The sequence below is a fragment of the Lycium barbarum genome, chromosome 3, assembly GCF_019175385.1.
Source record: "Lycium barbarum isolate Lr01 chromosome 3, ASM1917538v2, whole genome shotgun sequence".
Lineage (NCBI taxonomy): Eukaryota > Viridiplantae > Streptophyta > Magnoliopsida > Solanales > Solanaceae > Lycium > Lycium barbarum.
In genome coordinates, this window is record NC_083339.1 from 142,630,088 (window position 1) to 142,699,287 (window position 69,200).

The window sequence follows — 69,200 nt, forward strand, 5'->3', positions numbered from 1 at the left end:
CCTAACTTGCTATAAAATTCGTGAACTTTTTAGTTGATAGTCATACGCAACTTTTTGTTCTAATTTCCTTTCGTTCTTTTACCCTGTATGAGATGTGCAACTCGTACACATGCGAGAATTAAACTTACACCTAAGTTGTAAGATAAATGTGTAAATATGTGTTCCACTTGACAATACATTGAAAAGTTTAAATAGTTACAATTATATAATGGAGGACCAATTTATATGAGGGGAAAGGGTCAAAAATGCCCTTGATGCATTAGAAATGGTTAAAAAAGGTCCTTCCACCTATTGGATCAAATTTTCCTTTTCTTCCGCCTGTTTGGATAAAAAATGTTCTCAACATATTAGAAATAACTCAAAAATGTTCTTTTTCACTTATTGGATCAAATTTATCATTAATGTTATTTTTAGGCTTAAATTATCCCCTTTATTAACAACACAATTATATGACATTTAATTAAACTTTAATTAAACATCTGGCCTCTTTAATCATACTTGTAGCACATTAGTTTGATTCGAAAATATATAGCCTCACTTCCATCACATAGATTTTTGTTAATTTTCTTCTATCTTGATTGTTTAAATTTTGTTCAAGTAGCTTGATGAGGATATCCCGATTAGTTTAAAGTGTGGAGAATAATTTTTTGTTGTTCCGGTATATAAAAATTGTTTAAGTTTCCAGTTTGATTAATTCAAATACGGACCGTAAATTCATTCGAATAATTTCCATGATTTCAATTGATTTAACTGTTTATTTGGGATTTACTTCAAACTACATTGATCCCTGGTTAAATCATAAATAAGGCAAGAACGTGAATTGGTTACGTTATGATTTTGTTATAAGGCATTAAGTAAAGAAAATAAAATAAAAGAATTGATTAATTATGATTTAGCGCTACATTTGTATGTGAACACATCTGTAATGCATTTATTGAATTGTATAAATTTTTGCCGACCTAAAATAAAACTCTCCAAACTTACTCGCACCCATTGTGACATCAATCTATTGACTGCTGTTTTGGTCCAAACGTTTAACTGTAAAAAAATTATTTCATACTCAAACTTTTTCACATAAATTGCGGCAGAAACTACTTCTCGATTTAAAATAGGTACCAAACATTTGAGAAAATTTTAATATGGTAGAGGCACGTGTGAGGGCACCCTCTACTTTTGACAAGTGTTTTGTGGGTCCCTTTTGTCAGCCCACTTGTTTTCTCCCCTTCACTTGATTAAATTCTCATCCATTCCATATTTACAGTTCACTATAAGGGCTCGTTTGGCTAGAAAATAAGTTATTGTGGGATAACTAATTCCGGAATTAGTTATTCCACTTTAAATGTGAGATTAAAAAATACTATAATCCCGGAAGAACTAATTTCGAGATTAGTTATTCTGAATTTTTATTTCAACCAAACGTGGATAAGGCGGCATTAAATTTTTATATCAGGACTATTTTTGCTTATCCATCGTACCAAACGAGGGCCTAGGTTCTCTTCTTTCTTTTTACCAACACTACTACTCTATTTTGAGCCCGTTTGAATTGGCTTATAAGTTGCTTATAAGCTGTTTTTAGCTGGCCAGCTTATAAGCCATCTTGTGCTATAATAAGTCCAAAAAAATAATTTGACCCATTTGGCTTATCTTATCTAAAACAGCTTATAAGCTGAAAATAACTTATAAGCCAAAAAAAATAAGTTGGACTACACCATTTTTTTTTTTTTTTTACTTATAAGTTATTTTTAACTTATAAGCAGCTTTTTTTAAGCCATCCAAACATGCTCTTTTATCTGTCTTTTTTCTCTTTCACTTATGTTTTTCACAGCTCTTTTTTAAACTCGTATCAAAATCATTATTTATTTGTCAACACGACATCACCATTATTTACTTCTCTAACCTTCTCTATTCATACCCCTTTTGCTTTTACCAATTTACTTGGTTGGCCGACGAGAAACAAATTTTATTAGTATAATAAAGTGAACCGCTCGCACGTCACAGAAAAAAACAGATCGCATGGGACGACTACAGGTAATAACCGGTAAACTTGGAGGGAAAAATAAGAGAAATGGGCGTAATCTCAAGGAATCAACGGCTGTGATGTTATCTGATAAAAAAAACAAAAACAAAGAAATGACTTCATTTAAAACCTTTCTATTATCCTAGTATTTCCCACATTTCTCCTTTCCACAATAAACAAACAAACTCCCAGCAAACAAAAAAAAAGAAAAAAAGAAAAGCAGAGCTCTATATATCTCTTGCAATTCTCAAATACTTATCTTTCAACTACTGTTAATTAAAGATCCAAAATCCCTGAAGTTGGAGTTTTAAGTGAAGAAATATGGAGAGAGATTTCATGGGTTTGAAAGTGAAGCAAGAAGTGAATGAAGAACCTACAGATCCAGGTACCCTTATTGTTTTCTCCTTGATATTTCATGTTGTCAACTTCATCTTCGTTCAAACATGAATTATTTAGTACATGCTATTCATGTCTCTATGAAATAGTTCTTCTGTTCCATTTAATTATATCGTAAACCAGCTTGAAAAAAAGGGGCGAAGCTACAAGCCCGTGGACGAGTTAGGTAGAACGTAGAACCAAGTAGATTTGGCTCAAATCCTATATTTGAGTTTTAAAGTTCACTTATGTATGAATAATTTATCCAGAATCCATTAAGCTGGCTTTTATAAAATTCAGAATCCATCTGCTTGAAAAACAAGAGCTTAATAGTATTCGAACTCATATGGGTGCTCAATATTGAACCTACCAGCTGGCAACGTATTAGGTCCAATACTCAAGAATCGAAGTGGGTGCCGATCTAACTAAGAGAAGATCAAGATTTTAGTTTCATTTCTTAAAATTTCCTCATCCCAGAACAGAAACTGCGTTTGTTTCCTATTCGTCAGAACAAATATTTTATCTTGGTTTATTGTAGTTTGATAAATATATTAATCTTTTAAGCCGTGAGCAACGTACTGTGATCCACGTTGAGTGGGAATACTTCAAATGGCAAATTAAATAAAGGGCTCATATATGTTGTGGAGTGGGTTCTGCAACTGTAGGGTTTGGCTTTTTAAATGAGATGGAACCTTTTAACGAGGCACTGTTTAGCGTAGTCCATGCACCTTTTTGAATGTATAGTGGGTTCGTTTGGTAGGGTGTATAAGAATAATAGTATTGAATAGAGTGTATTCGTAATGCTACATTATTTTTTTTATCGACTGATTGGTTTGTTGTATTAAATGAGAAGGATGTATTAGAATAGGAATAGTACCGAATATGATCTATTAGAATAGAAATAGTACTGATATTGCTAATGCCGTGATTTACTATGAGCCCGTTTGGATTGGCTTATAAGTTACTTATAAGCTGTTTTTTTGAGTGTTTGGCTGGCTAGCTTAAAGTCATTTTATCTTTAAAATAAGTTCAAAAAAATAATTGAATCCATTTGACTTAGCTTATCTAAAAAGCTTAGTCAGTATTATTTTCTCGCCTCCCGCAAAACGACCCTTTGTGAGCTGTATATACAATAGTAACGTGCACCTGATAAGATCTTTTATTATTTTACTCGTGAAGAATAAACTTTAAATTTAGATGAGTTGTGTAACCCCACAAGTCATCTTCTTTCATGAATAAAATATGGTGGGATATTACCAAGAACATGATTAAAGTAATGAATAAAGTACTTTCGCTCTCCCATTACAATAATAAGGTAGTATTAAAGAAAGCCCAACTGGTATGGCTGTATATATAAACTTTTAAAGTACTATTTTGACTAGATGGTTTTCCATGTTCTTTTATTCATCTTGCATTGGTTAATACAATATTGTATTCTATTATATTGCACATGAGATGCTTAGTAGCTTGTATTTAAATTCCGAGAAGACTAGAACATGTTCATCCCCTTTTTCAGCTGCACTTTGAATTATTTATTTGTTCATACTGTCTTATTATTTATAAAGGAAAAAAAGTTTTGGAGAAAGCATAAACGTTTTAACAATATATAGGTTCGTAGGTCGGGGTTTCGTCTGTCTTTTCTGAATATATACTTAAGTAATCTTACCAAGGAGTTGTTTATTATTAGGTAACTACTTAATTGCATTTGTGTATTGGTAGAGTTAAATAGCTGACTTAGGTATTTCTTTTACATCAGAATTCAGAAGCCTGTTTATGCACCTAGTAAATATAATATCTTCTTATCTTGTCTTATGATTTTGCAGCACCTGCGAGATGTTTAGCGATGCAGTGGTCATTCTCGAACAACGTCTCTGCTCATCCTCATTACCTCTCTTTCAAAAGTGCTGAAGAGGATAAGCCAAAAACTGGTTTTGAGTCTCTTGCATCAACTGGGTTGGTGACTATAACCACAACTGAAGCTGTCGACTCGAGTCATCGGACATACTCTGGTGTCACACAGGTTTGTTATGGATCTTCATAACCTAAAATGCCTAGATGGGACTGCTAAATGGTAACAGAGATCTTGTATGAATACTTTCCCATTTATGTCTTTTCATTAGTTGTTCCTCTAAATGTCAGAAAAATATGATGCTAGAAAAGCAAGGTGGAACACACTACACAACAACTTTCCCTCCTCGTCACTTTGATGCCCAATCCGTACATCGATCTCATGGAGTCAGAGTGCTCCCAGTTGCGAACCCAACAAATCAGATTTCTGTATCTATGACTATGCCTGGTCATAAGTCTTATCTTTCTCCTGTTGGACAGAATCTAATAACTACTGTAACTCCGGGAGCTCCTGTTGCTAGCCCCATTTCAGCTGTTCCAACTAGCAGTGCTGTCGTGGGCACCACTGATTTAAGGTATGTTAGCTAACATTGATATAAAATGCCTATTGAGAAAACTTTTACCGAAGGGGGATGTTGAGTTTTTTGTGGATCTCTATTGGCAGGGGTGCTCCCAAGACTCCCCCAGGTCCTGCCCAGTTGACCATTTTTTATGCTGGTTCTGTCTGCGTTTATGACAATGTTTCACCAGAGAAGGTAAACGCACTAGACCTTTAGGTTCTCTTTGATGTCGATCTCATGAATTATCTTATGTTGACAATTGTTTCTTCTTTTGGACTAGGCTCAAGCTATTATGTTGCTTGCTGGAAATGCACCACCTGTTACACCAAATGCAACAACATCTACTCTATCTCCACTTCAGGCGCCTATACCTAAGTCGCCTTCTATTGACTCTTTTGCTGTAAACCATTCGCATAATACAACACCTACTCTTGCCAGTCCCATTTCTATGACATCCCATGGTGGCTCACAATCTGCCGGAGTGTCTAGTAATGCAAATGGAGTAACTATTACCAAATCAATAGGAGTCCTGCCATCTCCTTCCCTTAAATCAGAGCCTTCCAAAGTTGCCAGTTCCGTAGGATCTTTTCCTGCCACCATGGTTCCATCAGGTATAATCTCGTGCTTTCAAAACTGAATAGCTAATCACCAAGATTTTTGGCCAATATCTTTACTCGTGCATTATATAAGCATAATGATTGGGCATTTCTTGTCTGCAGCTGTGCCGCAGGCACGCAAGGCATCATTGACTCGGTTCTTGGAGAAGCGCAAGGAAAGGTAATTTGGGGTTTGTTTTCATTTAACTTGAGTGAAGTTTCGCTATTTTATTCAAGTGTAAGAGACCACATACACACACACATATTTTTTTGTATTTCCTTGTAAGTGTGAAAACTCCACTTTTGTGTTAAAAGCTTGTTGTGTTCTTGAATCCAGGGTAATAAGTGCATCACCTTATCCTCCCAACAACAAGCAGTCCCCAGAATGTAGCAATCCTGGATTTGGCAGAAGCCTTTCTATGAATTCATCAGGCTCTTGTCCTTCCCACGTAATCAATTTGATCAAGTAGACGTGAAATGCCAAAGGTGGCTAAATAATGTAGACACAGGATGAAAGACTGTACCAGAAATATTATTTAAGCTATTAAATTATGTTCGTTTTGACCTCAATACGTCAGTTTTTTCTTAGATATGACTATTCTAGGGTGTTTTTCTTGTAAATGTTATCGGAGCCTTTACTCTGATGAAAATACTACAAGCTTTTTGTAGGTTTTCCATTTTTGCCAATGTAAAGAAGCTTTTTTTTCCTTTCAAAGTTACGTTTTTATTCTTCTGTTAGCCATTTTGTACATCTGGTGCTTTTCTTATTGCCTTCTGCTTGTTGGACCTCAGGTTTAAGGTTTTGGGTTTTACACGCCATTGATCTTTTAGATTTTTTAAGGTTTAAGGATTGTTTACTCTGGGTTTGCCATTTTGTACCAGAGAGAGAAGAATTCCAAAGGCACGGACAGAATTCAGATTTTTTTTCTCTTTTCTTTTTTGCGTAACTGGATTTGGTAAACTTTAGGACTGGAAGAATTTTTTTATTATTTTGTGTGCGAATTTGTCCATGTTTGTCAAGTAGAATTTGTGATCCAAAACCTTGAGTTTTCGGTTTGCAAACTCTACTTGTTAAATAAAATCAGTTCTCACAAAAAATATGTCAGGTGTGTGAGCCGCAAAATATAATTTTTTGGATATAGAGCTCGTTTGGATTGACTTATAAGTAACTTATAAGTTGTTTTCAGTTTTTTTGAGTGTTTGACTGGCTAGCTTAAAGTCATTTTGTGCTTAAAATAAACTCAAAAAAATAATTGGGCCCATTTGACATAGCTTATCTAAAGCAGCTTATAAGCTGTTTTTTTTAAGTCCATCCAAACAGGCTCCTAGTTGTCATAGTTGCTTAATGGTGTTTGTAACTCAAATGGAGCTATCAGGGGTCATTTGGTACGTAGACAAAAATTATCCCATAATCTTGGGACTAATTTATCCCATCTAGGAGATGAGACAAAATAATCCCAGAATTAATGGGATAAGATGGGATACCCCATCTTTAAGTTTGGGATGCTTTTTTATACTTTGTTTGGTACGGTATAAATTTATCCCATGATAAATTTATACCTTCTATCAAATATGGTACAAAATTAATCTCACAGTTAGTGCTGCGATATCCAGCTAATACCGTGTACCAAACGATTCAGAGTATTAAATAACATTGAGATAAATTTACAAACATTTTCTGAAGGTTTGGCTCGTCACATTTATATTACACGTGGTTTGAAGTATTACATGAACCTCTTTTTTTCTTTTTCTAATAATAATAATAACGGAAAAGGCTCAAATAATACATCAACCTCTTCCATCTCTCTCTCTCTCTTCCATCTCTCAACGGTAACAACACCCCACCCCATCCCCCTCCTTCCTGGCAGCGAACCACCGCCGGCGGGTATACTTTTCCAGCGTGAACAAGTACCTTTTCTTTTTCTCTCTCTCCTTCTCTCTTCTCTTTTCCTTTCTTTTCTTTGTTTTTTTGCCTCTTATCTTCTTGTTTTTGCACTTGCAAACCTCCGCCAGTGGGTTTCCGGCGGTGAACAGTGCTCCTACGCGAACAGTGCTCCGGCGTGAACAGTGCTCCGGCGTGAACAATACTCCGGCGTGGAATAGGTTTTTTTTATTTTTTGTTTTGAAATTGTTTTCACCTGGAGTTGGTACCTTTGGTGGCTCATATTAATTCATGTGTCTTTTAACCTTGTTAAATTTTGCCTGCTACACATTCTTGACTCTTGACTTTAAATTCTTGTCTTTATTCCTTTAGCTTGTAGTGTTATCTTTCTTGTCATAGTAACCTGACTTGCATATAGTCTCTTGATAACTGTGCTTTAGTATTGATTCTTGTTTGTTTTAGATAGATCTTTGATTTGCTTTTATTCCTCTTAGTGGCTATAGTGAGTGATAGTAGACTAGGGTCATGTTCTCGGTCGGGGACGGGGGCTAGGGTTAGAGGGGGTAAGTGGGGTCAGGGAGCGTCTAGGTTGAGAGTAGGGTCCTGGAACATTGGGCCTTTGACGGGGAAGTCTATAGAGCTAGTTAAGATTCTTAAGGAGAGGAAGATTAATATAGCTTGCATCCAGGAGACCAAATGGGTAGGATCTAAAGCTAAGGATGTGGATGGATATAAGTTATGGTTCTCGGGTAAGTCAATGTATAGGAATGGGGTAGGTATTTTAGTAGATAGTGAGCTAAGGGACCAGGCCGTAGAGGTTAGGAGGGTAAATGACCGGATGATGGCGGTTAAGTTAGTTGTGGAAAGGTTTACCTTGAACATTATTAGTGCTTACGCACCACAAGCGGGCTTGGACGAGGAGGAGAAGAGGCGCTTCTGGGAGGATTTGGATAAAGTGGTGGGAGGTATACCGCCCACCGAGAAGTTATTCATAAAGGGAGATTTCAATGGACACATCGGCTCAACCTCGGGGGGTTATGATGATGAGCATGGAGGTTTCGGCCTCGGAGTCAGGAATGGAGGAGGAGTCTCACTTCTAGATTTCTCTTAAAGCCTTTGGATTGGTAGTAGCCAACTCGCATTTCCCGAAGAGGAGAGCAGCACTTGGTAACCTTTCGTAGTTCGACGGCTGCGACGCAGATAGACTTTTTGCTCCTTAGAAAAGAGGATAAAGGTCATTGTAAAGATTGTAAGGTCATTCCGGGTGCGAACCTTACGACCCAACATAAGCTTTTGGTGATGGATTTGGGGATTACGAGGAAGAAGAGGAAGAGGGTCGCGGATGACCTGCCAAGGATCAGGTGGGGGAGTATGACTTTGTCGAGTGCCCAGGAGATGGAGGAGAAGTTGATGGCTATGGGGCTTGGGAGAGTAGGGGGGACGCGAGCAGTATGTGGGATAGGACGGTGAGCTGCATTAGGGAAACAACTAGAGATGTCCTGGGAGTCTCGATAGGTCGCCGTGGTAGGCGACGTGGGGACTGGTGGTGGAATGGAGAAGTCCAGGGAAAGGTGGAAGCAAAGAAAGTGGCGTATGCGAGGTTGGTAGACAGCAAAGATGAGGAGGAGAAGCGGACGAATAGGGAAACGTATAAGTTGCGAGAAAGGAAGCAAAGTTGGTAGTTTCGGCGGCAAAACCGGCAGCTTTCGAACGTCTATATGCAGAACTAGAGGACAAAGGCGGGGATAAGAAGTTGTTCAGGCTAGCCAAGGTGAGGGAGAGAAAGGCACGGGACTTGGATCGAGTAAAGTGCGTCAAGGACGGGGATGTCAAAGTATTGGTAGAAGAAGCTCTCATTAGACGGAGATGGAAGTCATACTTCCATAAACTCTTGAACGAGGAAGGTGAGAGAGACATTGTGTTGGGAGATTTGGAGTACTCTGAGAGGCGCCGCGACTTTGGGTATTTTAGGAGTATAAAGGTGGAGGAGGTTAAGGGTGCTGTTCGCAGGATGCGCAGGGGAAGAGCTACCGGTCCTGTCGAGATCCCTGGGGAGTTTTGGAAGAGTGCGGGCAGGGCAGGTTTGGAGTGGTTGACTGGATTGTTTAATGTTATTTTTTAAGACGGCGAAGATGCCTGAGGAATGGAGGTCGAGTATGATGGTCCCTTTGTATAAGAACAAATGTGATATTCAAAGTTGCAACAACTATAGAGGGATCAAACTGATAAGCCACACTATGAAGGTGTGGGAAAGGGTGGTGGAGATGAGGGTGAAAAGAGGTGGGCCCATTTCAGAGAACCTGTTTGGATTCATGCCGGGGAGCTCGAATACAGAAGCCATCCATCTTGTGAGGAGATTGGTGGAGCAGTATAGGGAGAGGAAGAAGGACCTGCACATGGTTTTCATCGACCTAGAAAAGGCTTACGACAAAGTGCCAAAAGAGGTTTTTGGAGATGTTTGGAGGCCAAAGGTGTACCTGTAGCGTACACTAGGGCGATCAAGGACATGTATGAGGGAGCCAAGACCAGGGTAAGGACAGTGGGAGGAGACTCGGAGTACTTCCCAGTGGAGATGGGGTTGCACCAAGGATCAGCTCTTAGCCCATTTTTATTTGCTCTAGTGATGGATTGTCTGACGCGGCGAATTCAATGTGAGGTGCCATGGTGTATGTTATTTGCGGATGACATAGTCTTGATCGACGAGACACGCAGCAGAGTGAACGCTAAGCTGGAGGTCTGGAGACAAACTCTGGAGTCTAAAGGGTTCAAGTTGAGTAGGACCAAGACAGAGTACATGGAATGCAAGTTCAGTGACGTGACACATGAGTCTGGCGTGGAAGTGAGGCTTGATACCCAGGTCATCCCAAAGAAAAGAAGTTTCAAATATCTCGGGTCTATTATACAAGAAAATGGGGATGTTGATGATGATGTCTCACATCGTATTGGCGCAGGGTGGATGAAATGGAGGCTTGCTTCAGGAGTGCTGTGTGATAAGAAGGTGCCACTAAAACTTAAAGGCAGGTTCTACAAAGTGGTTGTGAGACCGACCTTGTTGTACGGGGCAGAGTGTTGGGCAGTCAAGAGCTCTCATGTCCAAAAGATGAAAGTTGATGGAAATGAGAATGCTGCGATGTATGTGTGGGCACACCAGGCGAGATAAGATTAGGAATGAAGATATCCGGGATAAGGTTGGAGTAGCATCCGTGGAGGACAAGATGAGAGAGCAAGGTTGAGATGGTTTGGGCATGTGAGGAGGAGAGGCAGAGACGCTCCAGTGCGGAGGTGTGAGAGGTTAGCTATGGATGGTTTCAGAAGAGGTCGGGGTAGGCCGAAAAAGTATTGGGGAGAGGTGCTGAGACAGAACATGGCGCAGGTTCAGCTTACCGAGGACATGACCCTAGATAGGAGGTTTTGGAGGACTCAGATTAGGGTAGAAGGCTAGTAGGTAGTCGTTGTTTCGATCTATAGTCTATTGCCCTTTGTTTCTTGCTACTATATGTGGTTTCTTGTACTTCGATTATCTTATTTATCTGTGGTAGCTACTGTTCCCTTTTTTTTTTCTTTTCCAGACTGCTTTATTCTGACTTATTCGCTTTCTTTATTTTCATTTGCATTCTGCTTTGAACTGCTTGTGTTTATCTAACCTTTCTCGTTGTGATTTCTCTTGAGCCGAGGGTCTTTCGGAAACAGCCTCCCTGTCTTCCGAGATAGGGGTATGGTCTGCGTACACTTTACCCTCCCCAGACCTCACATTGTGGGATTTCACTGGGTATGTTGTTGTTGTTGCTCAAATATGCCATTGAACTATCGGAAATGACTCATTTATGCCATTCGTCAATAGTTTGGCTCATTTATGCCATCGAACTATCAGAAATTGCTCATCCATGCCATTTTTCATTAACGCAGGTTTTACAATACCAGATATGACACTTGCCCTCCAATTAGAGGTCCAAGTCAATTAATTAAACCAGCACAGATTTGTGGGTCGGGTTTTAGTTTAATTTAAGATTTCATTTGTGCTGGTTTAATTAAACGACGTGAACCTCTAATTGGTGACCAAGCGTCATATATGGTATTGTAAAACCGATTTTATTGAAAAATGGCATGGATGATCCATTCCTGATAGTTCGATGACATAAATGAGCCAAACTATTAACGAGTGACATAAATGAGCCATTTTCGATAGTTCGATGGCATTTTGAGCCTTTTCTGTAATAATAATAATAATGCGACAAACATTTTTTTTTTTTGAATATCAGGTTGCCAATTGGTGTGGGTACAAGTGGAACAATGTGAGTACCAAACAATATCGAGACATTGAGTTGCGTAAATAAAGTTTTAGTAGAAATGAAAATTTAACTTGGAACATCTCTTTATTGTTTGAGTTTCAGTAAAGATACTTTGAGGTTTGGGTGTGATTAATTTGAACGTAAGGTTAAAGAGGATATTGATGTTGGAGGTGTTGAGTATCGAAGAAGATGATGTTGCCATCGCCAGAATAATGTCCCATTGTTCAAAATGCAAGGGCGAATTTTAGCAATTTCTTATAGTTTTTAAGGCAAATATGGTAATTTTTCTTTGTGGAAAAAGCTCAAATATTAAAAACTTTCCGCCGCTATTACTACTATATATAAGGGAGAATTCCCAACTTTTGTAGTCCTCACATGATTTTATTTTGTCAATTTTATCGCCACTTGAAGCTTTAATTACCTTAAAAGTTATTACTTATTTCGGTAAATTTGAATAACTATATGAGCTTTTTAATACTACAAAGAGTGATGATGTGTAAAAAGTGATAGTGAGATTACAAAAATCTATTTTTCAACCAAATTTAAATATTTTTTTATTCATTTTACCCCTAATTGAAGTTTTAATTACCTTGCAAGTTCTCACTTATTTTGGTAAATTTGAGTAACTATATGGGCTTTTTAATGCTACAAGGAGTGATGATGTGGAAAAGGTGATAGTGACACTACAAAAAAATCTATTTATTCAACCAAATTCAAAATTGATCAAAAAATTTGCTGTCTTTCTTTTATGTGGAAATGATTATTAAACTTGTTTCAATTTTTCATTTAAAATTTCTTATAGACAAGTAAAAAATTATCGTGACATTCTCTTTCTACCTTAGTACATGCTTAATTATTAAATTAAAAGTTATATAGTTAAAAATATTTGAAAAAGGTAACATATACACGTTTAAGAAATTACAATATAAATTTCTTTAAAAAATAAATTAAGCGAAGAAAAAATAAAAAATACTCCATTTCTTAACATACTTTTTTAAAGGAAAAGGAAAGATTAAAATAAGAAAAACAAATAATTTCTTTAAATTTTCAGTTCCTTTTGTATGATTTAATTTGATGGAACATCTACAAAAGTATTTCGTCATATTCAGACTTTTATTTATTTAATTTTAAATGCAATTTTTATTTATAAGTTAACTTCATTGACGTCATCATACAACAATTTGTAGCATCAATTATTTTTATGTTACCCGAATACCGTAATTTTTTTCTTTTTCAAAAATGGGTTAGCCAATAAATAAGTTAGTCCAACATAAGGTAGAACTCAATTTAAATCATTAAAGACTTTAACCCCAAATTTTTTAATATAATATAGAGGAGAAGGACTTTGGTGCATGCGTTTGTTTGAAAATAAAAAGGAAGTTTAAATATACTCGAAAAATGTTGTTTTCTAACTTACAAAAAGTTTTATATGATTCAATATTTTAGAAACATTGAGAAATTATCGAATCACCTTTACAAATAATATAATGCTACAAAAACAAAATAAAAAATAAGAGTAGGAAACAAACACACAAAAAAGGTTGTAAATATATATTTTAACGTAGCAAATGACACTAGTATGAGTAATAGTGATATATTTGACCCTAATTGATTGCAAATTTGGATCATTTCAGAAAGTTGAACCTTTGAAATGGACAAGTTTGGCCCTTATATGTGGAAAAAATGTTTTAAAAGAGGAAAAACACTGGCTATCCTGGGACAAGGTTGTGAGAAATTGACGTGTTGTACTAAGACACACGAGAGTTGACTGGATCATGGATAACGAGAAGCTTCAACACCTGAAGCATTTTGTGGAGCTTTGCAAAACCAACCCTTCAATTTTACAAGATCCTTCTCTTTCTTTTTTCAAGAACTTTCTCGAAAGGTACTCTTACTCTTGGGCTTTGCTTCAATGTACCAACAATTGATAAAACTTTTTTGAATTGATTACAGCTTGGGTGCTCAAGTTCCTCCATCTGTTAAATCTGTAAGCAATTCGCCCTTCTTACTGCTTCACCAATTGCCCCCCCCCCCCCCCCCCCCCCCCTTTTTTTTTTTGGGTGATTTGTGAAGGTTTTGTCACTGCTTTCTGCTTTGAGCAGAATAAACTTAATTTTGACATTGCCGAAGAGTTGAATAGTGATTTGAGCAAAAAAAGGAACAATAATTTGAGATAAAGAGAATTTTATGCTAGAGGATTTATTTTATCAATTGGCACTTCGGGCAGGAATGTGGATATAACTTATAAGCTATCCATAGACATGGAGCATCAAATTTGATAGAGTTCTTTCCACTGATTTGTTTCATTGTTTGCTTTCATTTGCTGGGAACTTTTATTTTTCCATTTGTTGTAGAATATTCAAAATAATACAATGGAGTAACTTTATGCAAGATAAATTTAAAGAGAGAAATCATGAAAGAGATTTCAACGGAAACACGGAACGAATAGGCAAGGCGCTTCCAGGAAACTATCTTTAGGATAGTAATTTTCCCGACACTGTGCAAGTGGTTAACGGGAAAGTCCATCCCCAGGATACAATGCCTATTTTGAAAATCAAAGTTGCACTCTTTGATTTCTTTTACCACAAGAACTCAACCCAATAGGAAAGGAGATTTTTGGAAGAAGACCACAAAAGAAATTAAGAGCAAGAGAAATGAAGGAATGATTAATTAGAAGATGATAAAATATTGTTCATTGTTCAAACAGAGATTACACCAAAATGTGTTTTAGGCTTCTGTCAAAGCCGTTTATTAGGGAAGATTAAGTCACCACCCAATGGGTGCTTGAAACTCAATTTAGAAAAGCAACGTTTGGATTAAAATTTGAAACAACACAATTGTTGGTTTTGTAACCAACTTAAGGCAACAGTAGAATCTAATTCAAACTACTATTCCTTCTTTTTTATTTATTTAAATGTTATTATTATTAAATAATACTCATATATTACATATATATAACACCATTTTCATCATCCAACTGGAAAAACTTGTTTGGTATTTTAATAAAGGATCCCTGATGACTGATAATTGATGTTCCAATTTGATCCCCTTTCAGCAAATTAATTTCCGCAAATTTTTGTTTATCTTATCCATAAAGTTAGTTTCTAAGTAATTAACACAACTGTTCTTCCCTTAACCATTCTGGATTATAATCCCCGCTTTACTTGGATTTAAGGCTTGCTTACTCAAATGTTTAATCCACTTATTTAGTTATGGCTGGAACTACTCAATTCTTTCGTAAATTTTCTCTGATAAGCATACAAAGCTACATAACGGCTTTATGGATTGTCCTGGACTCCTGGTCCTACTTGGCTCAAGCTACCTGTCTTTAATAATGCATCACTTGAAGCTTCCCCGGTGTTGATTATCAGTTTTCCGGTAAAATAGCACCACTATAAAATGTGGTAATCACTGTGAAAATATCTCCACTACAAAATAGCTATAGTGAAATGGGTAAATGTTGTTTATTTTCATGTATTGATACTGAGCAATGACTTCGCAGGAAAAAGGTGAAGAGGAAAATCTTGATGAATTAGATGAGGACATTATAGAGTCTGATGTTGAGTTGGATAACACTGATACAGTGGAACCTGACAATGATCCTCCACAACAGGTCTGTCATGAAGGGGGGGGGGGGGGGGGTAGGTGGATGCAACTTTGGTGTGGTCTTTTATATTTAATGAGTTTTTCTTTGTTGTCTAATTGCAGATGGGAGATTCTTCAAGTGAAGTAACAGATGAAAATCGAGACGCTGCTCAAATATCAAAAGCTAAAGCTCTGGATGCAATATCTGAAGGCACGCTAATCTTTACCTAATTGTGTAATGAAGATCCCTTTTAACAATATTGATTAGGGAAGTTTATATTCCTGGCAGGCAAGCTTAATGAAGCCATAAATCATTTAACTGAAGCTATTTTGCTGAATCCAAATTCTGCAATATTATATGCTACAAGAGGTTGGTGTCTGGCCTTTTTACCATCTTAATGTTTTTTTTTTAATTTTTGGCTTTGTATTATGACATTCGTCTAGTCTTTTGATGAAATACTAATGTCTATGCAGCTAATGTCTTCATTAAGCTGAAAAAACCCAATGCTGCGATCCGTGATGCTGATGCTGCTTTAAAGGTGTTTTAGAATTCAAGACATGCTTACATTAGCTAGAAAGAAGGTTCATTTATGCTTGTGATTGGTTTTTTGGGGTCCTAAGTCCTGATGCACGTCATTTCTTTAAAGGTCAACCCTGACTCAGCAAAAGGATACAAAGTGAGGGGCATGGCTAGAGCAATGTTGGGCTTATGGAAAGAGGCAGCTAAAGATCTTCATGTGGCTTCCATGATAGATTTTGATGAGGAGATTGCTGAGATACTTAAGAAGGTTAAATATTCAAAATTCTTATCCATTACGTCTTCTCCCTGGCTTGCCCGAACCATGTGATTCAAATATTGTATTGATGGTTCACACGGCTTTCTACTATATGTAGTTCAATTTTCGTTGTTTTTACTTAACTTTAGAGTTAAGAGAAGGAAAAGAAAAAATCCCATAAACTTTAAATTGAGTTCTTTGGCCTTGAAATATGGCAGGTTGAACCTAATGCTCACAAAATTGAAGAGCACTGCCGAAAATATCAACGACTGCGAGAGGAGAAGCAATTGAGGAAAATTGAGCGTGATAGGCAGCGGCGTCAGGCAGAAGCAAAGGTGTTTTTAAGTGCATTGAAAGTATCTAGTCACTAGCGGCTGCTTTTCTTTATTCTTGACATTACAGTTTGAACTGCAGGCAGCTTATGAAAAGAGTAAAAAGAAAGAGCAACAATCTGAACGTGAAGCTTCTGTAAGTTTTCTTGGGTATATTTACTCTGTTTATAGATTCATTTCTTCTCCTAATGAGTTACTCTTTTTTCAAAAATATGATGCAGGATCCTGACTCTGCTTCTGGTTTGAATGATGGTATGATCTTTGTTTTTCGAGTTCACTACTCATTTGATGGTTGCAATTAAGTGTGTCTAGAGTTTTTTTTTTTTGGTCTGTCATGACTGATATTTCATTCTTGTCGGTAGTCCTTATGTTATAGTAGTAGTTCCCAGCATTTGATATTATAATATTGACTATGGCAATATGCCGTTTTTCTTTTTTCAGTAGATAGTTGCTCATAATTAACATATCTATCAAGGCGATTATCCAGGCTTTATTTAACCTACTGGTACATGAACAATGTAAACTGAACTGATAAGAACATCAAGACTAATATGCACAATCCTCAACTGATGACCACCATAGTCGTATACTAAGTGAACTGGTAAATGACCACCCCAAGGTATAGTAAGAATTGATAGCTTAAACACTGGTATGTGTATATGGATGAGGTGCAGATATTCATGAAGATATTTGTGCTATATGCACCCAATTGCGTGGTGAGATGGTGTTGCTGGTTATTTCTAGGTTTTATTATGTACCTTCTGGGAATTGCCTAATATTTGGTCATATCAAGGAGATTGGGCCAGTATTAAGAGCACTCCATGTCCAGCCAAGAGGTAGGCAGTTCTCATCATCATGGGAGAAAATGGGAAATGTTCTGTTGACGATTGTTAAGGGTTTGGGATATGATGGTGGATTGGTGGTTATGTGCTGTGTGAACTGAAAGAGAGGGGGAAAGCTGCTGGTGGCAGCTAGAGCCTATGTTTTGTGAAAGCTCTCGAGTATTTGGTTATATGTTTAAGCTACAAGGCATGTAATCTTTGCTTTCAGGAACTTTCTTATGTTAATCTCTTCTGGAAAACTTGTTTTACTCTAATTTTCCGGATGCTGTTTGTCATTTCGGTTTTCATAAACAATATGATGAATAAAAGTGTGTTTTGTGCTGCAAAATGGTGCAGCTTCCATTTGATAGGTCTAGAATGAGGAACAAGTGTATATATTTATGCAATAATTTAACTTGTTTATTTTGTACAGGGAAAATTATCGGTATCCATTCTGTGAGCGAACTAGAGACGAAGTTAAATGCTGCTTCAAAAGCATCATGCCTAGCCATCCTTTACTTTACTGCAACATGGTGTGGACCATGTCGTTTTATTTCTCCAGTTTATACAAGCCTGGCCGGGAAATATCCAAAAGTGGCATTTTTGAAAGCTGATATTGACGAGGCAAGAGATGTGGCTTCAAAATGGAATGTCAGTAGTGTTCCAGCTTTCTTTTTCATAAAAGACGGCAAGGAGGTTGACAGGGTAGTAGGTGCTGACAAGAGCTCACTGGAAAAGAAGATTGCCCAATATGCAGGCTAACTTGCATATTGATGGAATTAGTAGATTAATTGCTCTTTGCAAATAGTCTGTTAAATACTGAATAAATGCCTTTGTTTGATGAAACAAAAGGCACAGTTTCTTAACTTTCTTTTGATTGAGAAGTGTTTTCAAGGTTTACTTAGCACGCTGTTGTCAAAATTTCATCTGATGCAACTTGATTCAGGGAGACTTCTGTAGTTTCCTGGTTCCCCAAAGTTTCTTTTTATGAATCTAAGCTGTTAGTTGAATAGCTAATCCTACTGATCTTACTAAAATTTTGTAGTTTGATGGTACTAAGTTCTTTTTCTTGGGTTCAAATGGTAATAAGATCAAATGGCTTATAGATGCATGCTCCACATTGATAAAAAATTACAAAAATTCAAAAAATAGGCGTTTTATTTGACAACTGAAAATAATTTCTGAGACGAGAAAGCCAGCCATTGGTAAAAAGAAAAAGAAGACACAATTGATTTGTGAGCCAATTTACCTTGTCTTCTAAAGCTCTAGTATTTTGTTTTTCTTCTCTCTATTGTTAGTTATAGATCTGAATTATAATCACATGCAAGCAATCAGTTTTGTAGTAGCAAAGAGTTCCGCTTAACCTTAAGACGTCACCAATAGAGAAATCGTAAGTTGCTATATTTAGGGTAGGTCTAAAGTAATACTAAATTTACACTTGAGCAGTTTTAGTCGTTTAAATTTTACATCAAATATTCAATAATATATTAAACGGGAAATGCAATAATAATAATAATAATAATAATAATAATAATAGTAATAATTAAAAAAAAAATGGGAATTCACTTTTTAATAGTTGTATAGTTTCAATATTTCAGGTATTTTGATTTATTTCTTTAGTTTGGTGCCATATTTTGAAATGCAATGTTTGCTATGTTAGTGTATTTCTGTCTCTGATGCGGTTTTTAGTGTTGTAATTTCTGAGATTTAATGGATTCTCTTGATATTTCCGATTAATTTTCTTTTTACGATTTCAGTTAATTTTAATGGTCATAGTTTAGTAAATATGTTTTTTATAGAGATAAAAGACACTCATTTTTTATTTTTTTTGAAAAGTAAAGCCAGTCATTTTTAACAGAATAAAAGACTAGAACTGGGTCATGTATATATTTATTTAATGGACAATTTCCTCACTCAAGAGATTAGGGACTGATCGCGAAAACTCAAAAGAAGTCTAATTTTGTTTCAATTGAGTCTACCCCAAAGTCCTCGAATTCAATTTGTAACAGGTGATTATTTGTCAAAATTCTTTCTCTAGTTTCTTTTTTTTTTTTCTTAGTTCTTAAGATCAACTGTTTTCTTGAACTGTCATTGATATGCATGTTGATTTTTAAGAAAAATGTGTTCTTTTTAGTTTTCACAATCTCAATCTAAGTAAAAATTACTTGTAATTATACTAATAGAGATCAGAACTGCAACAGATAAATGTGTTGGTATTCATGTAAAAATCACCTTTACTGAAATCAAAATTAGCTTTTTATTGCAGAGGGAGGGAGGGTACTTCATAGTTCTGTTAAAGGAAAAGTGTGCGAAAAAGTGACAAGTTATATTGCTTTTTCGCTTTCGTTATTTTCATTTTCATACTGCTTTGAATTGCCATGTTTTCTCTTGAGCTGATGATCTTTCGGAAACAGCCTCCTTACCTTTCAAGATAGGAGTAAGGTCTGCGTACACTTTAACCTTCCCAGACCTCACATTGTGGGGTTTCACTGGGTATGTTGTTGTTGTTGTATATCCCTAGTCAATCTCTTATTGTAAACAACAGTGCATGAATGGGAATGTTGTGCCAATGTTGTTGGAGACTCTTTATGGTGTTTGTTTTATGCTACTTATTTTCCTTTTTCTCCTGTATTTTGTTTGCTCTAAGACCTAGTCAAGGTAAGTTCTTTTATGGGTTCACAAGCTCCCAACAGCTTATGAGTAAAAAAAGAAGTCAGAACACTACAATGAGTAATGTTAGTGTACTCTTTGCAGCTTAAACATGGAGATAACTCATGTTAATTCTTGCTGACTAGGCTAGTTTTAAGTGATCCTGGGCTATGGGCCTCCGGTTTGTCGTTCCTGTGCTCTTGCATAGTTGCAGTTCCTTGGTGATTTGTCATATTATTAACATGGTTCAAATACGACAAAAGATTGGTTTTGGCAGGGATGTGTTACAGGTCTGAAATGGGGTATAAAATAAAAGCAGGACTTTGTATTAATACAATCATATTCATTTTTCTCCGACTTTGGCCAGTTTTGGTAAGTTGAGTTCTGAGCCATGATGACTGCAGGATGGGGGAGCTGCTGGTGGAAAAGCATGCTAAGTACATTATAACAGTTGAGAAGGTACTCAACCAGTACTATTTTTTCGGTATTGTTTTTTCACTAGGAATTTTCATGTTGCATGCATCTTTGACTTGGCACCCTGTCAGTACAATTCAGCAAGCTCTTAATGTGTCAACCAAACTTCCGACCTTGGAAACTACCTTAGGGTGTCTTTCTATCGTAGTGGAGTCTTAAAATCTGCTCACGGGCTATATAATTGAGAAAGTGAGGAATAGACTCTCTGATTTGATATCTAGAAATCTGAGCTTAGGTGGTTGGGCCACCCTGATCCTATCTGTCACTCATATACTTGTGAACTCTGACCAAAAAAACTAGGCTCCTTTCAATGTGTTTAATACTTTGAACAAGTTAAATAGGATCTTCTTGTAGGGAGATACTCTTGAAGCCAGGAAAGTACACCTGGATGGTTGGAAGAAACTTGTGAAGGAGAAAAGGAAAGGGTTGTAGGCATTAATTCTTCTCGCGATACCATTTCTGATCTACTTGCTAAAGTAGGATGGATCCTTCTTAAGCATCTTAGTATCATTCGGTTAGAGTACTCCAGACATGTATTTTAGGAACTTCCAGCTGTTGGATTGTCTCAACTGTCAATTCCAAATTTATGGTTATCAAATTTGGAAGGGTATCATAGCCAGCCTTATAGAAGTGGTATATGATGTTATTTGGAACATAAGGAATGGCTTTGGGATTCCCTTCTTGGTCTTGCATACGTTGGCTTTATAGGGTTTATGATATGATTGACTGCGGGACTGATCCTTGAGATTTAATCCCTCACTGTTAGCGACACCCTTGATACCTGAAAACAGTGGGATTTCACTTTGATATATACTTGTTTGAGTGGAAATATTAGAACTTGCATTTCTACTGTTTTGGTTTCATCTATCATCAAATCGAAGAAATGTCACTTTGTGAAAATGCCCCTATATTTCCTCCCACTATTTTCATGCTTGTGAGATGATTCCATCGTGCATATCCATTGTGGCGTTTAAGTACTTGATGGGAGTTCCATATTTTCCATCACCCACCAAAGCACTTTTCTTGTCACTCTATCATTTGCTTTCTCTAATACGTTCCTATATACCTCAGAGAAAAGATGATTTTGAATCCGTGGTGATGGAGCATTTGAGATTAAATGGGGCATACTGGGGATTGACAACTCTGGATATCATGGGCAAGCTTGCTGCTGTGGAGCAAGATGAAGTTATTTCATGGGTCTTTCAGTGCCAACACGAATCTGGTTTGTATCTTGCACTTCTTTCTTGCTTTCTCGCAATGAATTTTTTGAGTGTCTCCAAATGTTGCAGCTACACTACACCTACTGCTTTTTTAGTGGATGTTCTGATCTATTTTAGGCTCACTTTTCTATTTGTATAATATGCAGGTGGATTTGGTGGTAATATTGGACATGATCCGCATGTGCTATATACACTTAGTGCTATTCAAGTCTTGGCGATATTTGATAAATTACATGTCCTTGACATTGATAAGGTGTCAAATTGTATCCTACTTTCATGTCTTCTGACATTTACAATTGATTTGGAGGTTCTGTGTACATTTCTTTTAGATCTATGTTAAACATCCTTGAATTCTGCTGCAATGCTAGTATTTACTCAGTATCTGATTCTAACCTGAGAAAACAAGAAATGTAGTCAAATTGACATCGAGAGTATTCCATCACAACAGTGACGTTCTCGACATTGGCAGTGTGAAGTACTATTGAGAAATTTGGGTGTTGCTAAGTGGTGAACTTAACTTTTCAGCCAGATATTGCAGGCCTTCAAAATGAAGATGGATCATTTTCTGGTGACATATGGGGTGAAGTCGATACACGGTAGCAGCTTCTCACTCTGTTTGCTGTTATAAATTTAGGATCATTTATCTGATTTCTCGTTTTAGATTTACTTATAATGCCAAGAATTAAGCCATATATCCTTTTTAAGAAATGCATATACCTTTAGATACTTGTGTTTTCTTTTGGAATGTAAGCTCCTTTTGAGAATTGAAAATATAATGACCTAAATATACCTTGTGTAGGTTCTCATACATTGCGATCCTTTCACTTGCATTGTTGCATCAGTTAGATAAGATTGATGTTGGAAAAGCAGTAAAATATATTTTAAGTTGCAAGAATGTGGATGGTGGATTTGGTTGCACGCCGGGAGCAGAATCTCATGCTGGGCAAAGTATGTCACTTATAGAAATCCTGCATTTTATCATTACTTACAGACGTACAGTAGCTTCTTAACTGAAAAGCAATTGAGAGCGTCTGTTCTAATATAAGGTCTAACTATATTGATTTCATAGCTGGAGCCTGGAAAACTTTGACATTGGTTTTTTTTGTTTTTTGGAATTTACTGCTACTAAAGGAATCCATTTCCTAATTGTTCTAATTAATTCCTGTAATATCAAAGAGAGGCTGCCCATTATCCACCGACTTTGACGATGTGCCACTTGTCCTCAGAGATTTCTCGGTTATCAGAAAAAAATATATATAAAAGTTCTCATCAGCAACCTAGGATTACTTGGAAAGAACCAAAAGGTTAAAAGATAATGCCATACATGTGATATGCCAAGTTGTCTGCAGCTTTGACATAGTCATTAGGGGATGAAGAATAATTTCATCCTTCAGCGGGCAAGGATCTGCCTGTCCGAAAACATATTAATAGAAGTTATCAGTTTGTGGTCCTAGTTAGATGAACAGCTAATGGACATAATCTGAGAATGCTTTGGAGAAAAATCCTTACTTCTTTGCTTTTATCTTTCTTTCACATGAAAGGTACAAGTTTTGAAGAAGGAATATGTTCCTTTGCTATGAATACTGTTATATGACGGTCAATGTCATACGTATTTGTTAGTGAAAAGGAGTAGAGGTTTTGGCCCTTTGTTGGTTTTCAACTTGTGTGTTCCACTTAGTGTCCATCTTTCCAGCAGTCTTCTTATTATTTGAGTTAGGTATTGCTGCATTACTGAAAGCAATTTTGACTGTGCTACCATTGCAGTTTTCTGTTGCGTGGCAGCTCTCGCAATTACAGGGTCTCTACATCATGTTGATAAGGACCTTCTTGGTTGGTGGTTATGTGAAAGACAAGTCAAATCTGGGGGTCTGAATGGGCGCCCGGAGAAGCTTCCTGATGTTGGTTACTCCTGCTACATTGAAATTTCTATCGACAAGTCATTTTTAAGTTTTATTGATGGTCATGTTGTTGCTTCTCAGGTCTGCTACTCTTGGTGGGTTCTTTCCAGCTTAATTATGATCGACAGGGTTCATTGGATTGACAAGGGGAAGCTTGTAAAATTTATTTTGGACTGTCAGGTATCCTAATATAACAACTCCCTTTCACTTGAAGCTTGGTATTGGATACTATATTTTTGTGTAGTTGTCCGACATTTTCGTATAGCATGAGTTATACTGCTTTCACGAATGTAGGATAAGGAGAAGGGTGGAATTTCAGATAGGCCAGATGATGCAGTTGATGTCTTCCATACCTACTTTGGAGTCGCTGGTAAGGGAGATATAACTTTTTGTATTGTTAAATTGCTATTTGTTATTTTCTCCCGATGATACGATGGTCCATAGGACTATTGGAAAGGATGTGTTGTGTCCACAGGGGTAAGTTGCTGCATATCTAATTTTGTCCTTGAACAAGGTTTTCATACTGTGGAGACAATCCTACAGAAGCAGTGCTTGTGTGTTTATCAACTTTATTGTCCAAAATAAGCATGATGGCCCTTGGCCTTTCTAATATGCTATTTATTGAAGTGATAAAACTATGTCAAGTAATAAAAATAGAAGCAAATTTAAGGGATGTTCCTGGAAATATTCTCTAAGCTCCACTACAGTTATTTTCTATTGATGACAACAATTTAGATTGGCCTTCAACGATCCAATTGTTTTTACTTATTCCTTTGATTTCTTTCTGCAATGCAGGGCTTTCGCTTCTTGAATATCCAGGAATAAAGCCGATAGATCCTGCTTATGCCTTGCCTGTTGATGTTGTAAACCGAGTTATGCTTGGCAGATAATCTCTGGGTTTTGCTCCATTCTTGCTCATAACAGTGTTATCTTGATATGAGATTACCAGAAACAATTTCACATGAAAAGCGGTTTGCCTTACTAATGCCGCAACATTTTCATTACAATGACTCTTTTAGGAAGAAGCAAACCAGAGGCGGATCCAAGATTTAAACTTGATGGGTTCAACTTTTGTAGTTTTTAGCACTCAACTCATTATAAATTTAAAGTTACAGGCTCAAATTTGATATTTGTTGGTATTTTAGTGATTTTTCGCTTATATATTTATAAGATATGTTGAAACACTGGCTTTAGATGAACCGGAAGACTACATCTTGAAGCAAACCAGCAACAAAAACTTTTGGCCATAAATACCAAAAACTTTTTCACTTTTTTTTGAAATTTTTGAAGTTGGAGTTGTGTTTGGCCATAGTTTTTGAAATTGTAGTTTTTAGTGAAATGTAGTGTAAAAAGGTGAAAAAAGTTGAAAAATTTTGAAAAACAAGTTTTTCTTGTTTTTAGTATTCCGGAATACAACTCCGGAAAAAAGTGAATAATTTTTATGGCCAAACACTAAAAGTAAGGTGCCGTTTGGCCATAAATACCAAAAAAAATTTTCACTTTTTTTGGAATTTTGAAGTTGGAGTTGTGTTTGGCCATAGTTTTTGAAATTGTAATTTTTGGTGAAATGTAGTGTAAAAAAGTGAAAAAAAATTTGAAAAATAAGTTTTTCTTGTTTTTGGTATTTCGAAATGCAACTCCGGAAAAAAGTGAATAATTTTTATGGCCAAATGCTAAAAGTAAAAAAAGTGAAAAAAAAATTCGGAAAAAAGTGAATAATTTTTATGGCCAAACGCCCACTAAAAAAAGTGAAAAAAATTTCCGGAAAAAAGTGAATAATTCTTATGGCCAAACGCCCACTAAGTGTTTACCAACTTCTACAATGAAATGGTTTACACTGGAAAGTTGATTTCTTTGTTGCACCATACGCTCCTCGTAAAATAAAGTTAACTAACTTGTTGCAATATAATTAGTGGGATAATCGTTTTTTCTTTCGTGTATCTGGTAAGGTCATCTTTGATTAGAATCGTGAGCTTGGAATTGCAGGAAGATCGTAAAAGATCTTATTCGCATTTGGTGTTTGCACTATACTAATGAATGCAATACTTATGTTTTTGATCTAAACATGAATCTTTTAATCATCATTAAGACATGTAAATTTATTTTAACTTGTGACCATTAATGTTAAATTCCTTGGTTTAGTGTAAATATCGAGTTTGATTAATTACTGGCAGGCCATATTATTTGGCGAAGTTAGATTGAAATATGGGAAGTTGTGAACCAACCCTTCATAAACTTTGGAGTAAAAAATAGCAGGTCCGGATCAAGAATTGCCTAAATTTTAGGTTCAATAATTTTTTTGTAATACAAGGACTTGGTCACTGCTAATAACGAAAATTACGGAATATTCTAGACACACGGATAATAAACGAAGAATAGATTCAAATATAGGAAGTGGTTACGGACAAAGTACTTTTGAATTGAATGATTAAGATTTTGTAACTGCCTGAAAATACGGTTCCAAATAAAAATAGCAGTTAACATTACATCTAACATTCCCCTGTATATATGCTCTTCTCATTTCTACATCATCACAAATTCATAACAGACACAAATTTTCCTTCTTACATTGAGAGAATCAAGAAAAAGAATCCATGGCATATTCCAAATCTTTCATTGTTGTAATTTTCTCATGGGTTTTTGTGGGCTTATCCCTTGGCATTGATCTTGATAAAAATGCGATCGGAGTGTTTCTGGCTAGTGGTGTTGTTGGTGGCGGAAATGGGGCTATTTCTGCAATGCCATGTGTGCAAAAACTATTACCATGTCAACCAGCATTGACATCGCATACGAAAAATCCTCCAGCAACTTGCTGTGTGCCATTAAAGGAAATATTTACAAAGGATGCACAGTGCCTTTGCTCTGTGTTTGGTAACACTGATGTGATGAAGAGTTTAAATGTTACTCAAGATCAAGCTTTAGATTTTGCAAAAGCTTGTGGTGCTAAACCAGATCTTTCCCTTTGCAAAAATGGTAACAATTGTTTTATTTTCATCTATGTGTTCAATTAAATCCGTTATGTTTGATTCAAAAAAAGACAGTATATTTCACAGCTTTAAATTCTAGATTCACCCATTCTGTTTTTTGCATGACATTCTTATTCAATATGCACTGCATTTGGTAAGGATGATTGAAGCAAATTGCGTTACATGTGAAGAATACGTGCCACATAAAAAGATCTTTTTATACAATTATATTTTTGCATAAATTGAATAGTCTGGTTTTTTTAGCAATTTAAGATACAGTGGATGAAAGATCCATTGTAAACGAAATAGACTTTGTTGCCTATTCTGCTTGTGCCCTATCTTGGACGCAATTTCATTCTCTTTGATGTCATTTACCATCAATTGTAAATAACTTTTACGCCACCAAGTCATATTTATCTGCTGTATGAAATATTTTATCTTATTTATAAAAAATTACAAATTTCACATTTTGAGAAAACTTACTTGACTTGATAATGTAAAAATTAATTATATTTTTACAGTATATATAACTTAAACTCTAGTTTGTATGGTTGATGATAATTCACACTAATGATTCTATTAAATTTTCTTGTGACTAACATGAGTATTTTTTAATGTGGATTATAGCCGCTGCATCACCTGGTTCGACTGCAGCGCCATCTGTTCCCACTCCTTCAGAGTCTAACAGTAAGTATTCTCTCTCTATTTGCAAACGTATTTGGAAAAATTAATGTTCACAAATATTTCTTAAGAAACAACACTCGTACATTGACATTAAATGAAGTTTCAAATGGAGGCTGCATCAATATTAACCCTACACATTTAATAAATATCAAAAGTTCTAATAAGCTAGTGTTTGTAAGTCAATTAATGAAAAGCCCTATGGTGGTTGACTGGTTGTCCTTAACTTATGACCTTTCAACTTATAAACACTTTTTGTTTAACCAATATTTATTATTATATAATATCTCAATTTCTTTTATAATTTTCAAATTACGTTCTTCAAACAAAATATCTAAGTCTCTCTCCATTCAATTTTCTCTATTAAGTAAACTTTAATTAAGATCATATTGCATATTATATTTTCAATCAGCTAAGTCACACGGGCTCTTATATTAGTTTACATAATGTTGTTGTTTTTTCAGGTTCGACTTCCAGTAACAAAACTGCAAGTCCACCAGAAGCAAACACAGCAAGTGTGACATCCAAATTTGGAGGATTTGTTGGCCTTGCATCGTTTATGATTTTAGTAATGATGTTGTTAGCATTTTAAGCACACAGCAGGACTAATTTGCTTATTGGGAAAGACAATGCCTCAAGGATTATCGCCTTAATCATTTTACTGTTTTAGTTCACATCACCTTAATTTTTTTCTCTCGAATGTCTGATGACATGTGTGATGTTTAGAAGTTGTGTTTGACTTGTTTTTGTTATAATTGTCAACAGTATGTTCCATCAGATATGTTTTACCTTTAAGCTTTAATATAATCTTTGCTCTTGGAGTTGCCCATATCTACTGCTATACTTTAAGCTTTGATTAAATCTTTTCTCTGTGATATAATTTTAGACAAATAAACTTGAAAACTTACTGTTAATCAAGACTAGGTTGAAGTATTTTCATTGTATATGTTGGGAAGAAACAAGCAACAACCAAATTGCACGACGAGGTAACAGCGGAAGAAATATCAAGTCAAAAACTTCCCACACTATTTGAACCAAGAAAAGACAATATACACTAGCACAAATGAAAATCCGGACAGCAATTATACCAACAACAAAATAGCAAAGCAAGCAAAATAAATCAATTTGCAAGAGACACCAAATTTACGTGGTAAACCCCTTCAAGATGAAGAGGAAACATCCACGGGTCCAAAAGCTCCACTATATCAAATGAGAGAGTTACAAAGTTCTCCAAAATGGATACAATATGAATGCCAAATGCGGAGCAACAATAACAACAAGAACAACCATCAAACAAGAGAAAATAGGGAGAAAGTCACCCAAAAACGCAGCTACTGTTCACCGACGAAAATCTGGAGCTATGGGTCTCCAAATCCACCTCTGTCAGTTCCCAATCAAAGATTAAGATGAAAGGAACACGCTGTCCAAAAATCAGCTTAATCGGACAAGAAACGAAACGGGAATCGACAAAACAAGTTGGCTGTACAAGCTGATTTTTAAGAAGAAAAATCTGCACTTTCTCTCTCTATTTTTGGTTGAAAGGCTGCTCACTCTCACTCTATTACTTGCCCCCAAATCAGACCTAATAGGTCTTTTAATGTATGGGCTGAAAAATATATGTGAGCTGGACCAAGTTGGGTATTTATTTATCCACATAGGAAGGGAAAAGGCTCAAAACCCAACAATTCTCCCTCTCCCAACTATGTGGAGGAGACCGTCATCCCGACGATCATGCAACACTCTTCAAACTTCCCTCTTGGAAAAGCTTTAGTCATCATGTCTGAACTATTATCATCAGTGTAAATCTTCTCAAGTTCAAGCAACTTCGAATCCCACATCTCTAATCCAATGGTATCTCACATCAATATGTTTCGACCTACCATGAAATGTAGAGTTTTTGCCAAGATGAATAGCACTTTGACTGTCGCAATAAAGCACATACCTCTCTTGAGCAAAGCCAAATTCCTCCATAAATCTCTTCATCCAGAGCAACTCTTTACAAGCTTCAACTGCAGCTATAAGCTCAGCTTCTGTAGTAGATAGAGCAACACATTTTTGCAACCTAGATTGCCAAGACACAGCTCCCCCTGCATAAGTAATCAAGTAGCCCGAAGTAGACTTACGAGTATCAACATCACCGGCCATATCTGAATCAGTATAACCACAAAGAATAGGCTTTCCTGTCCCAAAACACAAACTCAGACTAGAAGTGCCACAAAGATATCTCATAATCCACTTTACAGCATTCCAATGCTCTCTTCCCGGATTAGAAAGAAAACGGCTGACAACACCAACGGCATGAGCAATATCAGGTCTTGTACAAATCATTGCATACATCAGACTGCCAACGGCTGAAGCATAAGGAACTTTCTTCATATCTTCCTTCTCAGCATCACTGGAAGGACACTGCTTCGTGCTCAATTTGAAGTGCATAGCTAAAGGTGTTTTGACAACCTTAGCTTTATCTATGTTGAACCTGCGAAGTACTTTTTGAATGTACTTCTCTTGTGATAACCATAACTTCTTGGCCTTTCTGTCACGAACAATCTGCATGCCAACTGCCAAGAATCTGCCTTGCTAGTCCCAAGTCTTTCATAGCAAAAGACTTATTCAACTCTTGCTTCAACTTCTGAATTCTACAAGCATTCTGACCAACAACAAGCATGTCATCAACATAAAGCAATAGAATGATAAAGTCATCATCAGAGAATTTTTTCACAAAAACACAATGATCTGAAGAAGTCTTCTTGACGCCCTGTTGACTCATAAAAGAACCAAACTTCCTGTACCACTGCCTGGGAGCTTGTTTTAAACCATACAAGCTCTTCTTCAATTTGCAAACATAATTCTTTTTACCCTTGACTTCAAAACCTTCTGGCTGCTCCATATAAATTTCTTCATCTAAGTCACCATGGAGAAAAGCAGTTTTAACATCCATTTGCTCAACCTCTAAATCTAGACTTGCAGCCAAGCCCAGAACAACCCGAATGGATGACATCTTCACAACTGGAGAAAAGATTTCATCAAAATCAACTCCCTTTTTCTGATTAAATCCCTTGACAACCAATCTAGCCTTGTACTGTGGAACTGGGTTACCATCTTCATGTTTCACCCTAAAAACCCACCTGTTTTTCAAAACTTTTTTTATCTCTAGGAAGCTTAACTAGATCAAATGTATGATTATCATGCAAGGATTTAATCTCATATTGCATAGCATCAAACCACCTTTCTTTTTCTTCACTATCCATGGCCTCATCAAAACTTTCAGGTTCTCCAAGAGTACAAACTCATTGGGAAAATAACGAGATGAAGGTACTTTCTCTCTAATAGATCTTCTGAGAGAACTCTTTGGGGTATCAATAGCAGTTGGTTGCTGGCCAACCACATCATCTTCCACTGGAGCATCAACAACATCATGCTGGTCATTCTGATCATGATCACTATCTTCATTATCAACTTGATCTTCATTATTTTGAAGATTTTCTTCAGGTGCAATAGACACAGGGATTGGATTAACATCAATTAAGCTCTCATTGCTCTGAGAATCAACCTTCTCAGCTTTGTCAAAATCTTCAATTGTCTGGTCTTCAAAGAACACAACATCACGGCTTCTAACAAGTTTCTTCTCAACTGGATCATAGGAACGATAGCCAAATTCGTCTTGACCATAACCAATGAAGATACAGTGCCTAGTTTTAACTTTCAGCTTTGACCTCTCATCTTTAGGAACATGCACAAAGGCCTTACACCCGAAGACTCTCAGATGAGCATAAGAGACATCCTTACCAAACCAAACTCTGTCTAGGACATCACCATCCAAAGCAACAGTAGAAGATAAATTGATAACATAAGCAGCGGTATTAAGTGCTTCTGCCCAAAAAGAATTTGGCAGCTTAGCATCTGAAAGCAAACATCTAACCCTCTCAACTAGAGTTTTGTTCATCCTCTCTGCTAAACCATTTAACTGAGGAGTCTTTGGAGGAGTTTTCTGATGCCGAATACCCTGCTGTCTACAATAATTATCAAAAGGACCAATGTATTCACCACCATTATCTGAGCGGATGCATTTTAATTTCTTCCCTGTCTATCTCTCAACCAAGGCCTGAAAAGTCTTGAACACATTAAGTACTTGATCCTTGAACTTCAAAAGAAATACCCAGAGTTTTCGAGAATGATCATCAATAAAAGTCACAAAGTAAAGTGCACCACCACGAGAGCTTATTTTAAAAGGACTACACAAATCAGAATGTACCAACTCCACCAAGTCAAGCTTTCTTGAGGGTGAATGACTCTGAAAAGAAACTCTTTTCTGTTTCCCGGCTAAGCAATGAACACATCTCTTAACTTTGCTTGTTTCACACCAGAAAGTAAATTCTTCTTAGCCAAGTTGTCAATCCCCTTCTCGCTCATATGACTCAGCCTTCTATGCCATAACTCTGATGGAGTATCATTCTCCACCAAATTTATTGAGTCACCACAAATGGAGCCCTGAAATAAGTACAAGTCAGATATCTTGTTAATTCCTTCTTTGGTGTGACATGAGAAATAGCACTTGAATCCACAAACCAGGTAGACTCATCACAAACAAGATTGATATCATTTTTACCACAAGCAACAAGAAGATCATTTTCAGCAACAATAGCAACACGATTTTCATTATCGCTTTCTTTCTTTTGCTTTTTCTGGTCTCTCTTAAACTTGTAGCAACGTTTCTTGATGTGCCCTTTCAAGTGACAATAGTCACATGTAAGATTCTTGTACCTGGAGGATCTTGACTTGCTTCTACTTTTACCTCTATCATTTTGACCTCTGAAACTGCTTCTCCCTCTGTCTTCAGTAACAAAAAATCGGAGTGTGAAGCTGAAGAAGACGAAGCTTGAGATTTTCTTCTCATCTCTTCATTCAAAACACCACTCTTAGCATATTCCATAGTTACACCATCACTGGGAGAAGAATTAGTCAAAAAAACTCTAAGGGTTTCCCAAGAGTCTAGCAAAGTATTAAGAAGCCAAAGTCCTTGTATTTCTTCATCAAACTTGACAACCATTCCAGATAGCTGATCAAGGACACCCTGAAAATCATTTATATGATCAAAAATAGGACTGCCCTCTTTGTATCTAATATTCATCAATTGTTTCAGTAGGAACAACTTATTATTGCCAGTCTTCGAAGCATAAAGTGTCGAGCTTTTCCCACAAGCTTTTAGTATTTGTCTCATTCACAATATGATTTCGAACATTATCTTCAACCCATTGCCTAATATAGCCACAAACCTGTAAGTGCTCAAATTCCCAATCCTCATCTTCAATAGACTCGGGTTTCTTAGAAGCGAACACAGGTAAATGCAATTTCTTGTCAAATAGAAGATCTTTCATCTTGCTTTTCCAAATATGATAATTACTGCCATTTAAACAAACCATCTTGCTCATATTTGCCTCCATCATTCAAATAGACGATCAACACAACCAAATACAACCACAAGCTCTGATACCACTTTGTTGAGAAGAAACAAGCAATGACCAAATTGTATGACGAGGTAACAGCGGAAGAAATACCAAGTCAAAAACTTTCCACACTATTTAAACCAAGAGAATACAATATACACTAGCACAAATGAAAATCCGGACAGCAATTACACCAACAACAAAATAGCAAAGCAAGCAAAATAAATCAATTTGCAAGAGACACCAAATTTACGTGGAAACATCCACGGGTCCAAAAGCTTCACTATATCAAATGAGAGAGTTACAAAGTTCTCCAAAATGGCTACAATATGAATGCCAAATGCGGAGCAACAATAACAACAAGAACAACCATCAAACAAGAGAAAATAGGGAGAAAGTCACCCAAAAACGCAGCTACTGTTCACCGACGAAAATATGGAGCTATGGGTCTCCAAATCCACCTCTGTTAGTTCCCAATCAAAGATTAAGATGAAAGGAACACGCTGTCCAAAAATCAGCTCAATCGGACAAGAAACGAAGCGGGAATCGACAAAACAAGTTGGCTGTACAAGCTGATTTTTATGAAGAAAAATCTGCACTTTCTCTCTCTATTTTTGGTTGAAAGGCTGCTCACTCTCACTCTATTACTTGCCCCCAAATCAGACCTAATAAGTCTTTTAATGTATGGGCTGAAAAATATATGTGGGCTGGATCAAGTTGGGTATTTATTTATCCACATAAGAAGGGAAAAGGCCCAAAACCAAACAGTATATAGTCTAACAACAATAACAACCAAATGGATTTGAAGATATCATTCTACTTTATGAGTTCTTAATTTATTCCCAAGGAACTTAAACTGTTGATATATATCGATTTTTTACTTGTAAAATTGCTATGATACACAATTTATTTTAACTACTCAATTCTATGTAAAATATTTTTATTTCACATCACTCAAAAAATTCTGGAAGATCCATGCATATCTCATCTTATATAACTTTATAAATCTGAGAGATGAAAGCTTGTATATAAATGGACCCATTCTAAATCAAACAAAGTATGATGAGATATACCTGTTGGCTCAAACTTGTTTTTGTGTCAAATTTAACAATATTTTGCATAATATAGCCAATGACTTTGTGATAATATGACCAACTCTCTCACCACCTAAAAACCGAAACTTGCCCAACTAGAAGTTAAAACACAACATACAAAATAAAGGTCACAATTGCGGCGGTCAAAAATTGCACACAAACTTGAAACTATTCATCGTCACTCTCAAAATATAGTTCCTGTTAGTATCCTGTGTTCATAATGGTAAACCAGAAAATCGATAAAATCGGAAAATAGAAAAGTCCGAGGTTATGGAATATATATATTCTTTCAGGATTGAACAAATTAACTCACCAGCGTATCGGTTGCTCAAACTCCGGTAAACGGTGAACGCAATAAGCGGCAAAAAATCACACATAAATTATTTGAAGTGCAGAAAGAAATTAAAGAAGAAGACAATCAGAATTTCATAAGTAAAAATATGAGGAAACGGACATGTATTTATATGCCAACAAAGGATAGTGTGAACAAGTCTAATTGTGCCTTATCAGAAAAGTCACAACTATTCATTTTCCATTCACACCTTTTAAAAGCCTAACAATTTCTTCCTTTTACTAATTCAGTATACTAAAAATAGTTTTTATTTTATTTATTTTGACAAATTAAGAAAGATTTAATATTTTCATTCAATATTACTTATCATTAAGCACAGACGCTCCTCAATCATTGCTTTGTTGATAGGATTTTAATTACATTAATAAGGATAATTTAGTAAAATAAACTCTCAATAAATAAATAACTTATAAGTAAGTGGAACATAAAGTTGTAAAAGGGAACGGTGGAAGTACAACAAAGTCCACTATGGTGGCGGAAACTAATTTTTACTATCAAACAGGATCATATAAAAGAAATTCACGTAAGTACTGAATGGAAAAGTCAATTATGGTGGCAGAAAATTCATGACAACCCAATCTTGACAAAATCATAACAGTACCTCGTTAGCTTACATCAAATTTTATCAGCTCAATATAACATTTATAGCTTTCCCAAAATAACAAATGGATAAATTTAACATTAATTCCTCTGGAACAGACATTCCCTTTCTATATAAACCTGAAGCATGGATGAATGAATTTCCATAAACATAAAATAAGATCGTTAATTCCTTTCTGAGATATATGGAGACACAACAATTACCTTTGATCTTTATTTCACTATTGCTGTTCCTTTCCTTCATCTTACGTTTAGTTCATCTATGGAAGAAATCAAAAACCTTTAACAAAAAAAGACTGCCTCCAGGACCATGGAGTCTACCTTTGGTAGGGAACTTGCACCAATTAATGAACGGTCGTTTGCCACATCATACTTTGAGAAGTCTATCACAAAGATATGGACCGATCTTTCATTTACGTTTAGGAGAATTATTAGTTGTTGTTGTATCTTCACCTGAGATGGCGAAAGAAATTATGAAAACCCAAGACCTTCGCTTTGCTAATAGACCTGAATTTATGTTTGGTGAAATTATTATGTACAATCATACGGACATTATAACTTGTGCATATAGTGATTACTGGAGAAATATGCGCAAAGTGTGCACCATGGAACTTCTAAACGCAAAGATGGTCAAATCATTTAGTTCGATTCGACAAGCAGAGATGGAAAGTCTCATTTCGTCGCTTAATTCTATGCCTAATGACACATTGATCAACTTGTCACACAAAATTTTTTGGTTTACAAGTTCTGTAACTTGTAGATCGGCTTTTGGAAAAATAATACATGGTCAAGATAAATTGATAATGTTGATAAAGGATGTCACATCATTAGCTACAGGATTTGACTTGGGTGATTTCTTTCCTTCCCGAAAATGGGTTCACGAGGTTAGTGGATTTAAGTCAAAAATATTGAAGGTTCACAAAAAAGCTGATGTAATTTTGGAGAATATCATTAATGAGCATAGGGAAAATCGAACAAATGGTAAGAAGGGCAATGGTGAGTTTGGAGGTGAAGATTTGATTGATGTTCTACTACGAGTCATGGAGAGTGGAGAATTGAACACTCCAATCACAAATGAGAATATCAAAGGAGTTATTTTTGTAAGTTTACTGCTACATGAGACATCTCATTCTCTCTTCTTTTCTTTTATTCATTATATTATTTACTGTTAGTATTAAGAATTTGAAGTTAATTTTTTATGCTAGAGTGTTATCTTGGAACATTAAATACTCGGTACATATATCTTAATATTTTCATTACGTGCAGGACATTTTTATAGCGGGATCTGAAACAGCAGCTACAACAATTCTTTGGGCGTTGGCGGAAATGATAAGAAATCCAAATGTTATGGTTAAAGCACAACTTGAAGTTCGAGAAGTCTTAAATGGAAAGAAAACATATGAGGATACTGATTTAGAAGAGTTGAAGTATCTAAAATTAGTGATTAAAGAAACATTAAGGTTACACCCTCCTATTACTCTATTACCAAGGCAATGCAGAGAAGAAACAAAAATTGACAAATACACAATACCCATCAAAACCAACATTATAGTGAATGCATGGGCAATTGGAAGAGATCCTACATATTGGCATAATTCAGAAAATTTTATACCGGAGAGATTTGAAAATAATTCTATTGATTTCAGAGGAAATCATTTTGAATTTGTTCCATTTGGCGCAGGAAGAAGAATATGTCCAGGGTTATTATTCGGATTAGTGAATGTAGGACATCCTTTAGCTCAGTTACTTTATCACTTCGATTGGAAGACTCCTTATGGAGTCAATCCAGACAATTTAGACATGACCGAAACAGATGGAGCAACCGCCAGAAGAAAAGAAAATCTTTTTTTAATTGGTACTCCGTTTAATTTCTCTTAATAACATAATAGACTTGAGAACTATGTTCCTTGTTTGAAGTACGTAGTTGTACTTTTCACTAATTGCAGCTTGTTTATTAACCGGAGATGGATAAGAAGATAGAAAAGTTTATTTTACAATAACTACATATCTTTACATGGTATATCTATATTTATGCAAGCGTGTGATTTTGTGATGATTGTACTTGAATTCTCTTTTCCTACTTTGGTGGGTTATCTCCTTAACTTCGAGTGATTTTGTTGCAGACTTGATTGAATGATGCATTGAGATAACAAAATAGCTGGAAATATATATCTGCCTATAATACATAGCCACCACATCTCTAAAATTATCTTGAGAAAAAGATAGTATTAGGACGCAAAACATGAAGGAAGGTTTCTGAAATTATTTCAAGATACTATGATGCTAGTTGGTAAGACACAAAAGTAATTGGAGTTGTTAAGAGAAAGTGAGAAGTCTCGTATTTTTTAACTTTAGAAGCAATTATATATATATATATATATATATATATATATATATATATATATATATTTGTATAAATTTAAATAATTTAATTTTAAATTTCTCCGTCTACACTTAGTCAGATAATTGATATACCATTATGGCTAGACTAATTAACAAGTTTCAAGTATAAATCTTAAATTCATGCTCAATCAAAGACCATCATGTAAATTGGGAATAACATCTTCTTTACCCCCAAAAATTAACATTAGGGCCTTTTTCACTTATGCTTGTCATATACGCGTGAATATTGTTCAATTAGAAATTTGTTTTATTATTAAATAAAGGACGAAAGTACTAAGGGATAATTTATATTTCCTCCCATGAAAGAAGTACTGAAGGATAATACAAATTTTCTCTTATGAACTTGTCCCCTTTTTATAAGAGAACACTTAAACTTTGCAGGATCCAATGATCCCCTATATTTGTTTATAGTGTGGCATGTATAAAGACCACCTTTTGTAACCAACACCAAATTCAGGATAGTAGTGTATCTCACCAACTTATCACATTTTGCCAGTAGTGGAGACCATGAAAAACGTTGGTCTTGAAATTAGTAGAGCGGGGTAATATGTTGCAGAAGCAAAATTGAAGAAAGAGAAAAAAGAAAAGAGAAGAAAGAAAAGAATAGAAAAAACTAAAACTAAAATAAAGTAAAAAAAATACCAGTACTGTAGTTTAAAGAAAATACATTTATTTTTGGCTTAAATTTATCTTCTTACGCGCTACTTGAGAGTTCAAAACACTTTGCATGCCACCTAAGCATAAAAGGGGACAATAATTCTACTTGAAAAAATAACTGGACAAGTGTACGAAATATCCAAAAAAAAAGACAAGTGTACGAAAAAAACATGTGCTATTGACCCAAAAATGATAGGAAATACACAGGTACACCAATTTGGAAAATATCTACTCCATATCTCATAAATGTGTGCATATTTATTCATGAGTGCCTATTTTCATATCAGTTCAATACAAAATTGATCTTCTCAAAAGGGATCATTTCCTTTCTGAGATATATGGAGACACAACACTTACTTTTCATCTTCATTTCACTCTCGCTCTTCCTTTCTTTCATCTTTCATTTAGTTCATATATGGAAGAAATCAAAAACCTTGAGCAAAAGGTTGCCTCCAGGGCCATGGAGACTACCTTTTATCGGTAACTTGCATCAATTAATGAATGGGCGCTTGATTCATCATACTTTCAGAAATCTATCGCAAAGATATGGACCGATCTTTCACTTACGTCTTGGAGAAACATCAGTTATTGTTGTATCTTCACTTGATATGGCAAAAGAAATAATGAAAACTCAAGACCTTCATTTTGCAACTAGGCCTCAATTAATGGCCGGAGAAATTATTATGTACAATCACTCGGACATTGGAACATGTCCATATGGTGATTATTGGAGAAACATGCGCAAAGTGTGCATCTTGGAACTTCTTAGTGCAAAGATGGTCAAATCATTTAATTCAATTCGACAAGCAGAGATGTCAAGTCTTATTTCATCGATTAATTCTATGCCCAACTCATTAATCAACTTGTCAGACAAAATTTTTTGGTTTACAAGTGTTGTAACTTGTAGGTCGGCTTTGGGAAAACTAATCCATAATCAAGATACCTTGATAATGTTGATAAAGGATGTCGCATTATTAGCTGCAGGATTTGACTTGGCTGATTTATTTCCTTCCCGAAAATGGCTTCACGGGATTAGTGGATTGAAGTCAAAAATATTGAAGGTTCACAAAGAAGCAGATGTAATTTTAGAGAATATCATTAATGAACATCTGGAAAATCTAGCAAATGGTAAGAAGGGCAATATCGAGTCTGGTGGTGAAGACTTAATCGATGTTCTACTGCGAGTCATGGAGAGTGACGAATTGGGAACTTCCATCACACATAATAATATCAAAGCAGTTATTTTTGTAAGTTTAGTTCCATATAAAACATCTCATTCTCTTTTCTTTTCTTTTTTTCCATTTTATTATTTATTAGTATTAAAAAGTTGAGGTTATTTTTTTATTCTAGATTATAATATTGGAACATCTAAAATTAGGTATATTTCAATATTTTTATTAATTACATTCAGGATATGTTCATAGCGGGAGCTGAAACATCATCGGCAACAATTATTTGGGCATTGGCAGAAATGATAAGAAATCCAAGCATCATGGTTAAAGCACAACGTGAAGTCAGAGAAATCCTGAAGGGAAAGAAAACATTTGAGGACACTGATCTTGAAGAGTTGAAATATCTAGAATTAGTGATTAAAGAGACATTAAGGCTACACCCTCCTCTTCCTCTGTTACTCCCAAGGGAATGCAGAAAAGAAACAAAAATTGGCAATTACACAATACCTATCAAAACCAGAGTCCTAGTGAATGCATGGGCAATCGGAAGAGATCCTGAATATTGGCAGTATCCAGAAAGCTTTATCCCTGAGAGGTTTGAAAATAATTCTATTGATTTCAAAGGAAATCACTTTGAATTTATTCCATTTGGTGCAGGTAGAAGAATGTGTCCAGGTTTGTTATTCGGCTTAGTGAATGTAGGACATCCTTTAGCTCAGTTGCTTTATCACTTTGATTGGAAGACTCCTTATGAGGTTACTCCAGATAATTTTGACATGGCCGAAACAGATGGAGTAACTGCAAGAAGAAAGGAAGATCTTTGTTTAATTGCTACTCCCTTTGGTCTCTCTTAACAAACTTAAGGGCTTTTTCCCTTTGTTTAAAGTAATTGTACATTTCACTGGTTGCAACTTGTTTTTCAGCCAGCAGTGATGAATAAGAAGATAATAGTACTTACTTTAGATAACTTGTCTACATATCTTTACAAGGTATACCTATATTTATCTTACATGTGAGCGGCAAAGGTGATAGATACGTCAAAGAACAAAATATTAGCAACACTTGAGGTTTGCCTAAAGTGAAATGTATTTTAAGAGGGTAAACCATGGAACAAGCACTATTTTGTTTTTGTATTCAATTTCATACCATTGATATTCTTTTATTATGTTAGGTTCGATTCCATCTTATTGTAATTCCTAACAAGTGACATGGTTATGAAATTAGATTTCCTTCAACTTTTGGTGTACTTGAGATTTATTTTAATGATTTTATCGATTTACTTTCATAACATTTTGTTGCTCCCGAAAGCATTTTAATGTGCCTCGACAAACCTAATTCTGTACTAGCAAAATAAAGAAATTTGTTGCGCATCTATCAAGTATGTTGTTGTTGTTGTTGTGGTGGTTAGAGAAGTTAGAGAAGTCCTAAAGGGAAGAGAAATATTTGAAGATACTGATCTAGAAGAGTTGAAGTATCTAGAATTAGTGATTAAAGAAACATTAAGGCTGCATCTTTCACTTCCTCTGTTACTCCCAAGGGAATGCAGAGAAGAAACAAAAATTGACAAATACACAATACCTATCAAAACAAGAATCATGGTGAATGCATGGGCAATTGGAAGAGATTCTAAATATTGGCATAATTCAGAAAGTTTTATACCTGAGAGATTTGAAAATAATTCTATTGATTTCAAAGGAAATCACTTTGAATTTATTCCATTTGGCGCAGGTAGAAGAATGTGTCCATGGTTGTTATTCGGCTTAGTGAATGTAGGACATCCTTTAGCTCAGTTGCTTTATCACTTTGATTGGAAGACTCCTTATGAGGTTACTCCAGATAATTTTGATATGACTGAAACAGATGTTGCAACTGCAAGAAGAAAGGATGAACTTTCTTTAATTGCTACTCCCTTTGGTCTCTCTTAACAGTAGAAATAGACTTGAGGACTTTTTTCCTTTGTTTAAAGTAATTGTACATTTCACTGGTTGCAGCTTGTTTATCAGCCAGCAGTGATGAATAAGAAGATAATAGTACTTACTTCAGATAACTTGTGTACATATCTTTACAAGGTATACCTATACTTATATCTATCTTACATGTGAGCAGCAAAAGATGACTGATACGTTACAGAACAAAAAGAATTAACAATACTTAAAGTTTTGCCTATTATGGATAATTTTTCACTATCAAACGTGTTTAGAGTTTGTATTCCATTTCATACAATTTATATTCTTTTATTATGTTAGGTTCGAATGGTAATGCTTCAGCTTGATTGTAGGTAGTGCTACACTAGATGGAAATAGAGAAAGCCATTAAGAGATCCTCTGCCTCATTTCTTATGATACCTCCTATGCCAATTTCCATTTCTTTTGGTCTCCATATTTACAAGCTGCCCAATTCCTCCAAATTTCCCCACAAATAAATATTGGTACAATTTGAAGAAGCGTCTTGTGGATGTTGTTCTTTGGATTAGTGTCTAATAGGCCAATTAAGGACCTCCAAAGAATTTCCATAGGTAGTTGGCTGCCTCATTTTCTATAAATACATTGTGTAAATCATCACTGTTTGGTCTAGTGCAGCTAGCACATCTGGAAACTGACTGTTTGGCCAGAACTTCCTCAAATGCACAAGAGTAGTCTCCATAATAAAAATGACATCTTGAAAGGTATAGATGAATGCCATACCTTACTTCACATAGAAGTGGCTTTTTAGTTCTTTACACAAAAAAAAAATAATTATGACATTTTTTACGAGAAATTATTTAATTTTTTTTTTACACGAGAACTGAAAAAAAACATATAAGAGATCTAAAAATATCTTTTTTTTTCTATTCGAAGTAGAAGAGCAAATTGTAAATGGGCATGAGATCTAATTAGTGAGAAGGATGCTTTTTAGCCTAGAATCTCTAATGTATCCCATGCTGTTACATTAGAAAATTGCCCTTAATAACTTTGTATTCCATAAGCATAATCATCTTGGTTGGATTGACCAAGCAATTGTAATGGTTCTAGTTTGGGTGTATTTGAGTATAAATAAATTTTAACAATTATCTTTAATGATTTTATGGATTTACATTTCATAAACTATTTGTTGCTCATGCATTAATGCAACTTGCAAGTTATTAACCACAAACTATCTCTAAGGTGTCTGGACCAGTTCATACGCACACCAACCTATTTTGTAAATTTAAGTGAAAAAAGTGTATATAAATAGAAACATAAATCATCAACCAAAAGCAACTGGAATTAAGACAAATCATTTTGAAAAGAAGAGACGGATGAATAGAAATAAATTTAAAAGGGATTTACGAGTTTAATAGTGCACAAGCCGTGAGTAAGAACGACACATGCAAGCATATAAACTCACGACATCATGTTATCGGCAACGTATAGGGCTGATTGCACTAATCTTTTTTCTAAGCGCAATTTGCACACTAATTGCCTTTTCTATAACATAAAGCGTATTAAAAAAAATAACATAATTTGCCCAAACAAGATCTCCAGATAATTGAGGCAATGCCCAACGCGGCGGCTGAGGAGGACCACATCACGAAATCAATAAGAAAGATCCGAGATTTTATAAAGGGTGAAAAGAGCCCTAGTTTTACTTTGGTATTGGGCTAGTTGCGCAAATAGCCCGTCGGGGGAATGGGCCTATTAATCTCATCCATTCCCTTGACAAATGTTCCTATTTGGGGATGATGCTCAATTTTTGGCTCTCAAATTTATAGTATTTAAATTTGGGAAAATTACGTAAAGTTCCTCAAAAATAGCAGTTTTTATTATCTTTTTAAAAATATTAGAAAAAAAACTTACGGATAATTAGCACATGTAAAAATTATATCCCACTAAACTATGATCCAGTTATATTTTTCATGTTTGTCATCTTTTTTCTCTCCCTATTTAACTTATACACTCCCTTGATTCTCTTATATGTATTCTATGCATACTAATGTATTTATATACATGGTATAATTCAATTGTAAGATAATTTTGTTGAGGTATAGTATAATATACCTGGTATAAGTCATCTTTAGAGGTATACTGATGTATTTTATACATAGTATAATTTAACATATACTATGGTATTAAGGTATAATATTAAATAAACCTGATATAAATATAATATACATGGTAAAATTCATTTTTAGATGTATACTGATGTATTTTATACATAGTATAATTTAATAAATATAATATGCGGCAAAATCAGATTACTTAAATGGAAAGAAAGTAGGAACACAATTGGTGGTGTGGAAGATAACATTTTTAGCAAAAATGTAGAAAGAGAATCAAGGATGTTAATGAGTGGCCATAATCTCGCCCAACTACGCTCCTTTAATAGAGGAATCATTACAATATGTAACTCCTCACTGCCATCCAATGTTGATTAAATAATTCTACTAAGGTTTTGTAAAATATTTTTCTCTTGTTGTATAGTTATGTTTTTTTCCCAATAAATTTTTGGCCTTCAACATTTTTGAGCGACATAAGCTTTGATTTTAGTATTTTCGTATTATAATATCCAACAAGTTATACCGGAAGCAGCAAAAACTTTCAAAACTCAACATAAAAATTCTCCATAAAAAAGGGCACGAAAAAGGATAAAGAACATATGCGCTAAAAAGCATTACTTCAAGTTCTGAATACCACAACAAATTTTTGAAAATATTACACCTCATAACATAAGTCCTACAGAATTTATACCGAGCGAAGCAAAATTTCATCCTCCAAAGATAAGTGTTATACAATTTATGCCGAGCGAATCAGGTTCGGATATTTTCATGAAATGAGCGCCGATGCAAAAACTAACGAGTACAAATACAAATACGAGGACCAAAACTTGAAGACGAGTGCATTTGAAGGGGCTAATCCGTGCAAAAGAGTTCTTCGCTCAATGTTCGAGTAAATTTACGACAAAACCCTCGACTTTTTCTGTAATTTTCGGATTCGCCCATAAACTTTTTTACGTCGAATCAAAACGACGACACTTGGAATGGTAGGTTCAGTAGTAGGATCATGGCAGCTTCCATTTCTAAAACCCTAACGAGAAATCTTCTCCGGCGAAGTACACAAGCATTGCACCTCCGATACTCCTCCGCCGCCACGTCAGCTCCTGCCACCTCTGTCACTGAAACTCAACCTTCAGGTCCCTAAAGCAAATATTCCCACAATTTAAATTTTTATTTGAATTCAGGTGATCTGAATCACTACCTGTTTGTTTTTATTCCACAGAGAAAGGTGGACCTTCAAGATGGTCAAAGTTAATGCTTTTTGTACCAGGTGTTATTACCTTTGGACTTGGTACTTGGCAAATTTTCAGAAGACAAGATAAGGTTAACTCATTTTCCCAAAACTATCATTTTTTTTTTTAGGGCCCGATTGGCCATGAAAATTGTGAAATTTGAAAAAAAGTACTAGTTTTTGTTTTCAAAGTGAAAAATATTGTGTTTGGTCATGCTACAAAATGGAATTGCTTTTGAATTTTTGTGAGTGGTTTAGAGTGAAGACAAACTTTTTGGTGATTCTCAAATTCCGGAATTCGATATTTTTATGGCCAAACATGATTTCCGGAATTCGACTCCTGATAAAAGTAAAACTTATTCATGGCCAAATGCTCACTTATATTCGGGAAGATTTCTTATTTCTCTATGATGCAATTAATTGTGTGTTTCAATTGGCAATTAATAAAAGAAGATGTGATAAAAAGTGTTGTTGATACAATTTAGTAGGCGTTTGGCCATACATTCCAAATATTTTTCATTTTATTTGGAATTTATGTAGTTGGAGTTGGAGAGGAAATTGTGTTTTGTTATACTTTTTGCAAAGAATATTCGGAATAACGCTCATGCTTGAATGTACTTAAATGCAGCTTCAAAAGTGAAAAGTGAGTTGGAAACAGTAATTTTCATGACCAAACACTGATTTTAAAGTAAAGTCAAAAATTATTCCGGGAAAAAGTGTATTTTTTATGGCCAAACGGGTCCTTTAGTTTCTGATGGATACTTTTGGTTGCTTGGTTTGATCAATCACTGTATCTAACTCCTGGAGTGTGGTTACTTGATTTTAGTTTCAGTCAATTTGACCTATAATGCAAGATTGCTGGAGAAAGAAATTGTAACACTGATTACTATTTGCAGATTGAAATGCTTGAGTACAGACAAAATCGATTGCGAATGGATCCTTTAAACTGCAATGAGGTTTCCCCTTCAAGTGAAAATCTGGATTCTTTGGAGTTCTGCAGGGTGCTCTGTAGAGGAGTGTTTGATGAGAAAAGGTCCATTTTTATAGGGCCCCGCTCCAGAAGCATTTCAGGGGTGACTGAAAATGGTTACTATGTTATTACTCCTCTCATGCCTTTGGCAACTGATCCTAACAGGTACATGTACATAAGACTAAGTTAAACAGGGTTTAGTCTACCTCTATAGTCACCTTACTTATGAATAAAAAAGAATAGGCTACATCTAGTTACCTGCTATACATGTTAAAAGGAAGTTACTGAATAGCAGTTGAGCTGTCACTGAATTGCGGTCTTGAGTTAATACAGACCACAGAGAGCCTCAAAAGATTTGGTTGTTGTTATGATCAAAGAGTTCTGTTCTTGGGTGCATATGCTAATACACAAATCAATATTGTCGTTTATAAGATCTCAAAGCTAGCTTTCTCTTTAACAAGAATTTAGTTCCTTCACTTCTGTTAAGTCTGGTGCATCTTTTTTTTTTTTTTTTTTTTGTGGTGGGTGGGGGGTGGGGGGGACTTAAGTGCCTCTCGTAACTCCACTTCACTCACCTATGCATGTATTAGCTCAACTACAATACTATATTACATTCTATCTGGCTTTCTTATTGCACATCTCATGATTTAGTTACTCTTTCCTTAATTTGTTTAAATGCTCTTCGGATTGGTCTATGGATTGATTAATTCTCTTGGTTTCTGGACGGTTAGCAACTAAGTTTTACACGATCTACTACCTTTTTACACTCCTTACCTTTGTATGCATATTAACCCAACCAGCATAAAATCGTCTAGTTTTTCTCCCAGATTAAGTTTTCTGTATCCATTTACAGTTTTGGCCCCTTTCCGTTTGGATTCTGAATTACTTCAATTTCATGTCTGACAGCAACATGAGTGGTTAATTCTGTCTTATCATGTCAAATTCCTTTCAGTGTGCAAGCACCAATTCTTGTCAATAGGGGATGGGTCCCCCGGAATTGGAGAGACAAGTCTTTGGAAGTAGCTGCGGCTGATGACCAACCTTCAAGTATTTCAACCCCATCTCAAGAGAGTGGAAAGAGCTCCTGGTGGATGTTTGGGTCAAGAAAGAAGAAAGTAGAAGAGGTTGTTCTCTTTTCTTACTTCAATTTCCTGATTAAAGTTGTGTGTAATCTGAACATGACACCTGATGGCAATACATTCAATCAACAGGAACAAGCTCCAACTGTTAAGCCGACAGAAGTAATTGGAGTTATTAGAGGAAGTGAGAAGCCCAGTATATTTGTTCCAGCAAATGATCCCAGTTCCTTCCAGTGGTTCTACGTTGATGTTCCAGCCATTGCTCGTGCTTGTGGACTCCCCGAGAACACACTCTACATTGAAGGCATCAATGACAATGTTGACCCAAGCAATCCTTATCCAATTCCAAAGGATACAAACACATTGGTTCGGAGTTCTGTAATGCCGCAAGATCATCTTAACTATACATTTACATGGTATTCCCTGTTCTATATCTAATACCTGCTTCTGAGTTTTTTGCCATTGATATATTGGTCATTCCTCTCATCTTATTCTGTCTATGTCTAGTGCTAAAGCTTTTATCGAAAAATATACATTCTTCCAGAAAATTGGGCACCTAAACTTGATCAAAATTTTGTCTCACTAGTATTTTGTTTCCTTTTGCCAACTTTATACATCTAGGTTGATTGTCATGTCTTTTTTCATCACGTTTTGATGAGCTAATATTGGTTCCCGACAAGTCAGCAAGTTAATTCTGTGTCAATATGAAAAGTATATTAGCAAGCACTAATTGATGTTACAAACAACTGAGACTAATTTTTCAGAAGTTTATAGCTCAAAATCAGTACAGATTTATCCATGTTGCAGACTTGAATAAATTGAAATAACCCTCTCAACAAAAAAGAGGACTGAATGATCTGGATTTCCTCTTTTTATTTGTTCTCTTGTGTTTTTCCTGATCTTTTTTCTAATTTTTTGCAAGGTATTCCCTGTCAGCTGCTGTGACATTTATGGCTTTTAAGAGGCTACAGTCAAAGAAAACCCGGAGATAGCAAACCTTTGAACTGTTTCCTTTTATTTGGCAATGTAAGAGCAACTAGCCGTTGAGACAATGCTAATATGCACCTCAGGGCCCTTGACGATACAACAGAATAGCTTCCATGACATCGGCTTCTATAAGGAGAGAAAAGCTGCTATATTTTCAACTCGTCTTAGACCTTCAATCATTACTTTCCTAAATTCTACAGGCGAATGCAACACATTTTTTAAATGGTACAACCCAATAAATGCCCATTTTGTAGTATTCTCGAGGTTTTGTTTGCTGACATTGGCATTGTCACCAAAAGTTGTTTGATAGGTCAAATTTTGTTTTGATAATTGTTCTTGCAGAAGGCATTTTCTCCCCCTTTGCCGAATTACAGAACGTACATCTGCTTATGACAATCTATCCAAGGGAGGGGAAAAAAAGGAGAGCTTCTTATCAACCTTTTGCCACCTGCCACAATCAATCTAACTTATTGCGGATCACCCCTTCACATTTTTGATGAACAAGTTAACGATCATTTAGTTTGTGTTCCAGAAATTTGGAGAAAAGGTTCAAATGAATTATTTACAAAGGGAACACAGTTTCTCTAAAAAGATTTGCCCAATTCGGCCTAAAACAGACGCCAAAGGGAAGTTGATTGTACATTTGGGCATACAGAGGCTTGCCATTAGAATTGATTTAGTAAAATTAAGTCGAACCCAAAGTCTGTTGTGCACGTAAAACTAAACCGTCAAACTTTCAAGTAAAAGATGAATCTCCAAAACAAACTGAGATTAAATATACTAATTTCCCTTCCGTACGCTTTTTACAACAAATCAGTGACTGCACAACAAATCAAAGAATGGAAAGCACATCAACCTAAAGAAAAGGAAAAGAAAAGAGAAAAATAAAAAAAGAAGCAAATATAACATTGACCAGGGGCATAAGAAGAGTATACCAGAACCAAAGAATGAAATGAATGAAAAACAAAACAGATTTTATTTGCTTTGATGACGATATACAAGTAAGGAATTTGTGGTTGCTTCACCAAGTAATGCTTTCAATAAAGACACAAATTGGAAGAGACTTTCTTCCGAGAACCACTTCAGCTTCCACTTCTGGGGACCCGAGACAGGTTTTCTCTTCACGAGTTTTGTATCCTCGACTATCTTGCCCTCCTTCAGTGTAAGAGGGAACTTTGACATGACACCTTCCAAAGTCAGGGTCACGCAATAGCAATCTTTGGTGTCAATTACCTGAAAGATAACGGAAATCCATACAATCAGGTCTGTAGATAAAGTAAACCACTAGCTAAGGTGAATTTCCGGGTCAAATTCTATGTTAAGAAAGCCACAACCTATAAGATCTGACAAATCAACCATTACTTGCTTAAACACCCAAAATCGGACATGGTGAAAGCAGTAAGAAAAAGTGATTTCTTGTACCCAAGAAAATTAAAGAATAGTCTGCAATAGATCATAAATAGGATCAATACCTGCAAGCCCATGGTAAACACTATAATAAAAGTCTAAACAGTTCCAGAACCCTAAATCTGAACCAACTAGGATTCTTGGTAGTAACAGCTAAATTCGGCTCGACTCTATATCTCATAGGCAAATCTAGGCCTTGCAGTTGCTTCATATAGGCAATTTTTTATTTTTTTTTTGGTTTTGGTTTTCCCATATTAGATTAAAGAATCTCAACACTGTATCAGTTTTTCCAGTTAATAGAAAAGAAACTCACAAACCCAGAGTTATGTTTCACTCTGCTTCCCTAAATTGAAAAAAAAAGTCATCTTATATACCTAACTGGCGCATCCGTTAAAAAGGAAATGGTTAGAGCACAGTAGTAGATCCAGAATCCAAGACTTTTTACACCATAACTGTTCTCTTGGAATGGATAACTGGTTGATGCATCCACTAAAATCGTGTCGATCATCCTATTTCATCTGATCAATGATGTGATAATAATCAATACATATGGCAATGAACTTTTTTTTTAAGGAGCATTTGGAATAAACTAAAATCGACTTTAAAGCATCTAATTGTTTACGGGTACTCACAATATTTATTCCAATTAGGTGATTAATTATGAAGGGGAGCCTTGGCGTAAGGGGTAAAGTTGCTGCCATGTGATCAGGAGGTCACGGGTTCGAGCCGTGGAAACAGCCTTTTGCAGAAATGCAAGGTAAGACTGCGTACAATAGACCCTGGTGGTCCGGCCCTTCCCCGGACCCTGCGCATAGCGGGAGCTTAGTGCACTGGGCTGCCCTTTTTTTTTTTTAGCTGATTAATTACGAGGGGTGAACTATTGACATATACCATGTATAAGATGCTGCTCGATTGATTTATCGGAAAGATAAACATGCTACTAGATTGATAAGAAACAAATGCTCAAGAACAAAATTATTACCACTTCTGACACGCTGACAATGGAACAACAAGAGTCCAACGAGAAGTAGGAAGAGCATGATACACTCTCAGAAAGGGAACCAAGCAGGGTTACATCTTCCGTGCACAGAATTAGATGCCTTCCAAGCACAAATAGCGATCTCCGCAGCCATGAACCCTCTGTAAATTAAAGTTGGACAATTCTGTCAAACAGTAACAATAAACTCCATCATAGAACAGCTGTCTCTCTGTCCAAAAAAATTGAATTCTCCTTTCACCCTCCCCCCCCCACACACAAAACAGAACACACACAAAAAAAAAAAAAAAAAAAAAAAAAAAGAAGGAAACCAGAAAAGCCGTAGAAAGAAAAAGAACTTGAGACCAGAATATCTACGCAATTAAAGGAGATATAAAAAGAGACTAATAACAATGATGCTGCTGGCAAAAATGGATGCACCACTTATGGGCAAAAGCAGAAAGAGTGTTTTCCTTTTTGGTTCCAGTTCTTTAGTATGGAGGGGAGGAGTCAGCCTAGATCATCTGTTAAGCTAAATAATGGATTATATCTGTATAGCTATCTACGTTCTATGTCCCATATCACTTAGATAACTCCTTTAGTTTAATGTTGGTGCCAGTTACTGCCATCTTAATTGCTTTGTCAATCAACTTGATACTTCTTTGGATAAAATAGAAGCAGCTGAAGTTATTAGGAAAAGGAAATGCTTGCAAATAGGCCACCCTTTCTTTACACCTAGTATGCTTTACTCTAACTACAAACATTTAGCTTTGTATAACAGAAGCACAACGTCTCCATGATGGACTACTGACAGAACAAGCTCGTAAACCTACTCATCCAGCAAATACGGCTATTAGTTTTTTCTTGGCATCAGCACTAAAGATATGAAGACGCGCCTCACTGTTCATGTCCAAACATCAGTATGAGGATGAATCATATAGAAGACTGCAAGAACAACTAGAAATACCTTTCCAATTGTTGCACCAGAACATCACCATTGAATACTGAAGAATGCTCATCTTCAAACCTCCACATACATGCCTTTCGAAGAGATCAGCCTGAACCTTCTCCAAACTGTCATTCAAATTGCAAAAACCAGCACATGAGGAAATGGTAATCAAACTAGAAAACATAATACTCGAAGTTTTCCCACAAAACCAATTTAGACGTGCAGAGCCAAGGTAGATCACCTTCGCAGAGAACAGTCATTTTCCACCACATGTGAATCAATAAACCCCAATATCGATAATAGCTCTCTGGACACATCTATATTTCTGGTCACAAAGAGGTAGGTTGTGTCCCGTCCGAAGCACACTCTACTTATAAAAGATGGAAGAGAATAAGATCTTCAGAAAAGTAAAAGGCATGCAAACCAACGGAAGTGACACAGAACCCACAAACCTTACAATCTGAAGTCCCAAACCCACAAAAACCTCTCTCATCTGCTCAAAACCATGACAACCAGCTAATTTTGAGCTTGAACCTGCTAAAAGCCAACAGACAAATAGTACTTAAAAGCATGCAGCATCATTTCATTGTCTCTAAAGTAGTAATAGAAAGAACAAAAACTTCACATCTCACAAAAAATTCATACCACAGTAAAGCTAACCTGACCCAACACATGAGTTTTCAAGGAGTAGCACATGTAACTTATGCTCGCTGCTCAAGGTTACAGCTACCTCACTGTAAATTCAAAAGGATTACAGTAAATAATATTGGAAGAAAACAGTAGCTTATATAACTAAGGCACAGAAAAGAAAAGGCAGTGCCAGAAAAGTAAATTACACGAAGTACAATAATCCCTAGATGATATCGTCCAGATATATGATATGTTTTACCAAAACTAGAGTTAATGTCCTTGGATAACATGGGGAAAAAAAAGTTGGTAATTGAAAGACTCAATAAAGCAGAAGCAAGTGAGTGCTTAGGTAATTCATAACACTTCGCAGAAAACATTGGAATATCCTAATGAGGCATGTCATAATATTTAGCAAAAACACATACTTGAGATACTATTGTCATGCTGCATGGTTTGAAATACTTGTAGCTAACTCATGCCATATCTGCAGATCCATCACTATCTAGTTTTACTTTAAAGAGTTCTTTCCCATGCATGACACACATTAGAGAACTGTTTCCACATGGACAAAAAATTTTTCTGATGAACAATCGTTTCACTTCAGATGTGCATCAGGATGGTGCCAAAAGCTGCAATTTTATTTTTTTAAATGCAAGTAGCAAATCTTTTCGCACAGAGCTTTCCACTTAGAAAATTAAAAGAGCTACTAAACTAGTCCTTGATCTAAACTATATAAGATTTTCCCTCCTTTACAGAAATTAGTACTATATTTGACCTTCAACGGGAGTTAAAGTATTCCCTTTTTTTAATGAAGCAAGGGTTTAAGGTATTCCATTTAGCCCTTTTGCTAGCAAAGGCAAAAGACTTGAGAACACCCATACATAGTTCACCAGCTTTTGTAACCCTCTGACGTGTCCTGAAAACCTTGGAGTCATCCTCCACACCTTTAAAGATGCCGTGAACCCTGGGAGACCACTGTCTCCAACCGACAAACCACTTATCAGTGCAATGATGAGATAGCAGAGCATGCTTAAGCGAGGGGGTCACAACTGACAAAGAAGGGTTTTTAGCAGTGGCAGCTATTAGGATTCAGACTTAGGTTAATGTGCCAATACCATCTCAAGGAGTAAGATAACCAAATATGCAGGCTGATTATTTGAACACAAGAATTCAGTGAGCAAACTAAATTAACCTAACACACAGATGAAAAGAGCGAAAAGAAAGCGCACATTGGAAATCTCATAATTGCCACCCAAAATTGCCAACAGTTAACTGAAAAACTCACAACATTTATCAGAAGCGCACATAGTGGAAAATAAAAAAGTTTGCCCTTTACAAAACTCTGCTCCATCTATATTAAAGATGTCGGGAATGGCACATCTACCTTTCACTGAACTGAGAGTCTTTCTCGAGCAAACAGTTGCATAGAATGTATCTCTGACAAGATTCATCAATTCCAGAATCTGCAGCTTTTTTGTTAAAGTAATTCTTAATTAGCTTCTCAGCCCCCTGTAGTAATCTGCTTCTCTCAGCATGAGTTTGCCTGCCACAACTATCAAGGGATATTCTCATCGCACTTTGGCTAGAAGCTCTCTCTGAAGCACACAGTGGTCCAACCCCTCCATCTTGAAAACCATTTATATCCAAATCTAATTTCTTAGGTTCTGCTGTCTCATCTTCTGCTTTTTCATTTTCCTCACACAGTGAGATTATTCTCCTTGCAGGTTTCCTCCGACGCTTTTTCTTCTCCAACCAATCAGCATCCTGCTTCACAACTTGTACACTTTCTACATCTTGTCTATCAGTAGAAATATGCCCTTGCTGGGAGGAAGTGCCTGGTTCCCTGACCACCGAGCAATCAGTACCTAAACGTGCTGGGAATCTACAATTTAGTTTTATCGGGTACAATTTTTCATGGCATATATCCATGGACAGATGCAATGGTGAGTAGCTATCCACACTCCTTTCTGAGACATTGTCGATAAGAAACTGATCAACCAGAGGCATTGAGGTCAACTCAGGGCAATCGTTGTCGCTACAGCTTGTATCACTATCAGAAGATGCAGCTGAGAAGGATTCAGCAGACAGCTGCAGCAATTCTTCTTCCAAATTTTGGCGTCTGTGCAGAATGTCCTCCTTGTAGTGAGGAGGTGATCCTGTGCTAGCCAAAGATGATCGAGAATCCAAAATATTATCAGCATCAGTAAGTGGTGGAATATTGATTTTAGCACTAATTTTAAGACCCCTTTGGGTTGAGTAGGATTCAGACTGAGGGAACATTGTAGTTGGATGAAGCACTTCATTATTTATAGGGCTAAATCTATCCTGATGTCGGCTTCTACTAATCTGAATGGACTCTCCTGTGTTATTCCGAGAAAATCTGGAAGATGCTTCACCAATTTGGTTGGGGTAATGAAACATCTCTGCGAATGAGTTGTCAGATTCTAGTATATTTGTGCTGCTGTCATCTCCAGAAGCCAGCATCGAGTCAGATAAATATTTGGAGGTCTCACCTAGCTGATTGTCTCTATTCTGGGTCTTAACTTCATCATCTCTGTGGTTACTGGAGACAGTCTCTTTGCCTCTAGAAACATCAACAAAATTGTCAGAAGAGTCATTTACCCAGTCTTTGAACTCCTGCAGCCACACATCAGATCTTTCCTTCTTCATATTCTCAATTCGGTTCATCAACTCAACTATTTCAGCTTCCTCATCAGAAAGGGCATTCTCCTCCTTGCTTTGATTGTCGATATCAACAGACGCAGATTCTATATCAGAGCAAATGGAAGTGTTCTGTTCTTCAGTCCCGATACTAGCCACACGTGAGAGCTTCTTCTGTAATAGGCATATCAAGATGTTTAGAACTACTGATTTATATAGAAAGATCAAATTAGAAATGAGCACCTAAGGAGTTACTGACCCTTTTTGTATTAATACTTCCTTCTATTTTGGCCCCAACTCTTGCTGGTGAATAAAACCCAAAGCTAGCAGGCCGCTTTTGCCTACTGGCAATGATAATCTGCCGCTGCCATAACTCACTAGTACAGATTTTCTTTTCATCAAGCTCCATCTGGAATGTGCAATCATGGAAGAGAAAAACGGGTAAGTCCAAAGATTAAAAGGTTAAATAAAGAGGCACATCCCTCAGGTAAGTCTCTACAGCACAGGATGGACAAAGAAAATTTAATTACAGTAAAAGAAACAGATACCTTCTCTGGACTCGGAAAGAAACTGAAGACTTGAGCTCTATACCAACGAGAATAGCACAGAGGATTCCCCTCAAGCCACAAGCGTTGAAGAGATGACAGGCCAGCAAGAATCTCCATCTCCAAGAAATTGGAGATTATATTGTACGAAATATCAAGCCCCTGAAGTGACTTCAAATTTTCAATTCCGCGTAATGATGTCAGGGCATTGTTCCTCAGAACAAGCTTAACAATGTGAGATGAGACCTGCAGTGACAAAACCTCCATAAACCAACATGTCGATAAGCATTGTACCATGTACTTCACGCTCATCTTGACTTCACCCAACAGAAAAGAAAGAGTGCTGAAAAAACTATAAGTTTAAAATTATGGCACACATATCCTAAGTGCGAAATTAGCACTAGACAAATAATAATCATGCGAAGTTGTTCATAAGACAGGAATTATGATTAAATATTACTTTGGCTCTAATAACTTCAAACCTTCCTAGATAATGGTTGTCTTTTCTCACTTTTTTTTTTTTAATATGTAACCTTCCTACAAAATGATTATAATACCAACTTGGCAGGAAAATCTTCGAGACTACAGTCAAATGATTTACTACATGCTAAAGTAAAAAGTTATTGGTTGTGAGGTAGCAAGTACCCAGTGGAATAGTTGAGGTACGCCCAAGATGGCTTTGCCATCATCAATATGATTTTTATTTTTTTTGAAGTAAATGGTTATTGGACACAATCTGATTTAGTTAAAGCATTTTCTCCTTTCACTTCAGAAAGGAGCAGCAGGGAGTTTCAAGTAACTAGTCGGATACCTTCAGAAGAGAGCAATTTTACTAAATCATTTACAATTGATAGTGACACAGTATTCGTAACTGTTCCGAATATCATAAAATGTTGTACTGATCCTCAAAAGAATTTCCGTGAACACGGGTTGTGTTTGAGATGCAATGAATCTATTGTCCTGCCAATCGAATGAAATATAAAACGTGATATGCTTTACAAAGATTCCATTTGATTCCCAGCTTGGTCAAGCACAATTCCCAAACTTACAAAGTTCTACGATACTTAGTAATCAGCAACAAGATGTGAAGTTCTTCTGATACTCATAGCAATTTTGTTCTTTATAACAGACAGTAAAGCATTATATAACCAAAACTTTCAGGATGAATAAGCGAGATTTACCCCACTAAAGGACACAACATTTCTCAGGTGGTTGAAACCAAGATCCAGATGCTTCAATTTGGTGCACTTCCGCAGATTATCCACCTTGGCAAACTTATTTCTGCTCAAATCAAGAGTTTCTACAGCAGGAAGAAGTTGCAAAGATTCGTCCATCAGAACCAAGCCATTGCGGGCACATGAAATAAATGATAACCGATTCCAGTGCGGAGAATTCTTTATATCAGCTATTCTACTAGCAAAAACATGCTTAAGTGCGTCCTGAAACAATGAATCACAGAAGAAAGGAGGAGCCCTTTATATATAGATACCAAAAAGCAATACTACTACAACAACAACATACCCAGTGTAATCCCACAAGATGGGGTTTGGGAGAGTAGAGTGTACGTAGACCTTACCCCTACCTCGTGGAGGTAGAGAGGCTGCTTCCGAAAGATCCCCGGCTCAAGTCACTCATAACAAAGCAACTTTAAAAAATAACATACAGAAGCAAAGCAGACACAGCAACTAATAACGAAACCATTACATAGCATACAGGAAAAAGGAACAGTAACAGCAACAAAATAATGCCATAACCGAAGAAAAAAAAAAAAACAGGTATTACCAGAAATCGAAGGGCAAGAAGGTACAAATTAACAGGTATTACAATAGCACTTGTAATTCACATGCAAAATATAAACTCACTGTCGAATTGTGACATATCAATTTTAAGAAGACTGTTTCCCAATGACCCTCGGCTCAAGTAACTCATCTCAAATCCGTTTTAAACAGATAAAATACAGAAGTAAAGCAGACATAGCAAATAATAAGGAAATCATTACATAAAATTCACAAAAAAAAAAAAAAAAAAAAGGAACACTAACAACAACAAGATAATGCGTTAACTGAAGAAGAGAAACAACGATAGGTAGTAACAGAAATTGAAGAACAATAGCACTCGTAATCCACATGCAAAATATAAAACTCACAGTCGAATTATGACATATTTTATGTATATATTTCCTAAAATTGGAATATTATCCGTTGGTACCCATGTTACAAGAAGGCTAAATGTGCACTAGGTTGAATATTGAGTTATTTACCTAAAGAACTAGGGCTCAATTCCTAATTAGCATATTTTTCCATTCCTTTAGTTAGTAGCGCACCCATGTTCCAGAAACCCTAGAGTATACGCAGACCTCGTGGAGATAGAGAGGTTGTTTCCGATAGACAACCTGCTCAAGTAACGCAGTTCAAAGCAGTTTGAAAAAGGAAATACGGAAATGAAAGAGACATGACAACTAATAAAGAAAGCAGTACACAGCACAGATACCAAACAAGCAATAGCATTTGTAATAATGCACATGCAAAATATAAAACTCACAGTCGAATTATGACAAATCAACTTCTCCAAAGTATGCCTTAATTCCAAAAGTCCTCTAGCAGCTTGTAACAGAAATTGAAGGACAATAGCACTTGTAATTCAATAACAACAACAACAAGTATGTCCAGTGTAATTCCACAAGTGGGGTCTGAGGAGGGTAGAACGGCACGCAGACCTTACCCCAGCCTTGAGAGGCAGAGAGGCTGTCCTCGGCTCAAGATAAAGCAATATCAAAGCCGGTCAAAAAGGAAAAAACAACAGTAAGTACAACAAAACAAAACAGTATGCTCAGCGAAGATAGCAGTTGTAATAATTCACATGCAAAACATGAAACTCACAGTCGAATTATGACAAATCAACTTCTCCAAAGTATGTCTTAATTCCAAAAGTCCTCTAGCAGCAGATGTAGAGAGATCACATCCTCTAAGTTCCAATACTTTTAACCTACCAAACGGCAAAAGTGATAACGGCGTTGGATCCCTAGCTGGTGGCGGCAACACAGAAACCACCTTTAACGACGTTAAAAGACGAAGAATCCGTCTAAGCCTTTCAAGTGCCCTATGGTCACCTAAATCAGATATATAAGCACGAAGATAATCAACAGGTGCACCTGATAAAAGACTCTCAAGTTCAGATAATGATTCGAGTCTAGAGTGAACATAATGAAGACCAATTGGATTCAATTTTAGGATTAAGGTTCCTTCGATTAATGATTCGACGTTGTTTTCCACGAATTTTACGAGTGAATCTAAGTATCTATCGCCTGTAACAAGCACCATCGTGAAATTAGGGTTAATTAGTGGGTAATTAATGAGAGAAATGGGGGTTTTGGAGGAATCGCCATGGCTGTGTGAGAGCTTCTTTTTTTCTGAGAGGAAAATAATGAAGACCGGTTTTGGGTTAATGATTGGGTTTATTAGCGAAGCAATTTGCTGGGAGACACGTGGCGTGTCAGAGTGGGACCATGACGCGTTTATAGTCGACGTTAATGTTTATGTATTTAATAAATTTTCCAGCATATGTCATGGTTGTTGAAACTTCAATCAGAAGAAATATCCTCCCAATTTTGTGACTTTGTAATAACCATATTTTGATTTTTTTGTACCTTGAAAACTGATGTTTTGGAACCTGAGAATTGATGTTTCTTGGTTTTGATGCCATTTGTCATGAAGTCACAAACTTTATTACAACAGTTGAGTTGAAATTTTGTACAGTTCACCTTTGACTGATGTAATGGTTGGATATTGGATAGCAATGTTTTGCTTCAATTTATTTGTCTCACTTTAATTTGGAGCGAAGCTTAAAAAGGTTAAAAAAGTTTTGAATTTTATGATTCTAAATTAAAAATACATAAAATGTATTAAAATATGTTTAATTTTATGATTTTATATGTCATGTTAAAAAAATGGAATCAAAGAGTTGTCAAAAAATGCAGATTAAAAAAAAAGTAAGGCAACAAATTAAAACAGAGAGATTATCTGGTTTGAACTCTGCAAAAAATACTACTATCATTTTAGTAAAAGTATCTTTTTTTCTCGTTCAATGCTATATTTATAAAGTTTATGAAAGCATACCAAGGTGAAGTTGATGATCTTTTCTTTAAAAAAAAAAAAAAAAAAATTGAATAAGGAGGGCAATCATACCGTAAACCGATATAGTTAAACAAGTAGAACATATTTAGGATGCTTAAGAGAACCATGCTGAAGGAATTCAAGAAAATGACCTTGTGAATCTTTCATAAGCAGATTTGGAGGGTGTTTGGATTAACTTATTTTAAGTGCTTATGGGATTTTAAGTTCTTTTTTACTTTTTGTGGTGTTTGATAAAGATAAAAAGTATTTTTAAACATTTACTTTTGGGTCAAAAAGTACAAAAATGGGTCAAAAGCCAAAAGTTGACTATTCCCAAGTTATGACTTTTAGCTTTTACCGCCCCCCCCCCCGCGCGCGCGTTTACTTTTATTTGTCTACTAGTGAATTAACCCGCGCTTCGCGCGGTCATAAGACCTTAAATTTGTAAATAATTTGTTTAATTATCTGAATACTAAAATGGAGTATAATTTTCGCAACCTTAAGTTGTCATTAATTTGTCTTTCAAAAGTTTTTTTTTTTTTTAAAAAAAAAGCTTTTAATTTTAGTCTGTATGTATCTTGAGTTTGAAAAATTATAGCCACTAAATTACATGTCCATTCACATTTCAAGTGAAACAAAATTACAAAGACCACAGAACTTCAAGACTAATCCATTGTAACGTAAAGCCAATAGTATTGATCTCTTCACAATCTGCCTCAAAATTACCAATCAATTCCGCTAAATAGTATTCTCCAACCATAACTTGATATGATAAATAGTTAACAAACGATCACAACAAATTTTCAGTTAAACTTTAACATAAACCCATATACTAAAAGTAAGAAAAATTTACTCAAAGAAATTACTATCTCAATCTTTTCTCTTTATAATTTTTCGTTTTACTATATGCTTTTGGTCTTTATAATTGCGCATATTGAGAATTGTGTTTGGTTGACAATTATATTGTTAGGTGTAAAAATAAAGATAAATCTTTTAAAATGATCGAAAAACAGTTTAATATTTTGTGAATGACCGCCTGAATAACCTTCCACGAATGCAATATAATTTTATTGATCGCGAAAGTAATTATCAAGTAGAGCACCGACCGAAAAATATAAGAAGATGAAATACTTAAATAGAGGCGTAAGTGTGAAATTTCAATTATTGCGGAAGATTTCAATCTTCCTCAACAAAAGAAATATAAGATTTAAATTGAAATATAAAATCAAGAAATAATTACATATAGTTCTTGTTTGCTAAAAAAATAGTATTAGAGAGTCTAAATTAGTAGAGCAATTAGATAAAGCTAATGCAAGATTTTTTTTTTTTTTTTTTTTTTTGGGTTTCTCAAGTTGAAATAGCTTTGGAACAAAATACACGTCAAGCTTCCTCCACTCTAAATCAATATTTTTATCTTCAAGATTTCTCCAAGACAATATTTTTCTTCAAATCTTTACACCATAAGGTGACTCTCCTATTTTAAAAATTATAACTTAAAACACTTCTTTTCAGCAAAAGTTCATCCTTTTATCTACAACAAACAGGAAATATAAGTAAATTTATTTACATCAACGAAATTATGCGGCTTCTTTCCAATTTCTCAATAAATGCCAAGCAAACCATCATTTCTAGTTAAGAAGTTACGTTTTGACTCTATTTCAAATTATTTCAGTTTCAAAATAGTTGTCAAAATTATATTGTATCAATTTTAAACAGATCTAATCATATTCCTGAACGAATCTAATAAAAAAGTTGTGCATTGTAAAAGAAATAAAACAAATTAATAGGAATGGAGAAAAGTTTATGAATTTTAGAAAGTGCATATAATTACTTCCGAAGTAATGCAACCAAAGTTGAGAGAGATATCATCGAGTATACCAGACTCTCGATGCAGATGACATGGCACGAGTCATCAAAACTTAGTAAATACGTACGGAGTAAGAAATTGTGTGACAAAAAAATATCCTTTCAATTCAAACATTGACAAACCTTTGCCCCTAAAGAAATTGGTACATGTAAGATCAACCAAGATAAAAATCTACTAACACATAAAACTCACTAAACAAATTGTTACAATGCAAAGTAAAAAACAAAAAATACAGTGAACCTCATGCTGGAGAATTTCTAACTATTGGAGCTAAAATAGATGAATCATACTCCATATTGAATAGCTTGGCAGTATGAGGCATAGGTTAGTTCTTGTCTTTTTATCTCCTATATATCTTTGGCACAATCATACCTATTAATATAAAATTAATTAAAGGGAAGGGAGAAAACCTTAACGTTTTTGTCTTTTTGATAACCTACCCTCAGCACATTACTACACAATAATAAAATTAATTCGAGGGAGGAGAATAACCACAATGTTTAGGGAATCTAAAAGAGACCTCTAAGATTTTTACTATAAACGTATTTTCTTTAATGCAAATATAGGTATCAAGATGTAAGATATTTATAATACCAAAAACTAAAAGCAAGCATATTGTGATGAAAATTAAATTTCAAACTTATAAAGAAAAAACATTATACATATAAAATTAAACAGAAAACAAATTCAAATAACCTTCAAGAGATTAGATAATCTCATGTGATTACCTTTGTGAAGCTAACGTCTAAATGATTGGCATAAAGAGAAAACGCTAAATGCAGAAATGCTTACAAGAATGTTGGAAAACTGATCAGTCTTGATCTTTATTTATAGTCTGGATATTTGGATTAATAAACCACTCATTTACATGTTTTTTAAAGCACCCATAATGCTTACAAGAAAGTTGAAAAACCGATATTGCTTTGGTCTTTATTTGTAGTATGGATATTATATAGCCTATCTTCAAAACTTAATAACTTTTCATCTCCGTAACTTCTCCATAACTTCTTATTTCTTAATATATGAGTTTATTACAATTTAAAGCTTCTGCCGTTTCATTCCACCATAAGCATGTTGTAATGGATATTGAAATAGTGCTCTAAAACAGAAGCAAAAAAAATAGTGCTCTAAATGTGGCTAATTGTTGGATTATTTAATTTTATTAGACCCAATAAGCACATTTCACATAATTAATTAGATAATAAAATTACAACCTTTAATTAGTGATCCCATCAATTGGATAAAATTAGTTACTAATTAAGAAAGTTAAAGGAGTGTCTTTTGAGCTTTTTTTGACATGGCACATAAATGGAAAAAATAGAAAAAAAAGGAGAAAAAAGATAAATAGCATTCTAGGCCATAGAGAGGTGCCACATCACCTTGTCTATGCCTAGCTTTATATTATATATAGATTATAGATTTTGCACACTCCTTAAGAAATAATAATGAAGTCTATATTTTGTCATGTTACTCATATTAATTGGTGTATGAGTTTGGAAAATGATTTAGAATAAATAATTGATATTAAGCATAAAACATGAAAAATAAATTGTTTTTCTCTGTATATACGGAAAGGTCAAATTAGTAGGTACTGGATAATGGTATAAAATATATATATATATATATATATATATATATATATATATATATATTTCTACTATATTAGAAGCACCGGATGGTGCACTTTTTCGTCGTCCGTTTGTGGCCCATATATTAAACACAAACCAACTAATATTAAAAAAAAAATGTGGTCCCCATATTAAACACAAACCAATCAATATTAAAAAAAAAAAAGTAAAAAAAGTGGAAACCACCTTCTCCAAATTCACGGAGAAAAAAAAGTGGACCGCATATTAACAAAATCAAGCAATATAAAAAAAAGTGAATCTCATATTAAAAAAACAAACAATGTCAATAAAAAAAACGTGCATACTTTGTATTCGTAACAAACACTAATATTTCTACTATATTAGAAGCACCGGATGGTGCACTTTTTCGTCGTCCGTTTGTGGGCCCAAAAAAATTGTGGGCCCACATATTAAACACAAACCAACCAATATTAAAAAAAAAATGTGGTCCCCATATCAAACACAAACCAACCAATATTTTAAAAAAAAAATAAAAAAAGTGGAACCCACCATCTCCAAATTCACGGAGAAAAAAAAAGTGGACCCCATATTTACAAAATCAAGCAATATAAAAAAAAAGTGAATCCCACATTAAAAAAACAAACAATGTCAATAAAAAAAACGTGCAGACTTTGTATTCGTAGCAAACACTAATATAATAAAGTTTTAGATACGGAACACAAACTATAATGTTATATTAATCGTGTTTTGAACATTAAAAAAAAAAAAGTAAAAAAAGGTGTAACCCGCCATCTCCAAACTCACGGGGAAAAAAAAGTGGGCCTCATATTAACAAAATCAACCAATATAAAAAAAAAAAGTGAATCCCATATTAAAAAAACAAACAATATCAACAAAAAAATGTGCAGACTTTGTATTCGTAGCAAACGCTAATATAATAAAGTTTTAGATACGGAGCACAAACTACAATGTTAATTGTGGGCCCACATATTAAACACAAACCAACCAATATTATATAAAAAAAAAAGTGTGGTCCCCATATTAAACACAAACCAACCAATATTAAAAAAAAAAAAAAAAAAAGTGGAACCCACCATCTCCAAACTCAAGGGAAAAAAAAGTGGACCCCATATTAACCAAATCAAGCAATATAAAAAAAAAGTGAATCCCATATTAAAAAAACAAACAATGTCAAAAAAAAAAAATCGTGCAGACTTTGCATTCGTAGCAAACACTAATATAATAAAGTTTTATATACGGAGCGCAAACTACAATGTTATATTAATCGTGTTTTGAACATTAAAAAAAAAAGTAAAAAAAGTGGAACCCACTATCTCCAAACTCACGGGGAAAAAAAAGTGGACCCCATATTAACAAAATCAGGAAATATTAAAAAAAAAAAAAGTGAATCCCATATTAAAAAATCAAACAATGTCAAAAAAAAAAAACTTGCAGATTTTGTATTCGTAGCAAACACTAATATAATAAAGTTTTAGATACGGAGCACAAACTACAATGTTATATTAATCGTGTTTTGAACATAGTATGTATATATATATATATATTATATGAATAAAAATAGTTCAAACTAATAATGTCCAAAAGGATGGGCCCATACTAAACAACACCAAACAATATAAAAAATGGACCCCATATTAACAAAATCGAGCAATATAAAAAATAAAAAAAAATGAACCCCATATTAAAAAAAAATAATGTAAAAAAAAACAGACTTGGTACTCGTAGTAAACACTAATTTCTAAAGTATCTCATTAAGTCAATAATGATGGATTCATTGCCACGTGCGTATCAATCCATTAGTGGGAGCAAATGAAACTGTTTTTCTTCAAAAAGTTAAGTAGTCAAACCATACATTTTTTTTTTTTATATTAGTCTGAGATCTAATCTAAATATTAAACTGTTGTATTTGTTATTCCGCTATGTCATTTATTTGTTATGTTCATTAAAATAAATATACTTAAAATATTTATATTTTAAAATAAGATAGAATAATGTGAAAAGAGATTCATGTCGTAAAAAAAATATCAAATAGAGATCAACTAATGAATAAGGTAAATTAGTCAAATTATAATTCTAATCGACGTTTTCTTAAAAAAAACATACAAAAGACAACATGTCAAGTAAAATGAGCTAAACCGAGAATATTTACCAAAAATTAAAAAATAATATTTCGTCGTTAAATAGAAAATCAATTTCTACTTTGTTTCGTTTTAAACATGAAATTAATTTAATAATTTGAATTAGAATTATCCAAATCAAAATTTGATAAAAAATAACAAGTATTTTACACCTTTAAATTAATCGAATTAAAATTGAAAGTATCAACTGATGCTTAAATATTGCTATTGTTTTATCTCAAAGAGAGGAAAATAGTTTCCTTTTAAATAAGTTTTCTCTTTTAAAAAATATTAATAAATTTGCCGATTTTGTATTCGTAGCAAACATTAATATAATAAAATTTTAGATACGAAGCACAAACTATAATGTTATATTAATCGTGTTTTGAACATAATATATAATGTATATATATATATATATATATAATCACTATTCAAAGATAATTACATACACATAAATGTACTATAATCTAAAGTGTTGGGCCCGTGCGCCTAGGCCATCTAGTAATAACTATATAGAAGAGTGAGTTGATGTCTTAGGATCGTCGTCGACATGGCTGTTATAGTGGCCATTAAAGTTAGTTTTTAGGACATATTGTCCTTTCACTCATATTGCTGAATGACAACTTGCACTGTAGGCTCAGCTTATGTCATTTCACGGACACCACTTTCCCCAAACCCCCAAATACACATAATCATAATTCAAACATGAATTGTTACTTTAATTAAAGAAAAAATCAGGTCTGCCGTTTTCATTTGTCTGTTTTATTTCTAATTTTGCAGTGAACAGGTAATTGTTCTATTTTTAAATAAATTATTTAACAATTGAATTTAAAATCTTTACTACTATTACAGAAGGGTTACATTAATTTTTTTAACTTTAATTATAAATTTGGATATGAAATCTTTAAGTTTTTTGAATTAAGTTTACATATTTAAAAATTAAATAAAAAGTAATATAAATTATAATAATGGACAATTTAAAGTATTTAAAAGTGATATGAGAAACATTGCAACTTATAATACCTTTCTTATAGTTTTCAAATATCTAAACTTTAATTTTAAAATATTAAATTAATTAATCTGATTTAGTTCTAATCTCTTGAGAATTGAAACATGACGAGAGAGAGTAGTAAATCACCACCATATTTAAATTATGTGACTATTTTTTGAAAATTGTGCAAATTAATTAAAAGAAATTCTGCTGGACTTAACCATAATAATTTATCGTTACAGATAATTTCGAACATTAATTTATGATAGTAAGTTCATAATTTTTTTCATTTCAACTATATATGAAAGATAGGGTTGTACTTGGAATTTAGGCCTATAAGAATGCTATTTGAATTAATTGAATTATAATTGTTTTCATTACTCACTCCATCCCAATTTATATGGCATCATTTGACTGACACAATTTAAGAAAGAACCGAAGACTTTTGAAATATAAAGTCCAAAACAAGTCTTAAGTATTGTGTGGACTGCAAATCATTTAATAAAGTTAAGTTGCTTCTGCAAATAGAATTAAAAATGACATTCTTTTGTCGCGATAGACTAAAAAAATAAAGTGTGCCGCGTAAATTATGACACATGAAGTTTTAAACTGTCTTATTTTTCATGTTGGGCCCACGGGCTCGCCATCATCTTGTAAAGTTAAAAATTGTACTAGAAACTTGAATGAGGATAAGGTTTTGCATTTATTTGGATTCGCTTGCATTAAAGAGACACCAGAGATAGAACTTCCGAAGTACTTATGTCTTAAATGGAGTAAATTGAGTAAATTAAAATTTTCTGTTTTTAGGTCGGCAGTATGATTAAATATCAATTGTTTTCTAATCTTGTTCCCAACTCTATACATTAGAGTTTGAACGTCATTATTGTGATCCATCAAAATTCAAATATTAGTAATGTAGCCTAATTTTTTTCTATCTTCCCGCAAACTACAAAAGTTTTTTTTTTTTTTTTAAGAGTGTGCATATGGTCAACCTGGATTATATTTCTTGTTTGATAAGGAATTAAAAGAATATACGAAGCAAGTAACCTTACACGTCAATCTTTTTCAAATTGTTCATCTATTATGCACATCCAAATATACAATTATAAATAGTTCACCAATTCACATAGGAGAAGTAAACCCCTCCATTGAACAGTACAACTTGTAGTACTGTACAACTATGCTACTGAATAAAAAATGAAATGACCTTTTTTAAGTCCTTTTATCTTTTACATATTTCAACTTCTATAAAACGCATTTATCATAACATGTGATTTTTTAATAAAAATAGAAAACAATGTGATTGCTTTTATAATTACAGTTCTTACATAGTACGACATTGACCTCGTTTACATCGAAACTTAGAAATGAGATGTCCGATTTATAAAATCAATAAATAAATGACCTGACACCATTCACTTGTCCGAGGAAGACAGAAATACACAGTGGTCCTATTAATATTGGAACTCACGTGAAATGGCATCGATTCTCACCCAAATGAGTAAACGAGGATAAATTCGAAAAATTGAAGGGTCATTTGCACGATTGTCCTTCAAATGCACTGGTCTTTAAATTTTGTCCCCCAAATTGATGGTCTTTAATTTTTGCTCTTCACCTAATATACCGAGATTCTGGATTTGAATCGCGACCCAATCAAAATAAAAACAAAAAATCGCAAGACAGAGTTTCGTCACAAAGTTAGGCCTATTCGGGTCAAAGTTAAGCTTCAGGCAGAATTTTGAATACAAAACTCTACCTCAAAGGCAGAGTTTAGCATGAGAATCCAAACCTCTAAAAATAATTAAAATAATAATAATTTAAGGTATGCAAAATTCTACGTTAAGCCATAGAGTTTTGCATTTAAAACTCTATCTGAGGCCTAACTTTGGACCAAATAGGTCTAATTTTACTACGAAACTCAGCCTTGGGATTTTTTGTTTTTATTTTTAACTGAGCAGTGTTTGAATGTCAAACCTCATGATATTAGGCGAAAGACAAAAATCAAATACCAATCCCTTTGAAGTACAATCCGCACAAAAAAATGAAAATTGAAAGGAGTGAAGTTGAGATTAAGCCCATCAAACGAAGAACACAAGCCCATATTCAACATCAACACGGCCAACAATATTTTCTTGGGCCAGCTGTTCCATTTGATCAGACCATGAGATACCGGAACCATACACGTGACTGGCTCACCAGATAACGTGCTCAGCGAAAGTTTTCAGGGGCAAATTGAAACAGAAACAGAAACGACGTAGCTAAAATCCATTATCGTTTTGTCTTGTCCTGTCCTGAACTTTTGTTGCAGTTCTCGGAGACTAAAGTATCTTGATGTGATGTAATGGAAATATTAGAATAAGATAAAACTTTAAACCCATATACTTCATGAATTCAGGATTTTTATTTAGGGGGTTCAGAAAAAACAATAAAAGCTAAATATAAAAAAAATAATGTTGTCAATGAGAATCAAACCTAGGACACTAGAGATAATTTTGAACACGCTGGACCGCTTGAACTAACCTTTTGCATTTGTTCAAGGTGTTCAAAGTTAATATATATACATAAATATAAAAAATCTACCATATATATACATTGTAATTTTGCGAACACCCTCGGGCCCTTTTAAATCCGCCCCTGCTTGATTGGGACAAGGCAGAAGAATATTTAAGAGTATCTTATCCTTTGGGGCATCCGATGCTCAAATAATAGATTGTGATGTTGCTATCTTCAATTTGTTGAGAGCATAATTAAGTTAATAAAATTACATTATCATTCTCATTGTTGAAAATTGGCAAAGTTCTATATTCGAATCTCATCGCCAGTCCGCCCACTCTTTATGAGAAATAATTTTTATGTGCTTAGCTCACGAAAAGAATTGTGCTCGCACATGGAGACATTTTAAATACTTAATTCTATGGAACAAATGTAATGTCGACTTGATGTAATGTTTGTATATAAGGTGATTGTTACATATGAATACTTTTGGTCAGATTTTAGCAGAGCCTCAAATTCAACTTGTGAAAGCTTTTGCAGCAACACAGTTTGCTTGCTGTTCCAGACAATTGGTGTTTATTATGCGTGTGATCATATCTTTTGCTTCATCAGTGCTCTATTGCCAGCTTGTGACTACAACCACTAAAGGGTGTTTCTTCAAGTTTTAAACAAAATAAAAGGTACTCCACGGAAGATCTGACGGCTAACTGCACAAGATGTTAAGCATGCATGGGAAACAAGATAAAAATAACTTCAAGAGTAAATGAGAAATAAAATTTTATATCAAATGTAGAGTAATATTTTTTCTTTTTTCCTTGGTTCACTTTCTCGCATCCCTCCAAAAGACAAATACTAGGTGGCAAACTTGCCTTTACATTAGTAGAATAAATAAATCCAAATAAATATCATGACAAATAAAGATAAAATGAGAATAAACAGACAATGGCCAATAAAGGACGATTTACTGTATTCTTTTTCTGACTCTCTGCGTTCATGCTTCTTCTTAATGACTATCTAATACTCAGTAACAAAGTTTAAACTAATTAATGACGAATCAAAAAGTTAATGATAAGTCTATTTTAACGGCTACAGATTCCCGAAAGCGACGACACAGAGAATCTACACAACCCTAGCGCTCCCGCCGGCGATGAATCTTCTTCAATTTCCACCGGCGGCAAAACTCTCCCGTCGGCAAATAACGTCCTTCCGTTTGACGGCGGCGCGTCGATAACAACACCTTCAAGCTCAGCCGCCGCCGCTGCACCGCCGTCAATCGCTCCGTTTTCTCTCCGCTCGACCTCGAGATACTCTGCGAGCGACGCTGGCTTGGAATCGCATTCGTCTCTGCAAAGCCTCCACCACCTCCGCCGCCGGAAATGGCGGCGCTCCTCCTCTTCCGCCGCGGCGACTCTACTCTTCTTCGATTTCCTGTTCTTCAGAGCGCCGACGGAGGTTTCAACGTTTGACTGGCGGTTCTGAGTCATTGACGGTGCTCTAAACGTGACCGCTTGAAATGTAACTCCCATGAGAGTTCCTAGTGTTATACTCCGATCATGAAAAAATGAACCTGTAGACTGTTCGCACCGTAAAAACGTAAATTTCAAACACATTTCACATAGTATTATGCAATTAGAAAAATGAAAAGTGATTGAGCAATAACTAGTAGAGTAGTACTTACCTCAGTGTCGAGATCAGAAGAAGAAACAGATGAAATGGTAGGAGAAGAAGGTGGCGGTACCAAATCACTTGCCGGATCCAACATTGCTCCAAATTAGGGATTCAATTCTCTCTTATCAATATGAAAAAATATAATAAATTTGTTTGAGGATAAACAAAGGGGTAAGTAAGGGTACAGTACATCAACCTGAA

General features: G+C 35.1%; 9 protein-coding genes across 20 annotated transcripts in view; 7 read left to right on the forward strand and 2 right to left on the reverse strand.

The window, feature by feature from the left end:
* Positions 1-2,163: 2,163 nt before the first annotated feature.
* On the forward strand, positions 2,164-6,134 carry LOC132633183 (protein TIFY 6B). Of its 2 annotated transcripts, none has more exons than XM_060349431.1 (7): positions 2,164-2,402; positions 4,216-4,412; positions 4,721-4,815; positions 4,905-4,995; positions 5,081-5,411; positions 5,520-5,577; positions 5,734-6,134. In XM_060349431.1, the coding sequence occupies exons 1-7, from the start codon at positions 2,339-2,341 to the stop codon at positions 5,864-5,866; spliced, it is 969 nt and encodes a 322-aa protein (XP_060205414.1). In that variant the 5' UTR covers positions 2,164-2,338; the 3' UTR covers positions 5,867-6,134. The 2 variants fall into 2 exon arrangements, with proteins under 2 accessions (XP_060205414.1, XP_060205413.1); XM_060349430.1 differs by having other exon boundaries at positions 2,166-2,402; positions 4,532-4,815.
* Positions 6,135-13,260: 7,126 nt separating this feature from the next.
* LOC132633184 (TPR repeat-containing thioredoxin TDX) lies at positions 13,261-18,098 on the forward strand. Its single transcript, XM_060349432.1, has 11 exons — positions 13,261-13,452; positions 13,521-13,554; positions 15,070-15,180; positions 15,276-15,363; positions 15,442-15,522; positions 15,627-15,691; positions 15,800-15,940; positions 16,147-16,263; positions 16,343-16,396; positions 16,482-16,512; positions 17,515-18,098. Exons 1-11 carry the CDS (start codon positions 13,343-13,345, stop codon positions 17,841-17,843), a joined length of 1,161 nt encoding a protein of 386 aa, XP_060205415.1. The 5' UTR covers positions 13,261-13,342; the 3' UTR covers positions 17,844-18,098.
* An 836-nt stretch (positions 18,099-18,934) lies between these two features.
* On the forward strand, positions 18,935-24,521 carry LOC132633185 (geranylgeranyl transferase type-2 subunit beta 1-like). 3 transcript variants are annotated; one of them, XM_060349434.1, is made up of 10 exons: positions 18,942-19,090; positions 20,135-20,189; positions 21,276-21,426; positions 21,571-21,687; positions 21,954-22,020; positions 22,224-22,372; positions 23,189-23,322; positions 23,404-23,502; positions 23,617-23,692; positions 24,118-24,521. In XM_060349434.1, exons 2-10 carry the CDS (start codon positions 20,136-20,138, stop codon positions 24,210-24,212), a joined length of 942 nt encoding a protein of 313 aa, XP_060205417.1. In that variant the 5' UTR covers positions 18,942-19,090; position 20,135; the 3' UTR covers positions 24,213-24,521. The 3 variants fall into 3 exon arrangements, with proteins under 3 accessions (XP_060205418.1, XP_060205417.1, XP_060205416.1); XM_060349433.1 differs by lacking the exon at positions 18,942-19,090 and adding an exon at positions 19,174-20,032; XM_060349435.1 differs by lacking the exon at positions 20,135-20,189 and having other exon boundaries at positions 18,935-19,090.
* Positions 24,522-25,916: 1,395 nt separating this feature from the next.
* Positions 25,917-27,790, forward strand: LOC132631507 (non-specific lipid transfer protein GPI-anchored 3). Its single transcript, XM_060347078.1, has 3 exons — positions 25,917-26,295; positions 26,916-26,975; positions 27,434-27,790. The coding sequence occupies exons 1-3, from the start codon at positions 25,917-25,919 to the stop codon at positions 27,559-27,561; spliced, it is 567 nt and encodes a 188-aa protein (XP_060203061.1). The 3' UTR covers positions 27,562-27,790.
* A 6,818-nt stretch (positions 27,791-34,608) lies between these two features.
* On the forward strand, positions 34,609-36,690 carry LOC132633186 (premnaspirodiene oxygenase-like). The gene is made up of 2 exons (XM_060349436.1): positions 34,609-35,559; positions 35,726-36,690. Exons 1-2 carry the CDS (start codon positions 34,645-34,647, stop codon positions 36,335-36,337), a joined length of 1,527 nt encoding a protein of 508 aa, XP_060205419.1. The 5' UTR covers positions 34,609-34,644; the 3' UTR covers positions 36,338-36,690.
* Positions 36,691-37,774: 1,084 nt separating this feature from the next.
* LOC132633187 (premnaspirodiene oxygenase-like) lies at positions 37,775-39,658 on the forward strand. The gene is made up of 2 exons (XM_060349437.1): positions 37,775-38,766; positions 38,931-39,658. Exons 1-2 carry the CDS (start codon positions 37,858-37,860, stop codon positions 39,543-39,545), a joined length of 1,524 nt encoding a protein of 507 aa, XP_060205420.1. The 5' UTR covers positions 37,775-37,857; the 3' UTR covers positions 39,546-39,658.
* Positions 39,659-43,462: 3,804 nt separating this feature from the next.
* LOC132633190 (surfeit locus protein 1) lies at positions 43,463-47,300 on the forward strand. Its single transcript, XM_060349444.1, has 6 exons — positions 43,463-43,839; positions 43,926-44,026; positions 44,831-45,069; positions 45,857-46,028; positions 46,116-46,399; positions 46,906-47,300. Exons 1-6 carry the CDS (start codon positions 43,710-43,712, stop codon positions 46,973-46,975), a joined length of 996 nt encoding a protein of 331 aa, XP_060205427.1. The 5' UTR covers positions 43,463-43,709; the 3' UTR covers positions 46,976-47,300.
* A 420-nt stretch (positions 47,301-47,720) lies between these two features.
* LOC132633188 (uncharacterized) lies at positions 47,721-57,630 on the reverse strand. 9 transcript variants are annotated; one of them, XR_009579607.1, is made up of 12 exons: positions 57,018-57,630; positions 55,320-55,577; positions 54,142-54,384; positions 53,853-54,002; positions 52,317-53,767; positions 50,963-51,036; positions 50,755-50,839; positions 50,544-50,672; positions 50,321-50,427; positions 49,360-49,540; positions 48,752-48,895; positions 48,064-48,203 (listed from the first exon to the last, which is right to left on the reverse strand). XR_009579607.1 is itself a non-coding variant. In XM_060349438.1 (11 exons), the coding sequence occupies exons 1-11, from the start codon at positions 57,456-57,458 to the stop codon at positions 47,946-47,948; spliced, it is 3,354 nt and encodes a 1,117-aa protein (XP_060205421.1). In that variant the 5' UTR covers positions 57,459-57,613; the 3' UTR covers positions 47,721-47,945. The 9 variants fall into 9 exon arrangements, 6 of the variants coding, with proteins under 6 accessions (XP_060205421.1, XP_060205423.1, XP_060205422.1 ...); XR_009579605.1 differs by having other exon boundaries at positions 49,360-49,517; positions 57,018-57,624; XM_060349438.1 differs by lacking the exon at positions 48,752-48,895 and having other exon boundaries at positions 47,721-48,203; positions 49,360-49,517; positions 57,018-57,613.
* Positions 57,631-68,091: 10,461 nt separating this feature from the next.
* The window catches only part of LOC132634325 (uncharacterized protein At3g17950), a 1,284-nt gene continuing 175 nt past the window's right edge, over positions 68,092-69,200 (reverse strand). Inside the window, exons 1-2 of the mRNA XM_060350591.1 lie at positions 69,010-69,200; positions 68,092-68,905 (exon numbers count right to left, since the gene is read on the reverse strand). The exon at positions 69,010-69,200 is cut by the window's right edge and continues 175 nt beyond it. Of these exons, the coding sequence (XP_060206574.1) occupies positions 68,411-68,905; positions 69,010-69,093 (579 nt within the window). The 5' untranslated portion in view covers positions 69,094-69,200 and the 3' untranslated portion in view covers positions 68,092-68,410. The remainder of the gene's footprint in view (positions 68,906-69,009) is intronic.

Bases quoted from the DNA above. Each gene is read 5' to 3' on its own strand.
- LOC132633183 (XM_060349430.1), top strand. From the start codon at position 2,339: ATGGAGAGAGATTTCATGGGTTTGAAAGTGAAGCAAGAAGTGAATGAA. The intron at 2,403-4,215 runs GTACCCTTATTG...ATGATTTTGCAG, and splicing joins TGAAGAACCTACAGATCCAG to CACCTGCGAGATGTTTAGCG. The intron at 5,578-5,733 runs GTAATTTGGGGT...TCTTGAATCCAG, and splicing joins TTGGAGAAGCGCAAGGAAAG to GGTAATAAGTGCATCACCTT.
- LOC132633184 (XM_060349432.1), top strand. From the start codon at position 13,343: ATGGATAACGAGAAGCTTCAACACCTGAAGCATTTTGTGGAGCTTTGC. The intron at 13,453-13,520 runs GTACTCTTACTC...AATTGATTACAG, and splicing joins TTCAAGAACTTTCTCGAAAG to CTTGGGTGCTCAAGTTCCTC. The intron at 13,555-15,069 runs GTAAGCAATTCG...ATGACTTCGCAG, and splicing joins TTCCTCCATCTGTTAAATCT to GAAAAAGGTGAAGAGGAAAA.
- LOC132633185 (XM_060349433.1), top strand. From the start codon at position 20,010: ATGTGTTACAGGTCTGAAATGGG. The intron at 22,373-23,188 runs GTATGTCACTTA...CTACCATTGCAG, and splicing joins AGAATCTCATGCTGGGCAAA to TTTTCTGTTGCGTGGCAGCT. The intron at 23,693-24,117 runs GTAAGGGAGATA...TCTGCAATGCAG, and splicing joins TACCTACTTTGGAGTCGCTG to GGCTTTCGCTTCTTGAATAT.
- LOC132631507 (XM_060347078.1), top strand. From the start codon at position 25,917: ATGGCATATTCCAAATCTTTCATTGTTGTAATTTTCTCATGGGTTTTT. The intron at 26,296-26,915 runs GTAACAATTGTT...TGTGGATTATAG, and splicing joins TCTTTCCCTTTGCAAAAATG to CCGCTGCATCACCTGGTTCG. The intron at 26,976-27,433 runs GTAAGTATTCTC...TTGTTTTTTCAG, and splicing joins CACTCCTTCAGAGTCTAACA to GTTCGACTTCCAGTAACAAA.
- LOC132633186 (XM_060349436.1), top strand. From the start codon at position 34,645: ATGGAGACACAACAATTACCTTTGATCTTTATTTCACTATTGCTGTTC. The intron at 35,560-35,725 runs GTAAGTTTACTG...CATTACGTGCAG, and splicing joins ATATCAAAGGAGTTATTTTT to GACATTTTTATAGCGGGATC.
- LOC132633187 (XM_060349437.1), top strand. From the start codon at position 37,858: ATGGAGACACAACACTTACTTTTCATCTTCATTTCACTCTCGCTCTTC. The intron at 38,767-38,930 runs GTAAGTTTAGTT...AATTACATTCAG, and splicing joins ATATCAAAGCAGTTATTTTT to GATATGTTCATAGCGGGAGC.
- LOC132633190 (XM_060349444.1), top strand. From the start codon at position 43,710: ATGGCAGCTTCCATTTCTAAAACCCTAACGAGAAATCTTCTCCGGCGA. The intron at 43,840-43,925 runs GTCCCTAAAGCA...TTTATTCCACAG, and splicing joins CACTGAAACTCAACCTTCAG to AGAAAGGTGGACCTTCAAGA. The intron at 46,400-46,905 runs GTATTCCCTGTT...ATTTTTTGCAAG, and splicing joins CTTAACTATACATTTACATG to GTATTCCCTGTCAGCTGCTG.
- LOC132633188 (XM_060349438.1), bottom strand. From the start codon at position 57,458: ATGGTGCTTGTTACAGGCGATAGATACTTAGATTCACTCGTAAAATTC. The intron at 54,385-55,319 runs GTAAATCTCGCT...TTGTCACTGCAG, and splicing joins ATGTTGTGTCCTTTAGTGGG to GTCTCATCTCACATTGTTAA. The intron at 50,673-50,754 runs GTTTGTGGGTTC...ATCTTTTATAAG, and splicing joins TTGGGACTTCAGATTGTAAG to TAGAGTGTGCTTCGGACGGG.